Genomic DNA, 72,089 nt, shown 5'->3' on the forward strand with positions numbered 1-72,089 from the left:
TTTTACACTTCAAATGACTTAAATGAAATTATTGTTTTTAACAATTTTGTTTGTACACCCTGTTGATACAGGAAGCATAAAATGTAACAGACATTGTATATGGAGTATGGTAAATATAGGGTAGAGACTGAACGAGAAGGACTTCTAATATGCAACGATGCTCATCAGTTTTATATCTGCATCAACGCCTTGGCAGCCTTCCCTTCAGCACCATAATGATATTCCTTATCATTCAAATGGCATTTTAATGGGCAACAAAAGACAGAAATATTTAAAAAGTATTTTACATCTATTTTGTAAGATCTAAACAAATTGAATGCTTCATTTTGTAATGCAAAGGAAACACCAAACGTGTTTTCAAGTTTCTGAATTTTCGAAAGCTACTATTGAATTGGCTGATAACAGTTAAAGTAAATACCTCAGTTTTATAATTAAACTACATCAATATACAATATACATTATTACATCACCTAAGTTGGTTTAGTACAACAGTTTACGTATTTACAAGTTCTTACCCTGTAATAGTTTGATAGTGTAACAAGACTAAATATAACCTTGGGAAGTGATATTTCTCTTTGTAATATCTTTTGTTGAAAGTGTATAGATTTCGAAACAAAACAGCTAAACACTTGAGTTTTATTCTATAATTTAAATCAATTCATTTCCTAAGTATATACTATTTGAAAAATACAAAATTGTATTAAAATAAAGTCAAGCTATTAGACAGACGATACACACATAATAGGGGTGATCAGACCTCCTGTTTTAAGTTCCGTAATAAATACATATTCCAACATTTAATGTATTTAGTTATTTATTTAATATATTTTAGTAATCAATTACTTTACGCTTATTATATTACAAACATTTTATGTACACAACAAAGCTCATTTATATATAACAGATGAGTACTACGGTAACTTATCTTGAAATATTTTACACTACTAAGCTATGTACATTGAATATATTTAAAACATAGTCAATATACTGTGCAGCGATAGTAAAATTTGAAACTTACAGTACACTTATCCTTTTAAAATACATCTAATAATGCTTTAAACAAAATATTTGAACTATGAATTATGAATTATTGTCAAGAAAATCAATTTTAAGTGAGTATTGATGTATTTTTTTATCATTAAGTTAAATAATGTAGTATGAATCAAGTTTTATCTTGAACTCTAATATTTTCTTCAACTGTTCCAAAAATAAATATTTTTAAACAGATCGATAGAAAGTTCCCATTAATGGAATCGGTACGAAAAATATTCTTTTAACAAAGAGAAAGCAGAATCAATAATCATTTTTTTGCAAATCTTCTAATCAAACTATCTAAATCATAACATCCTAAGAACATCTTAGCTTACAAAAGTCTTAATCAACTTAAGATTACAAAGTATAACTTTTACCTCCTATAAACCTATCAAAAAATAAAGCGTACGTATTGTAAGACTTTGAGTCTTATACAAAGCTTATTCTGTGCTGGAAGACGCCTAAAGCAAAGTGAAGCCAAGTTTTGTAACACCAAATCCAACTTTGCATCTATAATTTATCTAAGTTTAACACTATCGTTGCATTTACATCATGGTATATCTGAGGGCTTGTTTTCCGCTATCGGTTTGATAAAATTCGACAGTATTTTCGTTATGTTTCACGTATACAACATTGTATAGCTCATATTAGCGATCTCTTTTGACGATGCATTTGTCGTAAAACATAAGTTCTTTTGTGTGAATACGTGTTCCAGTTTTACCAAATATATGCCTTTATTATTTAAATATGTTATCATGTCCGTATATGTTAAATTACGTATATTTTGGTAAACTGTTTTTTCCGTAGTATGTTTGATTTTTAATCCCTACACAATAATGTTTTTTATATTTGAGACACTATTGTGTTGATGGGTCATATTGATATGTCTAAACAAAATTAAAATTGGATCTGGTGTCGTTAGAGTGGCCCAGCTATACATTGTCAAAACAATGATTGACAAAACCAACTGTATCTACATATGCAATAACCATTGGCAATACAGAGTGACACTGTACGTCAATACAGCGACACTGACTCCTACATTTCGTTTGGCGCCCGAACTGGGGCCAACCTCGTTGTGATGCAGTATCCAGGAAGGCGGTCTGCTTGGATGAGACACCAGAGAAGACTCCGTCCTCACCTCGGCTGTGGTTCTAGGTTCCTCCTCTACCTCCTCGTGATGATTGTGGTTCTTCTTGCGAGACCCCTGGTGTTTCTCCTTCACATGGGTCTTATGAGGCTTTTTCCGAGCTGGTTTCACCGGCTCGTAGTAGTTGGGACTGGGCATGACTGTAGTCTTTGGAATGTTTAACTCTGTGAATAGGATTGTATATTACGAGGAATTCATTGTGATTTAAAAAATATAAATCCAATTTGTTTGTAAGGATAAAAAAGTAAGAAGTGTGGTAAGTGCTTCTGGAGATTTATAATAAGCTCAATCAACTAGAATGTAAATATTTACTAGCGAGGTGTATGCTCATCATTCACCAGTTTTCTATTTTACTTGTGGCTTCAGTCCAATAAAATTTCTTTGATTTATGATCAGATCGGTTAGCTGTGTAGCATTTATTCTACACTAATCCTACTGAGTAGTTGGCATGTAGACAGGATTTTTATGCATTATGTTAAAAACACATATATCACTGTCATTATATTTCATAACAAACTTTGTAAGAAGACCAAGTGGAGCAAGATATTAATTGATGATACTTGGTATTGTTTACTATTGTATTAAGTTAATTTTGTAAATATATTAAAGACAAGTAAGAATTTGGGATAAATACCGTTGAGTTAATTAATCCTTAGTAGATTGGAGACCTTACCTTGGAGCCTTATCAGGCCTTCTGATTTCCCCATAGCACTAACTGATGAGCAAACATATCCACCAAAGTCCCTCTTTTCTAATGATCGAATCGTTATGTTCATCAGCAAAGAGTAGTCATTGATCGGATATTCTTCCATGGAATATTTGGCGCTTGGCATTAGCTTCTCACCTATGATGTAAACAAAACGTAAGTTCAGTTCTTAATATAACATAATCAATTGGTGCCATTAACTCTGGATATACTAAAAATTATTTATTCCCACAACTTTACACTTGACAAAATCAAAATAATGGTAAGACAAGTTTAGTGTTGTGTTACATAATGTATCTAACGTACGGGTAAATGAGCCTTGCGGGTAAAGGAAAACAGTAAGTCAATATAGGAATGAATTTTTATCTTTGTACAATAAAATACATTCATTTGTATAACACCTATTCGCTGAAAAGTATGAACCCTCTGTCAATAACGATTTTCTGCAACGAAATATTTAATAATTGGAGTAAAGAATGCATAAGATTGTCTAAAGTTTTCAGTTTATAGATTACTATTTAATTTACCAGTCTCTTTGAACCAGCTGTGCATCGCTTTAGGCGAGGTCTCGACGTAGCACTCAAGGACCACATCACTACCAGCTGGCGCTGCAACCAATTGGTTTGAGACTTTGGTCATAGGTGGAACTGAAATATATTAACATAAGTTAGAGGTCGGAATGCACCACTTAAGTATACATTTATTTCATAAGTAACATGAACAATGTTGGTTTGCATATGATCCAATCTAAAAAGCAGCTTACAACTAACTAAGTACTACATATAAATACATATTTTCCAATAAAATAAAATTTTAAAATTACTGTGCTATAAAGGTTTTTTCCAGCAATACACGTTTACAACGTTTACTATTTCACAAGACAAGTATGCCAAAAACTAGACGTTTGAATGTACTGCAGTCGAATTTGTTAAGGATATAGTATGACATAACCTCAACAAATTGTTTTAACTTTTATTACAAGTTTTAAGGCAATTCCGTGCAAGGGGAATAACATAATGCTTTTTTAAATCTGAACCTTAAATTTAAAATTAAATAACAAAACTTGGCAAACGACCGTTAAGGTGAGCCCTATTTATTATCTATTAACGAATTTCCAATATACGGAATGAGCTATTGCCGTGGGTCTAAAGGTAAAATCTGGACCAGGGGCCGCTTTACTTTTTTGTTTTGATGTCCCCAGAGGCCAAAAATACCATCCATTCAAATTCATATAAATATATCAATATTTATTTATGTATACATATCATCAATGTTACGTCACCAACATAGTTGCCAACCTTGTTCACATATATATTGTTGCGGGCTTAGCAGGTTCTTTACAAATAAAACTTGGCGATTTTATAATACCTATTTATTTACACTAATTATTATATATTTACAGATTTTAGAATTACCTAACACCTAACTAACCCTATCTAAACCTAGCTAAAGCCTATTCTAAATTTACAATGTTTCTACTTACAGCTAGCCTCTACAGAATTTATCAATTCTGTTACAACACCGTCACTACACTGTCACTAGAGACACTACACTGTTACTGTTACTCTTACTGTCACTAAACTGTCACTGCCACTAGTACTAGCACTGGTCACTAACACCGACGGGCACTTGCTGCGACGATTCTCGGAAGGCTCAACTCAACTCAACTGCCGTGTGCCGGAAGACGGTCCCTTATATAACCTTGCCGTAGAACATTCCAGAGTGGAGAGTTCGAATATCCGTTGTTTACAAACCGGCGTAGAAGTGTAGAAGGTTCTGGAGCCTCTATTGAGATAGTCCGTTGACATAGGTCTATTGTCTATCAGTGGTGCGTTCTGAGAAACCCGTGTAAACAAACAACCCTTTTGTGACGGCGCCTGGCTATTGTTGCGCGGGGCTCCTGACTTGTAACAATATATATATATATGTGACTATTAGCACGATAACCCAAGCAAAAATCCTCAGATTCTGATTACATTTGGCACAAACGTGTAATCCTACGTTTATTTTAACGTATTCGCGAACCAGCATGATCGGACTATGGGAAATCTTAAAAACATAAAATAAACGTTTAATTCATTTCCAAACAATTTTTTAGAGCTTGTGATAACAAATAATGTGGTCTATTAAATTGGTTTTGCACAGTCTTTGATTACGGATAAAATAAAAATAAATTAAATTTAAAATTCACTATGTTATTTTTAAGGAGAAGAAGTAAACTCTTATAGTTTGCTTGTTTATGTATATATTTTTTTAACACGGCAAATGTATTCGTTTTCTACTAGGCTATTAATATTTTAGTAAAAAACACAACTACCTTCCCCGTAGCAGCGAACCTTGTTTTTAGCTTAGTGACCTAATGTTTAGCTTAATCTGCAGGTTTGCTGTGGCAGGGGTATTTATTATTAGATACCATGGAAAAAGCTAACAGAATGACAAGAATGACTGTACTCACAGAGAACTTGGACTATAAACCGTTTGCTGACGGAAGGAGGCACTCCGTTGCTGGCGATACACAGGTAAGCTCCCATATCAGCCCGATGTACATTGGTTAATAACAACTCTTCCCCGTCAAACTGCCTGACAACTGCAACAACGTATTGAAGATGGCAATATGTTTTATTACTCGATATAACTTACCATTTCATCTAAAGAAGATATAAGGTCCAGCTGATATATATACACGTGTAAAATTGTATGGTTTTTACTACAGGAGGTCCATGATGAGGTTTACTGATAAGGAGAAAGTCATTCAAGTCTGAGAGTCATATTGTTTTATGAATAGGTTAACATAGATTTCAAGGTGAGTTCTAAACAAGTTGCAGTACTAATATAAATATTTAACTGATGATTGTCTAGAATCAAACCGAAGCATCTAGGACAGAGGTTCATAGCTATAATAACTAGACTATACTTACTTAGTGTCCCTATACATACTTTTTACTTTACTTAACATTTTACTAAATTTAACAACTAAATATATCTTGTAAAACCCCAATCAGATTTCAAACATTATTGTTTTACTGTTTCAGCCCCTGCTTCACTTCTTTTAACACTGATTACAGTTTTAAACTTCTAAAAGACATTTTGTTTAAAGAGTTAGTGTTGTAAAACATTGCATCGTCTACTTATTTGACAAATGTATAAATTGCAAACAACAACACAAAAATATGCTAAAATTTTATTTAAGGGAATGCAAAGATTTTTTGTTGTTTATGTATTAGCAGTTGAACAAGTTAATAACTTAAAATCACTGAAAATGATTTGATTTCTTTGTGCAGCTAGTTTCTATTTCATTTAAATATGAGTACCGTAATTAATGGTCAATTAGAATTAATCAAAGATATTTGTAACTGTTTATAAATATACCTAATTAAAATATATCAATGTAAATAGGAACTGTATATTTTATTGTTAAGCATTATAAATTATAAAACACAATATCTTTAAATTTTTATTTGTCAGGTAGTTGTTGGAAGTGTCCCTGTGGCCCTAACTTTACCTTGAAAAATAAAGAATTCATCATAGAATTTTTCATTAGTTTAACGTTCTTAAATATATATTTATACACCTTTATAACGTTAACAATTTGGTTCATATCTACAGTAAATTACGTTATAGTTTGACAAATAATATGAAAAATGTGCTCTAGTCCAGATGAGTCGTGACATGAATTATCTGATTAATTCATTTTCACTTATTTATCAGTTGATGGTTGGACTTTGCATCAATTAATAATCAATAACTTCTACTAAAACCTGACTGCATCTAGTTAACATACTGGTTTGGAACGTAGTTAACTTACCTCTTTAATTAAGTGTTCTATTTTTCCTGAATAAATTACAGAATGTCTTTGTGTCCAGGAATAAATGAGTTGAGTTTACTGACTATGCACATACACCCTCCTCTTTCCTCTCCCACCCTACCTTGCTTCTCCCTGGTACTGTCCGCCCGCAGCACGATGGGTTGGGAGTCTTCCCTCCTCCACAGCACAGTTGGGTCCGGAACTCCAGTAGCTTTACACTTGACCTTGACTGATCCTCCTTCTACCGCTACATAGTCGTCTGGGCCGTCCTCGTTGAGAATATCAGGAGGAATCACGACCTCCAGGTACCCCATCTTAGAACAGATTGATGTAGTTAGGTTGTGTGTGTGTGTTTTTTTTTTTTTTTTTTTTTTTGAGAGAGGTGGGGAAATTCATTTATGCACACAGGTGACGTTAGTCTGTAGTCTGGGACTCCAAAGGGCTTAAGGCTCAGAAACTACCCACTAGAAACCTCCTCTACTATTCGGACACTAGCCTGGGAACACTTGTCACACTTCAACAGAACTAGTCCCAGTTTGCGACCAGCAGTCCCAGTTGATCTCATCCTCCATCAAGGTCTGACAAATCGATTCAACCGACAGCACCCCAAGATGTTGATTGGCCTCCCGGCGGAGCATATCCCATCATGGACAGTTTCATTGAGTTGGGGTCACGTCGTGGTAATTTATAATGTTCGATACTTTTTGTTTATTCAGTATTCATTATTAATTTTTCCTTTTTGTATGATAGAGAGGAACTGAAAAAGTAGAATGTGGTGAAATTATAGGAATTATGGAGGAGGTAAAGAGGCTAAGGAAGAAAAGGAGGGGTATATGGAGCAAAGGGCCTCATTTACTTAACCATAAATCTTTCTTTTCTATCCATAAAAAGTAGTGCACTTTTAATGAAAAATAAGTGCATTATCAATATGGTTTTATAAATAAATTCTGAATTCTTTTATTCTCCACCTCCCCCTCCTGTTCAACCATCTTACAACACAAACTGATAAAATAAATTATGAACTGTGGATTCTCTAACGCAACACGACACAAATTATAAAAATAATAATAATCTAGTTATTAAGGTCTGATTATTGACTTGAATCTATTAAACTATTACAAATGTTGAAGCTTTCAATTACTAACAAGTTGTTGAAACGATAAGTAGGCTTTAACGTTACAAATAAAGTATATGTGTCCAACGGAGTGCATCTATTTCAGTTGTTTGTCAGTTGTATTATAAATCTTTCAGGATACATATTAATAAAAAATAATATAAAACAATTCAATCCTAATGAAAATACTTTATGAAAGTACAATCTTGCAAGTTAATCACTAGCTTAAGTATATTTTTAAGGTTGATGGCATTTAATAATTTTTCTGTGATTCGTTGCAATGAATCAAGTGAGATCAAATAAACATTCCACCCTTAAACATTACCACCATGAATTGAATTTGCTCCGGCATATGCTAATAACACGATGCCACCTGAAAAAAATTATTCTACTGAATTATGATATAATAACAAAAATAAAGCAATCAATTGTAAATAGTTTCCACTAGAAAAATGTTCAAGGATGTAGTTATTAAGCATTTTTTAATGAAGCTCTAGCTCAAAGCCATAACTTTATGGGACCCCATAAAGCCAATAACGCATTCATGACGCGGCAGCACTCTCTGGCGTCACTTGTCATGTGTTAGGCTGCCTCAGCACCATATATAACCTGGTTCTCAGCGATATTCAGCGTGCCGTCCCTATCTCACATATACTCGACTCAGCAGATGTGTGGAGCCATCAGTTACGCTCAAAAGTACCTGATGATCGTGTGTGTGAGATAAATCTAAAATGATTCCAGATATTACCAGTGAGTTATATTGTTGGTGATTGAAAGGTTTGAGTGATGGTGAGTGTTAAGTTTAAGATATCAATGTTATGAGTAAAATACTACCAGTCTTTCTGTTAGCATATTTAGAATAACAATTAGACGGAATGATAAAAAAAAGACTAATAAATTATCACATTGGAAATGTTGGATTAAATATATGGGTTCTTCTTAAGTTAACAGTTACGATAAGGTTCTATGAAATATGGAAAAAAATGATCACTACTCACAACAGATATTTTTATTGTTTTACAAAGTTCAGTGGGCTAATTTCAAACCTCTCATATTAAATTGTCTGACATAGAATGTTTTGGGTTACAGAATTTGTTCGCTTTAGAACTACCAAAGCACTTTAAATGATGCCAAGCCATCAAAACCACTCGTTTTACTTATGTAGTACAAGTAAGTATTACAAATATTGAAATTATCAACAAAAATCACAAATTTGTCATAGGACTTATAACTGATTAACAGTGTCTACATCAATAACATTAAACGTATTGTTTAAGGGTAATGATCCACTGTCTGGTCTAAATCATACTCAACTTAAACCTTATTTAGTGAAAAGGTCAATTAGTTGCAAAATCAATCTCGCTCTAGATTGAACCAGCGAACCTTAGGATTTGTTGGAGGCCAACTGAATGTATGGCTCATCTGACTCCTCATAGGGTCCATGTTGATCTGACACATGTAAGTTCCATCTGAATGTATGACTCACCTGGCTCCTCATGGGGTCCATGTTGATCTGACACATGTAAGTTCCATCTGAATGTATGACTCACCTGGCTCCTCATGGGGTCCATGTTGATCTGACACATGTAAGTTCCATCTGAATGTATGACTCACCTGGCTCCTCATAGGGTCCGTGTTGATCTGACACATGTAAGTTCCATCTGAATGTATGACTCACCTGGCTCCTCATGGGGTCCATGTTGATCTGACACATGTAAGTTCCATCTGAATGTATGACTCACCTGGCTCCTCATAGGGTCCATGTTGATCTGACACATGTAAGTTCCATCTGATTGTATGACTCACCTGACTCCTCATAGGGTCCGTGTTGATCTGAAACATGTAAGTTCCATCTGAATGTATGACTCACCTGACTCCTCATAGGGTCCGTGTTGATCTGACACATGTAAGTTCCATCTGAATGTATGACTCACCTGACTCCTCATAGGGTCCGTGTTGATCTGACACATGTAAGTTCCATCTGAATGTATGACTCACCTGGCTCCTCATGGGGTCCATGTTGATCTGACACATGTAAGTTCCATCTGATTGTATGACTCACCTGGCTCCTCATAGGGTCCATGTTGATCTGACACATGTAAGATCCATCTGAATGTATGACTCACCTGACTCCTCATAGGGTCCGTGTTGATCTGACACATGTAAGTTCCATCTGAATGTATGACTCACCTGGCTCCTCATGGGGTCCATGTTGATCTGACACATGTAAGTTCCATCTGATTGTATGACTCACCTGACTCCTCATGGGGTCCGTGTTGATCTGACACATGTAAGTTCCATCTGATTGTATGACTCACCTGACTCCTCATGGGGTCCGTGTTGATCTGACACATGTAAGTTCCATCTGATTGTATGACTCACCTGGCTCCTCATGGGGTCCATGTTGATCTGACACATGTAAGTTCCATCTGATTGTATGACTCACCTGACTCCTCATAGGGTCCGTGTTGATCTGACACATGTAAGATCCATCTGATTGTATGACTCACCTGACTCCTCATAGGGTCCGTGTTGATCTGACACATGTAAGTTCCATCTGAATGTATGACTTACCTGGCTCCTCATGGGGTCCATGTTGATCTGACACATGTAAGTTCCATCTGATTGTATGACTCACCTGACTCCTCATGGGGTCCGTGTTGATCTGACACATGTAAGTTCCATCTGATTGTATGACTCACCTGACTCCTCATGGGGTCCGTGTTGATCTGACACATGTAAGTTCCATCTGATTGTATGACTCACCTGACTCCTCGTAGGGTCCGTGTTGATCTGACACATGTAAGTTCCATCTGAATGTATGACTCACCTGGCTCCTCATGGGGTCCATGTTGATCTGACACATGTAAGTTCCATCTGAATGTATGACTCACCTGGCTCCTCATAGGGTCCGTGTTGATCTGACACATGTAAGTTCCATCTGATTGTATGACTCACCTGACTCCTCATGGGGTCCGTGTTGATCTGACACATGTAAGTTCCATCTGATTGTATGACTCACCTGACTCCTCATGGGGTCCGTGTTGATCTGACACATGTAAGTTCCATCTGATTGTATGACTCACCTGGCTCCTCATGGGGTCCGTGTTGATCTGACACATGGAAGTTCCATCTGATTGTATGACTCACCTGACTCCTCATGGGGTCCGTGTTGATCTGACACATGTAAGTTCCATCTGATTGTATGACTCACCTGGCTCCTCATGGGGTCCGTGTTGATCTGACACATGGAAGTTCCATCTGATTGTATGACTCACCTGACTCCTCATGGGGTCCGTGTTGATCTGACACATGTAAGTTCCAGAGTCGTTCTTCTGCACGTTGTTCACTGTCAGTTTCCACGTGTTATGACCATTATGAGTCACAGACAGCCTCGTGTTATGAGCCACCAGATGAGTGTGGATAGCGAGGATAGCCTTCGAGTCTGACTTTATCCATGCAACCTAAAACATTAAAAGTTGATAATTTTTCCTATTGTAACAAAGCTAATACAGCTTACTTTTTACAAGCTCTAACCACTATTTTCCTGGGTTTAGTTTTTCTGTTTGGTTTTATCCAATTGGCTTTGTTAGTTTAGGTTATAGCTACATTATTAACTGTTGTAAAAAAAACAATTAAAACCAATTAAGTACATGAGAGAGATAGTATAAATTCCTTGTATTTTGGAAAATAACGTGTAAACAAATTATGAATATAAGTCACCCACTCTACTGAATACATAGGTACGTAGGTAAGTACAAAAAAATCTACATTATATTAAGAAAATGTGGAAATTCACGCTAAGAAAGTACTTACGCTAAGTAATTACTTATAACATAAAACAACTCATATGACCAATAAAATAATCAAATCATGTATGTGATAACTAGAAGCTAACCTATATTGTACTATAATGCACATGTCTCATCAACAATTGAATTTAAGCCATATGATCCAACGCTGGAGTGTTATGTATTCCTGTCAAGTTCCTTCGAATCTAAACTCAATTGAGGGTTATTCAATCGTAAAGAAAATAAACATTCTCTTTATATTCAGCTGTTGGTTCACATGGAGCTTATATGTCCCATATTCTTGATACATACGTGTTTATATAGAGATAAAAATTCTGTAAAATTTTATTTGGGTCAGTTTTGTTCATAATTGAATCCTGTAATCAAAGATTCTTTAACTTTTTGCACTACCAATTTTCATTTGTCAACTGTAATGTTTATAGTTTAACCATTACATAATAATAAGTGTACTCGATGACTAATCTCAATTAGTTTTGTTATGTTTGGATGATTATAAATTATACCTTTTTATAGGTTCCGTGAGAACAGTATTATTGATTTTTACCTCTATTTTTTCTATTTACATTTCAAATACACAAACGTGAAGTTTTAAAATTTGCAAAAGGCCACTTGGCATGGATCTGGTTTTCAGTTGGGGCTTTGTGTGTTTTCAAGAAATACTCTTTGAGTAGCTCTTTTTTGGAAGACATTTTACTAATGTAGAAAAAGACAACGAAATAATTGTTGTTCTATGTTATATCCTGTATGAAATCTAGAATGTATTTAGAATCTTTAAAAAATTTATTTCTTCAGAAATAAATTCCATTATTTATTAGAATAGACTAACTTGCGACTAAAAATGTTTATTAAAACGTTGAAACTAAGAACAATGGTTATCTAAATAGGTAGTCTGCATTTTCTCCAATATAGAGAATGACTTTTAAATAATTATGTTTGAAAAAATGCTGTTGCTGTTTGAAATTTTAAACAAAGATAAACTCAGTTAGTCAACGGAGTTATTCAATTTTTATAGCTTTATGAGTTCTTTTATTGCCAGTATCTAAAAATAGAGGGAAAATTTTTAAAAGAAAGAAAGTCAGTAGAATTAGTTTTGAAGAAACAATTGGTGAAATAAACCGAATCAAAGACCTTTGAAGGAAATATAGAGGCCTTTGTCGTAGTAACTAAATAATCTTTCACAGCAGAGTTTCTTTAACCAATTGGCAAGCATAACTATTTTTTAATAATATTTGTCACTAACTATTTTAATTCCATAAGAGCTTTTCACTTTTTATTATTTTACCATATACAGTCTTTTTGCACCTTTCAACATAGGTAAGTCGAAGGGTGAATATTTAGTAGCCATCGCTAACTACTACTGTATTTAGTTGCAATCAAACAACTAAAATAGTCCACTATGTTATTGAAGATAATAAACTGACTCTGAGACAACTAACTATTGGGAATGAATTGGGAAAACTACTTGTATACACAATCGGTTTTGCAAAAGTGGCTAAGATTCAGATAGGTTTTTACAGCTTGAATATGTCTATAGAGAATGACTGAAGAATTTATATAATATGTGTATAAACTTTCTATACAGGGTTGGTTATAAACGCAACCCAAACTAAAAGTGCCCATAGACAACAACTACTTAATGACAAAACTAGCTCATACTTTGGTATCCATTTTCTTTACTTCATTGTCAATAGGATGATAGGCATTGATGCACTGTTCCCTACACGGTTTGGAAGACTCAACGTGGTGTTTTCGCAACCTCAAAGAATATGCATTGTATATAAGCTTTAGGTTTGCTTAAAATTTGTACAAGTCTAGAAATAATTGAATAAGTAATCCCAACTAGAATCACACCTTGAAACTTAATTACGACTCTTTCGGGGAAAAAACTAATTTTTTACTTTTAATGTATTTATCTACAATACCTACCATTTGATCTTGCAAAAACACCAAATTTGCTCTTGTCCACAACAAAGTCCCAATAATACTTTACCTTAGGCTCTAGAATGTTTGTAGACATTTATAACTTGTACTTAAAACATAATGTTTATAAGAGACTATATTTTTCTATTCTATTTTCTGTTCAACTGACCTTGTAAGCTCCCAGATGATTGACCACACAAGTGAATGTGACCTCTCGACCTTGTGTGACTGTCAGGTTTTCAAGAGGCGCGAGGAACTCGGGCTCCACCTCTTTGGGGGGCATCTGACCTGCAACATGACGAGAATACGTTAATTGTCTATATTCAGAGTATAGATCGTGTTAATTAGAATGACGTTTGGGAGTGACAAACAAAATACTCTAAACAACACCTTAAGGCACTAGTGGAATTAAATTAATTCTGACGATGGTTGGAGAAGGGTTCCTGAACTCATACCCATCCCACTTACTAATTTACTCGATACATGTATTCAATCATTAAATATGATATAGTCATAAGAATCAAAAGAGTATTCATAATTAATCATAAATACAACAGAACAACGTTGGTTTAGTGAATTTAAATATGGTTTGGAAGAACAAATTTATTTTTGTTGCTTTTTCTCCATTCATTTATATAGTTAGTTTCTATAGTTAATTCCTCTGACTTGACCAGCCTCTTGTTGTTGTTGTTTTTGTCTTTATTTGGTACTTGTCATTATTGATTGGCAGGCAACTTTTTTGTTGTGTTCATGCTGTCTGAATATATAATCTGCTGTATGTTGTTGGTCAATAAGTAAATAAAATAAATAAGTGAGCAACACACGAATAAAAATATTTGAACCTTTAAAAATGTGTATATACTTCTAAAATTGATGAATTATTTAGATACATTGTTATAATAGTATGTTTGATTTCATCTTTGTATATAGCTCAGAATCTCCAGAGATCAATGTGAAAAACATAATTTCAACTTAAATTTCGCCATTTAATGGTGAAAAATTAAAATTCCTCTGATAAGTGACAACAAAATATGGAATGAACCATTACCAAAGTATTTCTCGAAACAACACTAGCTCATCATCTTTAATTGCATTCAAACAAAGGAAACCCCTTTAAGTACTCAAGTGAAAATGTATACAAAATTTATAAGAATATTATAGCTCAATTTCGAACAGTCGTCGAATGTTATGACTGTTTCAGATTTAAAATAACTCCTGTTAAATACCGGTGCTTGACAATCGTTCGATTTCGAGCTACAGGTACACTAGTAAAATAATAATAGCCACAGCCGGTTATAATTATTAACTTAGCCATGTGAGTAGTGTAGCTTAACTGGGGGCTATAAATTCTAATGCGCTTTTTATTTCACCCTTTTATTATTCGCTTTTACGCAGTATTTTTGACTTATCACGTTCGAAACAGGATGACGCAGCCGTAATAACCTTTTGAGTGGGCAATTAGTGAAATTTTCCTCTCGCCAGAATCATGTAGACCCAACTACAGAGGGCTTACAATCACTTTGGTTTGTTGTATTATTCTATTATTTTTACAACAACTGGTTCGATTCCAATTAATCATTTCTGGGCCCAGATGCCATTTGTAATTTTTTTATCAATTATTGATGCTATATAAAATGTTGACGTTATAGCAGCAAGACCAGGGTTTAGAAAATTTTCTTATAATAATCAATATAAATATTTTTAAATACAAACTATTATTAACGTTTTGTATACCTATGCTATGATAGTCATGAACTACCGAAAAGTCACCGAAGTAGACTTGCAAATTTGAAAGAGGTTCCTAAGACAATATAATTTAATATTCTTTGATAAATACTGCAGTACATAACCATTTTAAACTTGAAATATACTGGTTTAAGCAAGGAACTTCTGACATGTAAGCGAAGGTCCATCCTACCAATTTCCAATGGTTTGTCTATGTGATAGTTTTAAGGGTGGTGTGTTCCAAACCTTTCTGTTTGCATTGTTTATGTATTAAAGAGTTATGTTCTATTAGGAAAAATATCATAATTAATCAATCACTTTTTATATCGCGTATTCTGTAATCTACAAGTTTTAATTAGGTCTATAAATGTAATTAGTGGTAATAAGGTCCTCAGACTTTAATGTTTTTTTAGTGTGGCGTTGCTTTAATGTGTTATAACAAAATAAATCTACATCCTCAAAAATCTTGTAAATAGAAAGTGTTTATGCACATCATTAAAATAACCTTAAACCACACGCTCTAGCCGTAATATAAGCAGTTGATGATTATTGAATGCACACAAGAAACTAAGTTTTTATGCAATTGTCATAGTTTCCATGAAGTGAGGGAGAGGTGAGATTTCCTCAAGTCTGTATTGTATGGAAGTGTGACAAGGTGGTTGTTAGGTGGGGGGGTGAGAAGTGAAGGGGGAGGGGCGGATATTCACCCCTTCAAGCCAAGTGTGACAAACATGTGATCAGAATATCCGCACTTGCATCTCACGAGGAAATCAATCCAACGTGTCTCCAAATATTTTTACCTACATTTTACTGTGTTGCGTTGAATGATAACTCATGTCTATTTCAAGAACGTTATTTATGTCGATTGAGAGAGTTACTTAAGGGTTGGATTTGGCTTCATTTCATCTACACATCTTTTGATGATTTGGTGCTCACAGTTGTGTAGCTATAATCTTCAAGTTTAGTTCCTGCTTACATTGTAATATAGGTTAAAGTTTTTTGAGGCTAATAAATTGTTTTTTAATTCAACAATAATTGCAATCGACAGTGGTCTCCATCCCTCATATATTTGTTTATATATAGGGGATCATATCCGTCCCTCTGCCGTCAAAGGTGCAAAATACTGCTAACATAACACGGGAAAAAATAAAGAGAATTTATAAAGAATTTTGTGATGAACATTAATTTTATAAGTGTTAAAATGTTCAGTTTTATGATATCCCAGACATCGTAGTTTCTATACAGATATAGATGGATTTACGGTAGAAAAGGACTGGCTGAGTAGACTATATAGTGCGATTGCCTTTAAGTTCTAAGACTTCTGGTTCGATCCTGAGTGGCAACAATCCCTTAGTTCATTGTCATTCATTTAGATCTAAATTAGGTGTTTTACTAGCCTAGTGGTTAGCGTCCTCTAATTCTAACGAAATGTCATTGTTGATTGATTATGTTTACTACAGTTTAACATTAGGTAACAGCTTTGCCATTAAAAATAACAACACAACAAACTATTTATCCATTTATAGTCATTTCCATCGCAAAATAAGTTTTTTTTTTATTTGCCTTATGGTACAGTATGAATCAGATGTATTCACGATGATTCTATGATAATATATTTCCCATTTTTTAAAAGATGACACTGTTAGTTCAAGGATATTATTGCTAAGCAAGTGCTAAATTCGTATAACAACTCGAACCAACCCAACAATGGCAGAAATTGGTGCTATTTACCAAGCAATTTCGTTCTATGCAACTGCTCAGCCATTATTTCACAGTTTCCTTCTTTCTCCTTCTTTAGCATAAAAGCCATATAAGAAAATGTAATCCACCCGTAATTTGTTTTAAAGTTTCGTCTCCTTGTACAAAATATTTTCGTGATTCAGATTGGCTGATCAATTTGATACAATGAATAAAATAAAGAAATATGAACAAAAGGAATGAAAATAAATTAATTGACAAGTTTCTTTCTCTCTTTTTTTATATAAAACTATAAATTCTCCACACCCACAATTAAACTAATAATCATTAAATAACCCACAGAAACAGAGGTAATAGAACGATTTTGAATCTGAAATAATATAATAAAGTACCCAAGTAAATATTGTTTTTTAAATCCCAAAATTCATGGCAGTTGGACGGACGTTTCGTTAATGGACATGCAGAAAGATACCCATCCGTTTATTTCATATAATACGTAGTTAATAGTTTTGCAAATCATATATGTTTGCCTCTTCACCACTTCTAATTTCTCTTACTATCATATTGTACGTCCATTTTTTGTAAATTTTCAAATTATTTCCCCATAATTAAGATATATAAAAGCCTGTTTTTATAGTGTAATGAATCTTACCACATGAATGTAGTCTCTCCACAGAATATCTTATTTAACGTAATCTGGTCCTGACAGGCCTGTTTCGGACACTGACATGTTCAATATCTTTATAATCAAAATGGACGTAGCTGCTCGTTGACAAACGTGTAAATGGTGAGTTGCTCACTGTAGGCAGTGCAAGCATATTACGTTTTCATTAAAACTTTATATTGCACCATGTTTGAATAGTACTGACAAAAATGTGAAAGAACCAAAGGTAAACAAGGAAATTCATTATTTCTGAATTGGGGCAACTTTCGAAATACATGAAAGAAAAACTAGGAATTCAATTTGTAATACATCTAATTGCATATTATAGGGTAGATACGAAAAATACAATATTTTTCTTATAGAGGATGATTATAGGTATTTCTTACAACTTTTCGATGCTTCTAGGTACAAATATAGTTTGTAACAAAAATCGTTTACTGTAATTATTTTCATTCGCGATATATTGAACTTTGACGATTAAAACTAAGTTTGTATATTAACCATTGAGTTTGATGTTTCAACAATGATGCAACAAAATCATTTTACCACACAACCGATCGAATGTATAAAAATAGTTTTGATCATGAGAACAGCTGTTTCTATGGTCAGGATCTTTAAAAATTATATCATTTAACAGCTTTTTCAGGATCAAAAAAGAAACGTGATTTCCAAGCGAGTTTTATAACCGCTCAGATATATCTGAAGAGAGATCGATGATCTGAAGATGTAATATTGTTCACCAAAAACTAATCTTGATTGAGGAAGATTTTCCTTGGATTCAAAATTTTTCAAAGAAAATATATTCAAAATCATAATACTAAGTGCACTTCTAGTTCATCCATTCGAGAAATAATTTACCTACGAAAACATGTAAAAATTACCTCCAATAGAGGTATAAATTAATTTCCTTGAAAGGCTATTACTTGGGTATTTGTTTCCTTAGTCTTTATATAAAATGTGTAATGTTTAAGGGCGGTAGACGGTATATCTGGTGGGTATCGTTTAATACCACGCTCCACGCACCCTTCGCTCCTTTTCTTCCCTCCCATTTACCAAAACAGTTTACGACTCCAGCCACCAGGGGTTTATATCTAAATTTCTTTATAGACATTCCTTTAAAAATGTAGTGTAAAGGTCGAAACGACCTAGCTTGTTTATAAGTTAGTTTGTGGAAACCATTTTATTTTTTTGTTTTAATACAACTAAAACTGATCTGGCTATGGGCGTGTGTGGCACGTTTTTCCCAGCTAGGATTGTTTAAACCTCCAGTGTTAATAGTGCGTTTTGATAATACATGCAGTGACTACCTAACTGATATTGAATATGCATACAAAACGTTCAAAACTAAATTGAAAGTTTGATGCACACAGCTCATAAAGCATTTGTTATCATTAACTGTTGATCCACTAACATTTAACTATCATCTCATTAATCTGACACTTATTTTCACCTTAAAATACGCATATTAGTATGTCCACGTATGCATATAATAAGACCTAAATACATTTTTTAGATTCCATGGGGTTTCGATATATGAATTTGTGAATAAGGTTAACTTTGTTGTGTTTGTGTTTAACACGACTGTAAATTTGACCAACAACGCAAAGCCTATTAGGTTTCCAACAGAAATTAAACAATTGGTGTAGTATACACGGAAAACTACATTAACACAATATTTTTCTCGTGTAAACTTTATCAATATGAGTGACTATTAAAATACAAGTACTGTTTATTTATATTCCGATGATTAGCAATAAAAAAAGATCTGATTACAGTAGTTATTATATTTATAGTATAAAACTATTATATTTTCCAAACGAACATAAAGTGTTGACCTAAATAATCTTTAAAATCAGGATCATTAAAACCCCGACCAATATTATAGAACCACCATATTTACATGTTTAACCACTTAAACATAAAACCATAAACCAACTGCCGTCAATATAGCATTTCATAACTAATTGTAATCCAAATAATTAGACTTTTTTTCTTTTTGACCGACCACACGAGTTAATAAACCACGTAAAGCATACTAATTAAAACCCAACAATTGAACTATAGATAGCCGATAGCAAGTAATTATCTAGATGAAGTTGCACCAACGTGTGGCTAACCATCGTACGGGGGGAAGGGTGCGGGGGGGTGCAGGGGGTACAGCCTCCCTCCCTTAGGGAGAGTCGGGGGTGTGATCTGATATAATTAACTGATAAGGGTAAAACCTGCCACGACCCCGTTGTTATTTTCCTCTAGCCACTATTGATAAATTATTGTTTCTAGATGGTCTCGCTACCATGACCGTGATGTATTAAATTCTTAAATTCTTGATGTTTTATTGTGTTTTAATTTTATTTCACCGATGAAAGGTATTTATAACTGTGGTCTTAATGTTTTGTTGTTGTTTTTTTGTACATAGTTTCTAATACCATCGTTTGTTTGCGAAAGTGAAATAGATCTCTTATTGACATTATGAATTTTAAGCTTAGATAATTTTAATATGTCCACAAACCATCCTTATACCGACCCGATCGTTGTGTGAAATTCAGGGGGAGTTGTTACACCTCAAAGTTATTTTAACATGTTGGCCAAACTTAGAAAAAAACATTTAAAGGTTAAATTAATCCTACTGAGCTCAAATTTTTAAATGAAACATAGTTTTGAAGCTATAGTTTTTGTTCAGAAAAACTAAATTGTAAAACTTCATTATATCTGTTGTATAATTTACTTCAAAGTTTCATATCTATTACACCCTTTAGACCTAGTGATTATCTACATATTAAACAAAATCATTATTGAAAAATATTAGTTCAAGTAATTTAATAACTAAACTTTAATAGTCATATGTAAATAGTTATTTTTTTTATGAAAAAAACTTATGTATAATGATAGAGCTTTTAAAACATGAATATCACCAGGTATATAGCACATTTTAATAAATGATATTAATGTTAAATATTTTATCAATATTATTTAAATTGAGTTTACATCGATAACTACTGGATTCTAATTAAGTTGTCAGTAAGTAAATTACATACAATCAAATTAAATCCTTACAGGAATTTACAGTAAACAAGAACGTCGGTCTCACAACAGCTGGGGAGCCTGTTGCTTTATCAATTAATTAGATCAATCCACAATTGTCCCCCTTCCACTTAAAATTATCTCTCCTAAATTGCTACTGTCCCTCGCATATAATCTGGAATAATGTTTCTAAATGGAAAGTATTTGTATTTCAGTTTTAGTGAATCAAATTATTGTATTACAGTTTGTTTATAATATTGTGTTGATTATGTTTTTTTAACTTAAGACAGTTGAAGACAGTTGAGTTTTCAATCATGTTGCTTTGCATAAACGTATAAATAGCATTGATATATAACTATATCGATGATGAATAGTAGTGTTTATCATGTTTCAAACGTTAGTTTGTTAAATAAGTTACGTTTTTGAAGTAGTTAAGGCCAAAAACTGTCTTAAATTGTGGCTCGTTGATCACTATATAACTCCTTAAATATTTTTAAGTAGGTTGACCACTCGATTGTGTTAGCTTGCAACCCATTCATTGTCCAACATCTTCATCATGGTAGTGAGTAAAAGATAACTAATAATGATATTTATTCAAAATAAATCTGTATACTATATCATAACTTATAACTCATTAAAAACCAATTTTTTTTTTAATTAAATAAATATTACATAAATATTTAGACTTTATGTTGCTTTATGTTATGTTACTTTATGAAGCTAAAACACTAACACTATAAGAACATTATTAAAGTCTGTCTAAAATAATTGTGCGGTTGAAATTCAACATATGATTTCCCTATTATGGTAAATCTCCCTCTCATTTACCCTTTTCTACACAAAAATACCCGTAACAATCATCTGTTTTATATTGCAGACAGGTTTTTAGGAAGCATTTGTTTATTATGATTGAACTACACACATAATAAAACAAGAAGATTTATTTTAACATAAATAATCTACGTATTAATTTTAATTTCACTAGAAGTTTTGTTGTAATATAGATAATCTTGGACTAACATTTATGCTTTATGCTTTTGATAGATTGTTTTAAATACGATTTCAGTTCAGGTAATGTAACTATACATTATTAAATTAGTTAATATCGTGGTGAACTGGTTTCACAATTCTAAAGCGATTCTTCACTTCTTATTTAGTTTATTTTAATACCGTCGGCAATGGGAACTTTGTCAAGGTCTCTAGCGGAGCCCTAAGGTCAGATCAGGATGAAAAAAATTGTGTTATCCTGTTTATGCCTGAATAATCCGTGTACAACATCAGAGTACTTTGCCTTTAATATGTACCTATTAGGTCATGATGAACAACGGAGTCATTTCATTAAACTTGTTTTATTATACCATACATTATTTGCTATAATTTTCTTTTACTGAGGATAAACTAACATAACAAATTGATCATACTATTTGAATGAACGAGTTAGGGGCCTATGTTTAAAGATACACAAAAATTAAACCATTTGTATGAAACAGTTATATTTAAGTTTTTGCATTTTTTCGTTGTTTACTAATTGTATGAATATTTCAAATCCCTAATAATAAAAGCCCAATATGCCTGAGTACACACCAAATAGAAAACAAAACTCGTAAAAATACAGTTAAAAATTATAAATATAATTTTATTTATAAAACATATATTAAACCACAAAATGAACACAATGATGTAAATTTAACAAAAGTTAGATGTAATGTGAACGTTAACAAAGTACTGGAGACGTTCCATTACATCATTCACTCTCATAACTGGAAAGTAGATGTTCACCATCATCTTCGCTTAAGCCACCAGAGTCAGTGTCATCCTGCAGATTTATAATGAATGGTTCCATAATTTCGTCACGCAGTCCTTCTTTAAAAAAATCTTCTTCCTGGATATTTTCAGCATGAATTACGCATTTCTTCCAGTCTTCTACTGTTACATCGTTCATGACATTTTCAAGAAGGTTCCTGACATCCTTTATTTTGAAAGACGTGTTATTTTGCGCTACCTCCCCTTTCACTTGAGCCCAAATTAGCTCTATGGGATTGTATTGACAATGGTAGGGGGTAGGCGAACAACCTCAGACAAGTTCATCCAGTTCGTACTGTGGGGGAAAATCTCGCCTGTGCTGCCGCACGGTGGTAAGGAGTTCTTCTACTGTATGGACTGGATGATTGTGTTCAATACCATTATCTGATAGCCACTTCACAATGTCTGCCTTTCTAGATTTTGAACTTGGAATTTTGTTAAGTCGTTTCGAGGGTAGCTGGCATTATCCATTACAATAATCTTTTGATATATTTTCTATATTACAATCTTCGGAGTCCATATTATGTGCTGCAATGTATTTAATTCCTTCTCAAGTTAAGTTTTGGACTTTTTTTCTATTTCTAACTAACACTAATCAATTAAACCCAGACTGAATAATATTAAACTGCACAAAATATCATCATAATAATCACAATGTTGTTTACTACTAAAATGTAAACAAAGTGACACCTGTTGTAAAATTATGAACAGTATGAATCAGCTGTAGGCTAATATGTGGTGGTGGCAGGGGCCAGGGAGAAAACAGGGGAAAACAAATTTGTCCTTCAACCGCACATTAAATTCAGACAGAGTCGAAGGCATGTGTTTTTTTGCATCTCAGATTATATTTTCAATTGCCATACTAACTGTTTTTAAAGGTTGCACATATAGTTAAGGATCATTTTAGGGTTTTTTGATTCCACTATAGTTACAAAAATATCCTTCAATAAGCTCCCACCCACAAAATTAAAAGTGTGCTACTGTCTTTATCCAAAAATAAATTATGCACACTTCTAAAATTGTAATCTTTACTTTCTGTTTTTATTGATAACAAAATGAGACTTTTAACAATTTTAAACCATATAAAACAAGAGAATCACATTGCCAGAAAATAATACAGTATAAAACAGTTTTCACAAAACCAACTTGCGTGATTAACTTATCCCTACAAAGAGCGTTAAATCAAGAAAGACAATAACTTGAACGACGAACGCTTAATCAGCTGAGCAGAAAAGCTTTTGTAATCCTTTTGAAATTGACTTTCCGGCACTTAGTGACGTCATTCTGTGAACTAGGATTGAGTCGAATCTCAAGATAAACATAACCTTAAATTGAATCACTTCTATACTTCCGATACAGTATTATAATTTACTCAGGTTGATGATGAGATGGCTTTCCTTGTTATAAGTTCTATAAGTCGTTGTATATATTATGATAACTAAGTGTTAAATATTTGCGTCTTTTAGATTAGTTATCTATGCACAAAATGGATTTTAGAATCTGTATACCCATAAATAATATTATCCATCAAGTACTGAAACAAAAATACTTAAAAGATATGTTTTGTTTTGTTGCTAGAACTGTTCTATTTTGCTTATGTTGGACAAATAATTGTATTTGATCACAAACAAATATGAAGATGTGAGTAGTCAAAACAGAGTATTAATAATCTTTCACCAAAAACACAAAAGATAAAAATACCTCGTTTTGGGATTTGCAGGTTTACTTTGGTTTTATTTTATGTATTACACAGAATATTTACAAACATCATTATTAAAAATACAAATATATTAAGACATTTGCTCGTTGAAATATATAAATATTAATAATTTATAGAACATATTAGTGACTTTGCAAATGGTAAGCCCTAGTAAGAGTTTTGTAAGACTTAAAAATGAAATATGTTATTTATTCTTCGAATGAAGTATATACGAGGTATCTGTATATAACGGACCCTCTTTCACACCCCATAGAAGATTTTTTTACATCTTAGACTATAAACTACAATGCCATGATGTTGTATGCATTACTACTCACAGCACTATATCTTACCAAAATATACAATGGTCCGATACATATTACAGCTATTACGCTTACAAAACCCCCACAGTCGCATAATTATTGTTGTAATTTGAGCCGCACACTTTGGTAATCAGATTGTAAAATATTTGTTTAGATTACACGGGCGGGGGTAATCGCCAATGTTTTTGCTGTAGCAGCGAAATAAAACGCTGACACTTGTTGCGATACCACTAATTGCCCCTTTCCCATAACAGTTTTTTTACCCCCCCCCCCTTTCGACCCTTCTCACCCCTCCATTACTCTCTCTTTCTGTCTAGCACATGCTAGCTTTCCTTCAACATAACCCTGCTAAGGTAAAATTTTCTCACAACAATAGATCATTGAAAACAATATTAACCAAAGGAGTCATACCAATTAATCAAATGTTACGAGAAAGTAAGTTAAAAGCTAAATATTTTTGAGCATAGGCATAAAAATGACTTTCTTTTAATTTTTTTTTTTTTTTGTAATGGCTACATTATTTTATTAAAGAGATTATTGCTTAAATTGTCTATTACGATTGGAACAAGACAAATCTTGCGTGAATTTTGGGGTGGTAAGATCCCGTCCTCACTTAGTTAGTTACCTATAACAATATAGTTGTAACAAATTTCCATTGATAAGTAGGGTTAATTTGTTTCGCCGGAAGATGGAAACAGATTTTAAATCAAGAAAACCCCATACATGCCCAGCAGTTTTATTGATAGTGGTTTCTCGTATTGATTTTTCCAATTTAAAAAACTTTAGTTTTAAATAATTTTGCCAAGGCCCGTTAGCATAAAATGTTACGAAAAAGGAATTGTTTTAACTAATATAGTTTAATTACCTTCAGTCTCCAGTTCAAAGTAAGTAGATTAATGCGACCTAGGTTTCAGCACGACGTTGTGCTATCATCAGGCTTCCAGTCGATGATAGCAGATTGTTCTAGGCTAGCAAAGAAAACCCCGATAAATGTGACGAAAGTGGTTGTAATGAAAGTAAACCCAGATTAATTGTAATCAGAATAAAGGGTTTTATTAATCTGAAAACTGAACTATGAACAATAATGGAATATAAACAAAGCTGAGTATTTACTAATAACATCTGACAGTAAACATATTAAATAATTAATCATGTGAGTTAAGTTTAGTTGTATTTATCATTGACTGTAGATTTTATTCACTACATTCTCCCCTCCTAGATAGAGAATAGTCTTTCAGGTATTTTGGAGGATATCTGATTCTTGATGTTCGCCTCAGTGTTGCTTGACCATCACTTAAACTATTCAACTGGTCAGCTTTGGTCTGGTTGGTGTTTGGTTGAGATTGATAGACAGTTGGAAGTGACTGAACATGTGTGTTCAGTTGCTGTTGTTTTGTCTGAGAGATGGTGTCTTCATTTATGGTCAAATGACATTCTTCCCTGATGTCAGCAAGCTCAGGTTCATCTACACTTTGCTCCGTACACTCTTCAGAACAGTTTGTGAGCTCAATGTCTCCTCTTGGAGCCAACTGTCTAAGAGAGACTGTCTTTTCTTCTCCATTTGTTAGTCGTATTGTTGCGTAGTTAGGATTAACGTCAATCAGATCAACTTCGTCAACCAATGGATCATATTTACTTTGTCTAACATTTCTTTTCAATAATACTTTTTGGGATTCAAGAAGCCAAGTTGGTAAGGACTGACCGTTGGAGGATTTTCTCGAATGAATAAACATCCGTTCATGTGGAGTCTGGTTTGTGGCTGTGCATAGAAGCGAGCGAATAGCGTGCAGGGAATCATTTAATACAAGTTCCCAATTATGTACTGAAAGATTGCGACTTTTTAACAATAGTGTAATAGCTTTCCAAATTGTACCATTATACCGCTCGATTTGACCATTTCCTTGCGGGTTATATGGCGTGGTTCGGCTTGTCGCTACACCTTTAGAGTTTAAGAAATCTTTTAGTTCTCTTGACATGAATGATGCGCCTCGATCAGTGTGAATAAAAGAAGGCAGACCGAATAAGCAAAACAAATCACATAGCTTTTCTATCACTGTGTTAGTCGTCATATCCTGGCATGGAAACGCAAATGGAAAGCGTGAAAATTCATCTACTATAGTCAGCAAGTACCTATTTTTAGAATTTGTTGGCAATGGTCCTTTGAAATCTATATTCAACCTTTCGAATGGAGCAGTTGCTTTTATAAGAGTTGTTTCCTGAGGTCTGTAAAAACGAGGTTTTATTTCCGCACAGGTGGGACACAAAGCAGTCATTCTCTTTATTTCTTCCAAGGAGTATGGTAAATTCCGACTTCTCACCCAATGTGCCATCCTTGTGTTTCCTGGATGACAAAGTTGAGCATGCAGTTGATGCAGCTTGTTTGAATTGGTTGATCCACAGACTCGGGATAAGGTATCAGCAACATTATTTTGTTTTCCCGGCCTGTAAATAATGTCATAACTATAGCATGCAAGCTCCAAACGCCATCTAAGTATTTTTTCATTCTTGATTTTGCTAGAGTGGGTGTTATCAAACATGAAGGACACAGATTTTTGGTCCGTAATGAGTTTGAAGTGTCGACCAATAAGGAAATGTCGCCACTTTTTCAGAGCTTCGACAATAGCATAAGCTTCTTTTTCAACAGCAGAGTGTCTTTGTTCACTTGATGATAAGGTTCTTGAGAAAAATGCAACAGGTCGACCGTTCTGGGAAAGGCTTGCTGCAATTGAATGCTCGGATGCATCAGTTTCAACATCAAAGGGGATATCCTCATCAATAGCAGAAATAGCTGATTTGATTATTTCTTGCTTCAGATTTTCAAAGCTTGCGGCAGCCTGAGATGAAACTGGAAACGTTTTAGTTTGTATCAAACAATGGACTTTTTCTGAGTAATGGGGGCCCACTTTGAGTAGTGAGACAGCATACCTATAGTTCTTCTCAGTGAAGCAGTGTCTGTAGGCAGCGGTAGATTCTGTAATGGTTTCAGTCTATCTTGATCGGGCCGGATGGTTTTATTACTTATCTCATATCCCAAGAGGTTTATTGACTTTAGCGAATACCTGCTTTTGTTCTCATTAATAGTAAGGCCATATTTCTGGACAGCTTCAAGAAATTTCTCTAAGTTTGCATCATGGTCACGTTGATCATTTCCGCATACTGTGATGTCATCGAGATATGCAAAAGTTCCATTTAAATTTTCAGTTCGAATGATATCATCAATTACCCTCTGAAAACAAGCTACTCCATTTGTGACCCCAAATGGAATTCTGGTGAATTGATAAAGTCTACCATCACCTTCAAAAGCTGTATATTGCTTTTCATCCTCTCTAATAGGAATCTGATGGTACGCACTAGATAAATCGATGGTACTGAAAACTGAGTATTTTGATACTTTAGAAACTACGCTTTCTATGCTAGGAAGTGGATAAGCATCCAGCAGCGTAAAGCGGTTTATAGTTTGAGAATAGTCTATAACCATTCGTTTCTTATGGTTTTCATTGGTTGTGACTAGAGCTTGAGCTCGCCATGGTGATCGACTTTCTTCAATTATTCCTTCCGACAAAAGTTTTTGAACTTCGCTTCGAATGAAGAGGCTGTCATTCATTGAATGTTTGCGAGATTTAGTCGCTATAGGTCTTATGTTTTCAGTAAGATTGCTGAATAAAGGCGGAGGATCAATTTGAGCATGAGCTAGAGCGCATATGTTTAATGGTGATTTATGTCCTCCAAAATCCATTTGAATTTGTGAGTGATGTTTTAACAAATCGTGACCTATCACAACGTCAGCACACAGATCCTTCAAAACCGCCACTCTTGCTTTGGTGTATGAATGTTCTAAAAGCCTTACATTTACAATGCAATACCCAACAATTTGAGAGCTAAGTGAAGTGGATGCCATTGAAACTCTACCAGAACTATGGAAAAGTCTAATTTTATGTTTAGAAACAAATGCATCACTTAAAAAAGTTTCTGAACTTCCTGTATCTATTAATGCATCGGCTTGAAGATTATCTACAGTGACTGGTACCACAGCTCGTTTTAAACAAGAAGGTGAAGCTGCTGTCACAGTAGCAACGACATTTGGATCAGTTGTAACGGCGTTAGAAGCTTTATTGTTACTCTTTTTGAGATTAGACCTACAGACTTTTGAATAATGGCCTGTTTTAGAGCAGTTCTTGCAGACTGCATCTTTAGCTGGACATGATGCACGTGGATGTCTACCGTATCCACAGAAGTAGCATTTAGAGGTTGTTGCTGAAAGCTGTGACACATCATTCTTAGAAGCAGAATTTACAGATGAAGTAGCATTTACAACAGGATCAACATTAGAATAGCAGACTGACTGATTATGAGCAGCTTCCAAAGCTAGAGCTTGATTACAAGCTTGTTCCAGAGATAGAGTATTATTTTCTAAAAGCCGTTGTCGTATTGAAGAAGATAAAATTCCACTAAGAAATACATCCCGAATAAAGTTGTTTTTATGTTCTTCAGCAGTGACTACAGAAAATTTACATTCCTTACTTAGAACTTTTAGGGATAGTAGGTATTCACTGATAGTCTCACCTGATTTTTGCTTACGTGATGCTAACTGGTACCTTGCGAAGATTTCGCTCGTTGGTTTTATAAATATACTGTTCAGAATCTTGATGGCTTCATCATAGGTATTACATTCAGTTATGAATTCGAAGATAGGTTGGGAAACATGATTAATTAAAAGGTTCAGTTTGTCCTCTGAAGTTACTCTTTCTTCATTTGTTCCAATTTTGTTTACAAAACTTTCAAATGTTTTTAGGAAATGTTTCCAAAGTTTAGCACTGTTGGGAGAACTTGGATCAGTGTCAAATCTATCTGGTTTTAGAAATCTTTCCATAGTATAAGAGTTAGAGGTAAGGAAAATAATCTAACATTTGAATAATTCAGATTAATAAATTGTAATGAAAGTAAACCCAGATTAATTGTAATCAGAATAAAGGGTTTTATTAATCTGAAAACTGAACTATGAACAATAATGGAATATAAACAAAGCTGAGTATTTACTAATAACATCTGACAGTAAACATATTAAATAATTAATCATGTGAGTTAAGTTTAGTTGTATTTATCATTGACTGTAGATTTTATTCACTACAGTGGTAAACAGTGATAAGCAGATTACCAGTAAAACTAAAACACCGAACTCAGCTTCTGTAGGCAGTCATAGGCCTTCGGGGGTGAGTACTACAAACCCGTCCTATAGTGATGTTCTTAAGAGTAATCCTACTAGGATGACAAATATCAGTAGAGTTATTCGTGGGACAAACAAGGTAAGTCCTGGAAACACCCTAAAGACGGCTAAAAGATGTTTTTGGCTGTTTGTATCTGGTCTTGACCCTTCTGTAACTGAGCAAAATATTTTTGACTTCTTGAAAGACTTTAAAGACTGTGACTATCAGTGTAATCAGTTACCCTCCAGGTATGCACACTACAAATCCTTTAAAATAGGTGTGCCATTTGAAATGTGTGATGAATTTCTCAACCCTGAACTGTGGCCTGAAGGCTCTGTGGTTGGCAAGTATCGTCCTCCTAGGGCTCATCGCTCAGGCAATGTAGGTTTTCGTAAGAATGATGAAAGTTTTTTAGGAAGAGCTCAAGACACAGTGTAGGCCAAGTTGAACTCTTTGACACTCCAGTTATCGAAGCAGATAACTCTGAATTACAAAAAGACAGTTTGTTGACAATTGTGTCCATCAATGCTCAATCTATTCGGAATAAACTCGGACTCATAGAAACAATCCTTATTGATAAACCTGCTGACGTTGTCTGCATCTGCGAACACTGGCTATTTGATGAAGAGCTCCCATTCTACACTCCCGAGAACTTCGTACTTGGCGGCAAATACTGCAGGCTTCCTCCGCTGACTCACGGCGGTTCCGCAGTGTTTATTAAAGTAAATATAAATTTTGAGTCTGTCGATATCACTGATTTATGCTGTAATAGTATCTTTGAGGCCTCTGCAGTTAATCTTTGTGATTTTAATTTTATAATTGTAAATGTTTACCGTACACCTGATTCTAATTTTTATGATTTTGTAAATAGCCTAGAATGTTTATTATTAAAGATAAGTAAGTCAAAGTACGCCAACATAGATATAGTAGGAGATTTCAATGTTAATATATTAAGTTTAAGTCAAGAAACTAATCATTTCTTAAATATTATGAGATCTTTTGACCTATATCCAGCCCACAACCAACCAACCAGAAACTCATCTTGTCTTGACAATGTTTTTACTAATATTCACAATGATTTTTTGTCCTGTTCTTTCACTGCTCAAGACATTATCTCAGATCATGCTGCTGTTTGGGTAAAATTTTTATCTATCAATAACAATTCAATCATTGACAAAAATAGATCTCTACTAAACCCCAAACCTGCAATAATGAAGAAACGCCTGACTGCGGACCATAGGGTTGAAAACTTGAGATTTAACTTAGATATCTATGATTGGTCACCTCTTTATGAAACTCTTGATGTAAATATAGCCTGTTCTTTTATATTGAATGTATTAAATTATTTCTTGAATTTATATTGTCCTATAATTAATGTAAAACATAAGGGTAACTCTAGGCCTACAACAAAAAATAAGAATTGGTATAATGCAGAACTGAGATCAATGAAAAAAACTTTGTTATGTCTATATGATAAGTGGAAAGTTAGCTTAAGCAATGATGATAAAACTAGATTTAATGCCTTTAAAAAAAATGTATAATAATGCAATAAGAGATGCAAAGATAGCGGCTAATGATTCAATGATCTTAAATTCATCTAATACATGCAAGGCTGCTTGGCAAATAGTGAAGAAGGAATCAGGACATTCAAAGGTCAACACTGACATTCCGTTATCCCCCAACACACTCAACAACTTTTTTGTTAATGTTGCATCACAGTCCAACGCCTACCCTCCTACCAGCCCCAAGCATACAGACTTTATCAAAAACTTTCAACAGCACGCTGGAAATGGTTCTAGGCCTAGTAATACTAATGTCTTCAAATGGGAGGAAGTGAGTGCCAAACAAGTTGCCTCTATTGTGTCTGAACTGAGCAACTCCAAAAGTGAAGATGTGTATGGACTTAGTAACTGTATTGTGAAAAAAATATGTTCTTCCATTGTTCATCCCCTCACCTTTCTTATCAACCTTATTTTAAAATCTGGCATTTTTCCTGACTCCCTTAAAGTATCAAAGATCTCTCCAATTTTTAAAAAAGGTCAAAGAAGCAGTCCAGAGAACTATCGCCCAATAGCAATTGTTCCCATAATCAGTAAAATTATTGAATCATGTATTTTTAAGCAGCTGTATGAATATTTCTCAGTTCATAATTTACTGTATGATCATCAGTATGGTTTCAGACATAAGCGCTCCACAGCCATGGCTGTCGAAACAGTTGTGGACTATATTCTTAAGGGGTTTGAAAGGAAACTGGTAGTTGGCTCCTGCCTAGTAGACTTAAGTAAAGCTTTTGATACAATCTCTCACAATGTTCTCTGTAGTAAATTAAGTTTTTATGGTATCAACAATCTAGAGTTAAGCTTGTTAAGTTCATATTTAAGTAATAGAAAACAGATTGTTGTAATTAAGGATACCGCTTCTGAAATGCTTAATGTAACGACTGGCGTTCCCCAAGGCTCCATTTTAGGGCCTTTTTTGTTTCTTGTTTTTGTAAACGATTTTAGTTGCAATATTCCAGTACTGAGTGTGTTGTATGCTGATGACACAACTTTTGTAGTGTCTGCTAAAACTGAATTTGATGTAAAAACTCAACTCAACAATGCCTTGTCAACCGCAAAGTCATGGTACTCAGCCAACAATCTAACCTTAAATGAAGATAAAACCGAATTCCTGTACTTTTCCTTGAAAAATCAACTGTGCAATAACCTCACTAAACCTGTCAAACTCCTTGGTATGTATCTAGATAGTAAATTGACTTGGGAAGAACATGTTTCTCAACTTTCTAAAAAGCTGTCTCGTATTGTCCACCTGTTAAGAAAGCTTAAGCATAGTGTCAGCTTAGAAGTTCTTCGGATGACATATTTTGGTCTCTTCCACTCACAAATTAGCTATGGAATTCGTTTGTGGGGAAACTCTGCTGCCTCCAACAAAATATTCACTTGGCAAAAAAAGCTATCAGGACTATTATGGGTCTTACTAAACTTGAATCTTGTAAACCTAGTTTTATTCAGCTCAATATTTTAACTTTGCCATCACTGTATATTTTTTCCAACCTTATGTATGTAAAAGAAAATTTAGTTAACTTTCCCATGCAGCACAGCAATCATCATCACAACACTAGAACTAAGCACAATATTGTTACACCTTATATTAGATTAAGTAAAACCTTCAAAAGTTACCATTATCAACAGTATCTATTGTTCAATAAGTTACCATTAGAAATTAGAACTCTGTCTGTAAACAATTTTAAATCATATGTAATGTCATTCTTAAAAACAAATGCCTTTTACACTGTAGAAGATTTTTTAAACTTGTAAGTTAAGCCATCAATGTCATGTGGATAAAGTAGTATCTAAGTTGAAACACTCAAAAATGCTACATACAACCCTATTTGTTGTACTGTTTGACGTTGCCTATTACTGTACTAAGTTTAATGGCATTAATAAATTCTTATTGAGTCTTATTGAGTCTTATTGTTACTGGTTTAAACTGGTAGGGAATTGATAACAACACCAATTTTTTTATGAATAGATTATCAAATATGTCTGGATTACAATTTAAAATTTTAGCTTTTCTTAAAACTAAACAAAAATTGCATTCACAAAAACAACTAAGTAAAAACCTACTTTTAATGTTAACCTGCTTAAAATTATGTTACAGTTTATAGTAATGCATTTAGTGAGCACAGTGACAAAGACCGGGCTAATCAGTAAGCAGTGATAATTGTAAGGGATCTGGAGGGGTTAAGGAAGGTTGGGAGGAGAGAGAGGAGTGGCGTTTGATGATAACTCTGGCTGGAGATTTACAACTCAAGTGACACTCTCTGGAACAATGCTAAATCCAATTAAACTTCCTCACTTAGATTTTGACACTACATCCGCTGTCATACTTGTTATAAAACCTCCTTGCACGGTTCACTTGTTTCTACATGGGATTTTAACAGCTTACCCTCACGGGGTGTGTGGAATTGATAACTATAGTTGCACTTAATGTTTTAAAATGTTAATAAGTCCATAGTTTTAGAATGTTTTAGTGAAGAAATTACACCAATATAGAAAATATTGGAGACTTAAAACGTAGTTTTTTTCTAAATTGCTGGACCACAAGTGTTAAAAATTTCCAAAACACCATTTCGCCAATGGTTATTGGTGATATTCGAACCCGATCCCTTAGGAAAAGTCTTATATATTATATATTCTACACCCATCAACTCCTATGTTCAATAAGCATTTTTGATTGCATAAAAATATTCATAACAAGTACAAACAGACACGTTTAAACATTGAAGTTAATATAAAAAGTTCAATAAATTTTGATTTTGATTTTGATTTGACCAACTCTAGTTTAGTAGATGAATTTTGTTAGAATTATTTGTTGCTGATTTGTCACAAGGCATGTTGCATAATGTATTCATGAAAATTATCGAATCATATATGTTGTACTTTTGAGGTTAACTTAATTGGCCAGCATCGGAACAAAGCTCTCTTCTTTCCTAGTGAGAAGTATTACAGCAATAAATATAAAGTTGTGTAAACAAAGACAAAGACAGGCCACAACGGGAGCCTGTTTAGTTCCATGCCATAGCGTCGAAAACTTACCCCATAAAACATAAGCTGACTAGCCTGCGAAAATGGGTTGTGTGGTTATGAAAACCTCTGAAAGTTCCCAGAGTCGTAACGTCTAACGCGTGTACGAGTGATTGTTTACACAACAATTGCTATCATGTTTGGGTGTCTCAAAGTAAGATTCTTGGTTTATCAAAATTCTTCTTTACATCTTCTTTACTTTTTTTTAATAAGGCTTCATCCTTGCAATTTTGAAACCGTCAATTGAGCACGTGAGCACAGAAATCACTAGTGTCATATAAAATTTACAGTCTCATTTTCTTCGATAGTATTTGACAACCGTAATAAAAATGCATTACAAAAGATGTATAGGGTTAAATTTATAAAATAACTGTAGCTTCAATTTAATTGGCTAAAATTCTCGTAGTCAGTGTTTTATCAGATGATTTTGATTAGGCTTCATATGTATTTTCTCATTAAATATATTTTTCTTATAATTACTTTCATTAAAAAACTAACATTTCTATCATCCATAGATTATATTTCCTAACAAATAAAATAAGTTTTTATCCTTTTGAAGAGTTTGATCAAAACCAAAGGAATATTTTAATTTTCATTTCAACCTTAACAAACAATCATGGAAGAACTTAGGCTTCTACAAAACAAGAGAGCTTCAATAAAAAGCTCTCTCTCAAAAATGAAGACCTTTGTGAACGATTTTGACATAAGTAAATTTGTAGAAATTGAAATCAGAAATGAAAAGTTAGAACGATTGTACAGTGAATTCACAGGCATTCATAGCAAAATAGTTGCAATCACTTTTGATGAAACAGAAAATAATTTTGATGAATTCAAAGAAAATTACTACATGGTAAAAGTAGCTTTCAAGGAAATTTTGGAAAAAATAAAAAAAAATTATTTACAGACCAAGGGATAAAATTTAAAAGCTCAAATCATTTAGATTTTTCCCAATGCTACTTTATTGTATGTCTTTGTTTATCTCTTCCTCATAAGATTGAAGTCAAAGATGTTGGGAAAAGACCTCACCCCCTTGGAATAATTGAGCATAGTGTTTGTACATTCAAAAAAGGAAACATTGAACGATGATGTCAGAATACTATATTTAAAAAAATAATAATACTAAGGATAAGCTAATTATAAAAAAAAGGATTGTTAGAGAGCTAAAACCGTTACACTATTTTATTTTATATTTTCGGTATTTATAGGTGCTTTTACAATTTCATCAGGAATGACCATAGCATGCTGTAAAACCCCAATAGTACACTAGAAGTTTACGTTTCTGATAAAATAACCGATTGACATTTGCATGGGACGGAGACATTTTGTCAGATATATTTTGATTGATAGTTGAAATACCGACCACGAATCAGCCTCAAGTAGGAATCCGTACGTCTTTGCTTTTGACATCCAAAATCTTCAAATACGAAACATTTGTCCATTGGCATGCATAAGTGATATTAAGTCTCACAAATAACTAACTAAAAAACTAAAGGTAACTAACAAAGTTGTAAAAGGAGCATAAAAGTGTACAAGTTGTAGAAACATACTTAAAGAGACTAAGATGTAATTTTGCGTACTTGATTCGTTTTGTCCTTTAGAATTATGATTCGATTTTTTAAAGATAGATTTATAATTTTGTCATTACTAATTTTAAACTAGTAACTCAACACTATTGTTTTTCAAATGTACTTTCTCATTGAACTAGCCTTTTCAAAACTATAACTTTTGAGCTTTTCGAAAACTTGCCATGCATATATTTTCATATATGCATGGCAAATTTCTCTCAGATATGTTTAAAGATCATTTACTTGCCATGCACTGTGTAATACACAGACACATGTTTTGCATTTAAAGCTGCGGAGAACTTCTTTACATTTTCTAAAAAAAAGTGGGATATTTATTTAAATTGCGATTTCATTATTTAGAAACTCATCTTGTCCATACAAACACCTTCCATCAGTACAAATTTGAATTAATAAATGTTTTTACTATTTAATTTATTTCATCTCCGTTTTTTCTATCCATTTGTATGATCTGATTTAGCTTCACCTGCTAATTTGTTTCATAGTACCAAACAAAACATATTAACATAAATTTATGCTATATTTGCATGGTTCAGTAACTCATAAATAGCATGACGGATTTTGAAGGAAGTCAGTGATGTCGTGAGTTCGCTTCCAGATGCCACCGATTAATATTTAACTTATACGATGGAAAAAATTAGTATAGACAGTAGATTACGATAGATTTACAATAGATAATTTTGAATTGGTAATAGAAAATTTCCTAACATCGTTTTAAAATACAGAAATAAATAAATAACCTTTTAAGGCAATCGCTTAACAAATCTTCAGAATATAACACTTATTGAAATACGACAAAGGTAGGGTATCAAGTCGATTGGAAGGTAGTATTTTATATTATTTGGAAGAACAATATATCTGGTTATACTTGAACGGCCTCGAGACATCCAGTTAGGAACCGAAGCGGTAAAGTAAATGGTGCTTCGACATGCAAGTTTCGACTCTCTCTGTCCCCTTTGAGCTGAATAAGTCTCTTTGGAGCTCAACTAGATGAATCTATAGAGTGTTTCAGCGTGGATTGTACGATAAACAAAATAAATATTTCGCCAAAGAATAATAGAACCAGTGGAAAGAGAAAGGGCCGCAGTCACAAAAAAATACAAAATTGGGTAATACATGTTTTAAAAGAACAACACAATACAATGTTTAAAAGAACTCAGTCCAACTTATCAATAAAGTGTTCTGTAATGGAGGTTTAAGGAAACATGTCAGTAGCTAGTTAATGACTGTATTATGGATACACATGTTTTAAACTTAAGTACCTTTTTGGAACATTTTAGTGCCTTTTAGTACCTTTAGTACATTTTAAGTACCTTTAAGACTGTTTAAACAGTCTCCTGACCCTACAATTTCCATGGTACAGTCTATAGTTGGCTATCTTAAATGACAAAATAATTATGTTTAGTAAAAAAAAAAAAAAAAAAAAACATAAGACGTCACCGAATCCCACATTTTATTCACATTCGAAATGTCCTATGACAGTATTTTTATTAGATGAAGATTAATAATTCCAAGTATCCAAAGTGACGATTAATAATCCAACCTGTGTATTGTGACTTAGTATTTCTTAAAATCTACCATTAATAATTTTAAATTTTAACGAAAAAGAAGAAGTAGGTAGCCTATTAAATTTTCAAACTATAAGAAGGAATTCAATTCGGCCTTATAGGTCGATCATTCAAAATCAAATGCTAATGTATTCACATGTAAAGATAGATAACAAATTTCAGATTCTTTTCTCTAAGGTAGCGGAGTTATATTTACGTGTTAGATCTGTTTGTACGTTTCCAAACACAAAGGTAAAAATATAAATGAAGGTTACTACTTCCCATTGTCTGGACACAAATACTTATATTTCAGTTAATGATAATTCCTTTAAAACTCATTAAAATCTATATGGTAGTATTATCAAAGGTACTTACCAGACACAGATCGGACAAAAACCATGTACCAGACCAGCAATGGTATTGTTTGGTCCATCCCAGGTTACACGGGCGACTCGTTAAAGGCTCTACATCGCCACACGTTAGACATTCTGTAACAAAAACAGACAATGTATAGCTTGGGGTTTTTATTTTCAAATTTCTTTCTTGATTTTTTTTTAGTTTTGGTATTTTCCACCATTGACTTCCCACGTATATGTATTTAATGCGGAACACAGTTTTTGTTTGTCAAATTCTTAAATAAATGGGACTTCATTACGTAATATTAAAGATTACAAATGTTTCCTTGTAGATTTATCATCCTTAAGGACCAGCTGAATTTAGTTTTAATGTTTGTTCCGTCTGGTTTCCCTTGTACCCTTAATTTGTTTACGATTTTGTTTCTTTTTATTACAATTTTTATCTTGTTTGGTCAAATAAAACCATATAATCCTGAAGAATAGCTAGTACCCTGGTTATACAACCAAAAAGTAAAGTGTAAATTATAAAATTTGCCTTAAAATAATAGAAATATAATTCCGTCGACACTAGTGCTCAGTGTCACCAACATGAACTAAACATTACTATGGTAAATCTCTTTTTTCACTCTCTTTAATAATTATTTATTTTTTAATACAGGTCAACATATTTCATACAAATATTTTTTAATTTAACAAAATCATCTCGCTATAAGATTATTTCTCTCTGGGAGTATATAGCCTACACTGCGGCGAGAGTAGTGGCCGTAGCCGTCTGGAATTGATAAATCCTTCCTCATAGCTCACAATAAAACGGCCGCTAGGCTGGAAATGCCTTTCACCTCCTTATGCTGCCATAAAATATCTCCCTTCATCTGTAAAACAGGCTCCGTCAGAATTAAGCTTTTCATTTAAATACAAATACTGGATTGGAGTTTGTTTGTAAGCCTTTTAGTTTGTATTTAGAAATACAAATATAATAACTGTTATGGCACATACGTTTTTGACTCCTTAATTAACTTTTAAAAACTCATGAGTAAGTCATAAGTCCTTTCTATAGCCAGTTTGACAAAAAAGTGCATTATTTTCGTCAAAAACTGTAATATTTACGTGAACTAAAACATCTCTTATCTACATTAATCTTCAATAATGTAATATAAATATTCCTCTTTACCGAGAATTTTTATTCAAATGATTTCCAAGGGATTCATCTTACAAAATAATCACCTCAACCTCCTAATCATTCTGTACCGATTTTAAATTAAGGACATAAGATGATTTATTATTGGATGGATATAAATAGGAGTAATCTTTTTCAATCGTTGTGTTATTTGACTACTAATGTTTCATAGTAGTAGTAGGGTAGAGGATAACTGTAAGAAAGGACCATGAGTTCCTAAGTTCGCCTCAACAAAGAAGGATTTTCATTTCATTTCATCAGCTAAAGTTAATTCAAATAAAACTTGTACTAAATATTGTTATTTATTACTTTAACTGGTATATTTGTGACTTAAGTTACACGATAAGATGATAGTATATACAAATTGAATATCATTTTGGGAGATGTAAAGAGTTATTAAGATTTTTGACATTTTTATGTAACACTACAATTTCAAAAGGCATATCTTCAAACATTATACATTTGATTATTTTTCATCTTTGTGTTTATTTGTTTAGTGTTTATTAAATTTAATACTATTAAGGGTTTTTATTGTGGATAATTTGAAAATACTATTTATTATTCTAAACTGTTTGTAAGAAAATTTAAAATACTAATCAATACACACTAGAAATGCAAACGCATAGACAGCCTTATTTGTATTCGACGGGTGTAAATTTGAGAAATGAACTGTCACAAGTTATTGGTTACATGTTGCTGGTTCTACCAACATTCAACCATTCATCTCTAAAAATGAGACTTTAAAATATTTATTAATTTCAATTTCCACCGCTTATTGTCATATATTTTTAACGTTTATATTTTTATCTTATCACTATAGTTGTATACAATGGTTATTATTTTTATCATTAAACATGTTACATTCCATGTATTCGCTCGCATAATGCATTACTGAGTATGTACTCATTTTAGGTTCTTGGTAACTTCTTCTTAGTTCAATATGCGGGTAAGTTGAATGATGAAAAATTTAAGGAGAGGCTCCCTTCAATATATAACTATCGTATCGATAACTACCGTATAACTATCGTAGTTACATATATTGATGGGGGCTCCTTCAATTTTTCATCATGATAATTTTTCTAAATGGCTAAAAAATGCTTCTAAGATTTGTCCAGCTAGTGATTGGTCTATAAACATTTTTTTTAACAAAGCCCTTAGTACCTAAATATATTGTTTACCTTTCCAGTGTCACAATACCTAAATGTATTTGCTTATGTACAAGCACGTCAGATAATTATGTACTATTTTAGTAAAAACCGAATGTTTGTATACGCTGGCATCCACTGTTTTACATTCACATAATTTTCATTAAATGATTGGATTAAAATGGTGAATATTACGTACTAAATTAAGAACCGTACACAGCAGTCCTCACACTTTCAAACTGAACCTTTAGAACGAGTTTTAATCATGCTTAACTTATAAAAGTAACTATATCGATCCTGCATAGCTCCTATAAAACAACAGCTCTTATACATTACAAAATAATTCGGGTTCTAATTTTAAACCAAAATATATCCATACGATATTAATATTAAGTTATACAATAAATAAGTAGTTTTTAGTACAACGACGTATGAACAATCAACACAAAGTGTGAGTAGGCACCACCACAGCAGATTTCGCTGACAAAGGTTATAAAAGACATCTGGTCGGAGGAAATGTCCCGTGTATTTTCATATTTGGAACATTTTACGGTCGGAAAATCTCCCATAAATCAAACCTCCTACTCTGGTAAACGTGTTAAAATATATACAAACTCCTAACTTTTAATTTACAAAACTTTAAATGTTGACATAATACTTAAGAGTTCTTTTTTTGTTCAACGGTCACTCAGAAATTACTTACTATGAGCGAGTATACCAAATATATATAGAGTATCTTTCCTTCCTTAATCCAAGGTTTTTATTATTACTGATGATTTTTGGAGTTTCATTTACCATGTATAATTAATGGTCTTACACTTAGTGGTCTACACGGTCTTACAAACGTTAACACACGTTATTGCAAATATTTTCGCCAATAGTTATTATTTTACTATGCACGTAAAAAAGAGAAAATGTGTTTTTCCATCTCTGGTCCGGTCTGCAAGAATCAACTCTTGGAAATGTTGCATCTCAGCGAGGAGTCAATATTGGAAAGTTTCCACATTCCGATGTTTAATAAAAGTTTCCGATCGTCCGTGAAGATGAGCGCAGATTGCCCACCTTTTCATTTTCCATCCTCCATAATTATACATGCGATAAATCGCTTCAGTGTATGAGTGTTTTGTAAGAAGAAAATGCAAATAAAACTGTATCTTAGGCAATATATTTTTCTCAGTAAGTCAATTGTGTTTCATTATAAATGAAAGGCTGTTATTATATTTATTACCATTTTATCCACATCTGTTCTAAGTGTTTCGCTTATCAAATTAACTAAATTTACTTGAAAAACGTTTTTTATTAAGCATATATTGTATCGACTAGCAAATGCGTATTGTAAAACTTTGGTAAACTCGCTTTAAATTTTTAGTTCTCCGTACTAACATTTTAACCATGTTTATTAAAGTTTCGATACGCATTTTCTTTGATAACATAAATAACTGATGAAATAACAATACACAATAGTTCATTCGTAAGAGTAAATTCAGATCAATTTATTTGCGTAGTTTAATTTGAATATGTAATATGAATATTAAAATGCGTTAAGTAATTTACAAAGTGTATTACAACTGTGTCTCTCGACAATAATTGGGTTTTAAGAAATTATTTTTCAAACCATATTTTCAGTACATCAGCGTTTTTAAAATACCAATTGTAAGTATTGCTTGTTAAGTTCTAAAGAATATTGAACTATAAAATAAATTACTATTAAGTATAATTGGAAAGTATTACACTCAAATTCGACTAAGACAACAACATTTTTATGCTAAATGTTTAAATGTATTTTTATACAACAAATATTGACAACTTAATGTCTTGTAATATTGCAGTTTGCAAAAATTAATGACCAAACTTAATCACAACAATTTTTATAAAATTCGTTCGGATTACAAAATTCAGAGATAATACGAAACGTGTAGTAAAAAGTATGCTTGTTCAGTGTAACATGTAACTTCGCGTACTTCGACAGAGATGCAAATAAGAATATTTATTTTTTTAATCAAGCATATGTACATTAAAGCTATTATGTAGTCTTAGTTTACAAACAACGTTGCCTACAATGACTTACAAAAATATAAAGTCATTTTGCCACAAATCAACCCTGCGATATAATTTTTCAGATAATTTTCAGAAAAGTGAAGTCAATTTCGTTCTCGAGGGACAGTTTTTCTCTTGGTTATATTACAAGTTAAAGAATGCAATCTGTGAGCTTATCTTGAAAAATGGGCAAACTTTTAATAACTTTGAAAAATACTTAACCCCTACTTTATTTCTGACTATTATTAGAGGTTACTTCTTTCGTTAGAGCTTAACCAAAGTTTTAAAAATAGAATGGTAATCTTTAGCTTGCGATTGAAGAGTACTCCTAAGCAATAATTAAATAATAATTAGTAAATAAAGAAAATCGTATTTTTCTTAGAAAGTAGTATACAAATTAGAGTATCATGTTATAGCTAACATGTAAGCTTACCAAATTATGTGAATTGAAATCCTCCTTAGGGTTCGCCTAACATTTATAAGAATCTGAAACATAAAAACCAACAGATCAATAAAGTGCAACGAATAATATAAACCTACAACAATGAGAATTATAAAGACTTGCAGGCAACACACCTCTAGCATTAGTAAAGTAACACACATGGTCAAAAGTGTTCAAATCTTGAAAATAATTTCACTCGTTTAACATAAGACACTTTATTCTCTTTACTATAAAATAAAGAGAATAAAGTGTCTTAATATAATTTCACGTAGCCTTTTGTAAAAAAAAAAATATTATTAATGTTAGATTTTTTACGTACTACCTATAAGCTCCTACAAATTATTTTGTGTTCATGACAAGCATAAGAAACTGTCGCATTGTAACCTTTTGACGATGGCTTGATTTTACAAGCGAAATTTACCTAAAAAAAATGCAATTGGGTCCTGTGCAATGAACTACAGCAACACAGTTTTAATTCGTTGGTCTGGCGTTATTCTTTATTGATCGAACCAGCTTCTTTCCACAGATGCGAGCACCATACGTAGTTGGATACGCAGTACTTGACTAATGAAATGATTTCGAACAAATATGTTTCCGATTCAAATACGGTGATTCTAAATTATTGTTACACTTTGAACACAAAATGATAAACTATACAAACTATCATCACGGGGTTAAAAAAATTTGAAATAGGAGATTCCACAGTTTTGTTTGACATTGTTCTAAACATAGTTTCAAAATTAGCCTAAACAGACATTTTTTATTTTATTCCCAATTTTAAATTAATTACAAAAATTTACTTCTCTGAATCTCAAAACTTCATACTCTACGTTAAATTGTCAAAGGCTTCAACTAATACCACTAAAAGCAAATTTAATTCTATAATATACCGCTCAGTTATTGCGGTCAGCAATTATTATCAGCTGCAAGGAACCTTTAAAAAGCTATAAGTGTTCTGTGTTTTGGAGTTTGGGACGACTTCTATCATTGAATGGACGTGTGCTGTGCAGCCAGAGGGGGCACATAGAGTATTTTTATAGTTTTTGACACAATTATGTTCAAATTCTTTTATGAAATCATCTATTTTTACGCCGCAAGTTTCATAGATTTTTAATTACGTAATTGATTTCAAACCGTAGTTAAAATATAAAAATGTCTTTAAAGGCTAATCTTGCAACTACGTTTACCAAAGTGGTGTTAAAGAAAACTTTGGAATCTCATTTCAATTGATTCTCACCCCGTGATGATAGGTAGTATAGTTTATCATTTATGGAGTTTCAAAAGTGTAATAATTTAGAATCACCCTGTATACCGAATTTTATAATAATATACATAAGTGTTTCTAATGCAAATTTTATTGAGACTTGGCTGTTGCACCCACTTGGCTGTTGCACCCACTTGGCTATTGCACATTTGAAACACAATTATATTTTGCAAACTAAAAATCGCCATGCCATTTTTATAGAGTAAAATCAATCAACCCATTAACAATAAATTAATATCAATCAAGGCATTGTGATATGTAAACACAGGTGTTATATGTATGCTAATTTCACGGGAGTACAAATTATTTGCTATTTTATAACATAGAAATTTGAAAGGGGAGTTGGTAGTCAAATGGAGGTTTTGCTAGGGATTGTGGCAAGAGGAGAGGAGGGGGGAATCGACAACAGCCCCCTTCCAGAACTGTCCCAACCAGAATCGGTTTTACCCTGCAATTTATTTATTTCCACTCCGCTGTGTGGTTTTTGATTAACAGTTAAGTTATTTATCGCATGTGCTGAGTGGATTTTACTGCAACTTAGTTCGGAACCATACTTGTTTACGTTTTGTATATCGATAAGTGTATTTCTAAGGTAAATTATAGAGATATAGTTTGGGTTGCGCGTGTTTGGTTTCTATGTACTAAAGACAAAAAGGTTTTGAAATTCATGAGTTTATCGTTTTCATTATGAATCAGTAATTCATATAATGTTGTGCTGAAATTTAAATTGTTTTAAAGTTTTCCTTTTAGCGAATTTCCCTATAGGGAAGTAGCTATTACCGTAGGTCTCATGGTAAGACTTAGGCCCGGGACCGATTTACTTTTTCATTTTGATGTCCCCAGAGGACAAAAACACCATTCGTTCAAATTTTTATATATGTATATATATATATATATATATATAGGTATATATATAGATTTATATATATATGTGTCCGTGAACACGATAACTTGAGTATTTTTTATCCGATTTTGATGAAATTTGGTTTGAAGGTGTAAGGCGGGATAAACTTGAATGAGTTCGCGATCCAGCATGATCGGACCATGGGAACAGGGTTTTATGGGGGGTTTTATGGGGTAAAAATTGGTTTTTCTCACTTTTGACCCTCAAAACACAAAATTTCCCAATTTTTCTCTAAACCTTCTTAAAGAGCTTAAAAAAACAAACAATTCAGTATATCAAAGTGTTTTTGTACAGTTATTAGTTACGGAGAAAACTAAAAAAATTGTAAATTTAAAATTCCCATGTTATTCTTATGGAGAATATTGTTAAATGTTGTAGTTTGCTTGTTTATGGATATCTTTTGATCAAACTTGGCAAATATATTCATTTTCTACTAAGCAATAATTATTTTACTTAAAACACACACTTTATTAGTTTCCTTGTAGCAGCAAACCTAGGTACTCGTTAAACCTAATGTTATTTAAATAGATGGATTGAAAATTAATTCAGCCAAATGGAAATTCGCTAAGACGGCAGGTTTGCTGCGGCGGGGGTATTTTTAATCGTCATAGTTTCATGGGATTGTTTGAAACAAGTATGTAAATATGTTTTTTTTTTCTACGAAATCTTTACTCCTGAAGTTTTCTTCATAATTTTTTTCCTGTCTACTTTTGATGATTAAAAGAATCTGTCCGGGATTATAGATTGGGCGTTTTTCTTTTATCTAAGAGTATTCAATAATTAAACTCATTTTGATCGGACCAATATTTCAGTACTTACGTATTATAACAGCCCCACCGATAAATCGTTTTCCAAATAATTTCAAATTGTTTAAATAAGAAAATTGGTTTAAATAAGAAAATCTTCTTAACCTAACCTAACCACCCTTACGTTAGGTTAGGTGAGGTAAGGTATGGTAAGGTTAGGTTAGGTTATAATTATTAGGTGTGGTCGGCATAAAACGTAAATACCCAATATTCCAATACTTAAATTAGTACAGCTAAGATCACGTTATTTTCCAATTAGTTTCATTTCGATATGTAAGAAAACTGTTCTTTAAGATATTCAACTTATCTGTAAAGTATTTATTCTGGGAAATTTCAAGTATACAACACGAGCCTAGCCCTAATATCTAGGTCACTTTCTACGGGCATCAGATAGGACACGTTTTATCACAGACAAAAAGTAGAAGAAAGAATGTAAATTAACCAGGAGAAAACTGAGCGTGGTTGGAACAATGCAAAATAAGTCGCCTTACTCAAGTTGAGATTTACATAGCTTTCAGTATAATTTAAGGGAGTGGTGGAAACGAGGAGAATCTACTTACCGTGAAAATGTAGCAGAACATTGATCATATCTGTTGTAATTTTAAACCCTTCTCACTTTCTTGAACAAATCTTAACAACGTTTACTAGTATCTTTATTTGTTTACCCGTTCATAAAATAGATTTTGTAATCTGCTTTTGTTATGACAGGCAAGTGGGAATTTCATTTCTGTGTTCAGTGTATACGATGTTAAGTATAATCAAGAATTTGTCACTACACTACTATGAGTTGAGCTGTTTTCGTTATGTGTTTACAACCTGCGAAAAATCATATTTTCAACAGCTGTCTATTGTTTACAACCATAGTAGTACCCACTAACCATCATATTGACAATAGTAACCTAGTTAACTCAACAATAATTGACAGCGCAACCACTACGTGCAATTCTATGAAACTTAACATCAACAAAGCTAAGACTGTCCTCGTAAACTTTACTCCTAACAACAAAAACTAATCTGGTGGCAATTGGCATGACCTCAGCATACCCCTATCGCGCTCAACAAAGTTCCTCGGAATATATGTCGATCAAAATCTCAGCTGGCAGGACTACGTTGACTACCTCTGTGGGAAACTATCTTCTGCACACCACGTTGTTCGAAGAATTAGAGCCATCGCCAATGAACCTACAGCATTAATAGCCTACCACTCCCTCTTTTGTTCACATTTGCGTTATGGCATTGCTGCATGGGGATCCACAGCGGACAGGAACATGGAACGCATCCTCACCATCCAAAAGAAGACCATAAGGACAATCTTTCAACTGCCAAATCATGAACATTGCAAGCCGATTTTCAGAGAACACAAAATCCTTACAGTTATATCCCTGTACCTGTTGGAATCCATCACACTTGCAAAACAATCGACACCTACCCTGAGATCAGAACAACATTCATACAACCTCCGCAACACACATAACATAGACCTGCCACAACATCGATTGCAGAAATTCAACAATAGTCCTCACTACTCTGGCTCTTACTTCTTCAATTTATTACCACCACAACTCAAAACCATCAAAAACCTGTCACCTTCAATAGTAAACTAAAACAATACTTAACAGATAGGCCATACTACACAGTCTTCGAATTTATTGTGGAGCACACTTTCCAACACCTGAGACGTGAATAGGCCTACAAACCCATCATTCCCCTGAAGTTTGATCAGGAAGAAGTTTGACGATTCCCCGATCCCTGGATTGTGGAGAAGACACCGGATGGTAAATGGTAAATGGTAAAAGTAACATTGTTTACAACCGAAAATTTCCCCTTCAACAACTGCAAATATTTGTTATTGTTTTATCAACTGTTTAAATTTTCAGCAACTAAATTAAATATTAAATTTACATTAAAGGCGAGTTTTGTAATGAAGGAAATAATTATTCTTTGTAGTGTAGCGAAAAGTAACTTTCAAAACACGAGTGAAAGTGGGTCTATACATATTCTCTACAATTTAAAGTGCTCAATAAATCTCGCACTTCAAACATGGTCTCAAATAAGTAATGACTCACTTTCTACTCTTGTTATGAAATATACTATAACAATGTTCATTTTTTTATATTAATTTTAAACGCATTTTTCCGTAAATTGGATATTTTAATGTATATGAATGGTAAGGGTCAAATAAATTAGCAGTAAAAGTATAAAACAACGAACATAGTTTTTTGTTGGTGTTATTATAACCAATAACTACCAAACACGATGGTTCCGAAGAAGGTTAACATACGACAATGGAGAACCATAAAAACATAGGAAATAAAAATGTATTGATTTCCTTAAGATTTTGACTACGGTAAATAATGAAATGTATAATTAAATTTATAAGTTCAACAAGGCCAATACATAATAATATTATTTTATTCACTAGCGCTTTCATAAACTAGGTTTCCATCTTCAGGCACTAGTACACTGGTGCAAAAAGTAAATATTTACTTAATAATAAATTAATTTCCAATATCTCCAATATAAGTTATTACGTTAAACAACATCAGTTGGGACTGATTCAAATTATTGACTGATTGGATTTAAGATCAAATGAGTGCAATTAAAGTATATTGTTTCAGATCTATTCAGGTTATTGAATGCGTAATTCAATAATAAAATAATGTTACAAAACAAAATGTGTAATTTAAATATTATCATTTTTAACAGTAAATATAGTTTGCCCCCTTCTCAAAATTATTCCCTTGCAAATCGATAGTAAACCTGTAATTTTTTATTCTAAAACTAACTATAATCTATGTTCTACAGTTCTGATTTCCAATTCTTCCTATATATTTCTGACTAAAGTTTTAAAGGTCGAATGTCGGTTGACGATCGGTTTATGAGCGGACCCGATAATTATCAACCGCCAATGTTAAGCCAGATGTTGCCATAAACATTGGATATCGTTTATCCATAATTCATTGTGTACTTGCTAAAAATTGAAAAAGGCTTTGCATGGTCAGTTTTGTTTTCAGTTCACTTACAAGAACTGTATGTACATTTGGAAAGCAAAAACTGTGACAAGCTGTTATAATTGTAAAATTCATTTTATGTAATCTTTACTTCAACAATATAATATTGAGTTTTATAGCACAAAAACACTCGGGTGGTAAAAGACGTTTTTGGTAATAAAATTGTAAGTTTAAGATTGTCCATTAAATCATGAAATGCTGACCAACATAATAATATCATAACTGTTAATTATAACTTTTTTGTCACATTTTGTAAAAACCCTGTCATCAGAGTAGGGAAAAAATATGATTAATTTGATCGTTTAGAGATTTAACATTATAAATGTTTTAACCCCTTTCAGCTATTAGACGGATCCTATTTTTACATCCTTGCAAAATATCATTTAGATTATGCAATTCCGGTTAAATTAGCCAATTAATTCCATGACATTATTTTTTAATTTGAATTCTAATCTTTGTTATCTAGTTCTATCCAATCCTATTGTATTCTCCTTGAGCTATATTGTATATTTTTCAATAAGAACTATCAACTTTTAAATGGAATAGTATATTATTTGCATTATTCAATTTTTATACACTCTGCTGGTAACACCGTATTGTGTGGTTTTCCTCTTTGGATCACATTAAACTGTTTAATACCTGTTCATAATTCACGTTTTATATATACCGTATGTTAAACATGAATTTTGACTCACTTACATTAACTTGGGCGGATATCAGAGGTCATACAAGGATCAAACCTAAAATTGTACATTGTGTTTGGGATTAAATCATTTAGATAATTATTTAAATATTTCATTTTACGGCAAACCATCTTTAGTATTCATATATACCACAATACAACGTCTACACACAATACAATACATACGCCTACGTTGTATAGTAGAATACTGTACCCTACATTGGTCTACACTTGGACGTCTAGGGCTAGAAATAGACCACACTGTTTAGACAGATGTTCTACGCAATAACCACTTTTGAGAAACAATAGTCATATCCTGTTATGGGAGAACTGACTCTTTTATGTAAAACAGAACTAAGTTAGGAAATATAATAAAACCTCTTTCATATGAGGCTTAGTAATTCGCTTATGACGTAGCATAATAATTATTGTTTGATTAGTTGTCTTTAATTTTTGTTATGTTAAAATATAGTCAATCTAAACAGTAATTAGTAATTTGGTAATTTGAATCACGCTTTATGTTATTGCTAAAATTAAACTAAGTTTTTTATTACAAGGAATTCCTACAGTTTTAAAGTTTAAATGCACTTTTTGGTGTAATTAATAGTCAGAGGATAAATGTAAACCTTTTTAACTGGCGTATTGTCATTGGAGGAAGTTTTATTTTTAAGAAATTGAGTTTTCAACATTTGTTATCTGTGTTCTAGATGAGCAGACATAAAACCATTGTTATGCATCTATTTATTCACAATGGTAAACCCTATTTCAAAATTTACTAAATGGTATTCAAGACAAGATAAACGTTTCATAGTAGACACTAGACTAATTTCCTAGAGGAAACTGACAAATATTTTAAGATTACTACCTGAACCCCTTGCTCTTACATTTACACACTTCAATCCAAAGGTCAATGTGGGTAATATGAGAAATAATAAATATTCTTGGTTAGCGACGGTATCATCTGACATATCCAACTCTGTGAGTACATGAACGTTTCTAAATACACACAAATGAAATTGTTTCCAAAATCTTAAATCAGTTTGTAAATCAATGGTTATTAGCCAACCAGTTCAAAATTTATTCAAAATTTAACATTCGTGAGGTATGTGTATTGAGTATAATATCATGCTGAATAGCACTAGTATCTATATATAAAGCCAAAAGTACCCACGAACTTTTGAGAAAACTACAAGTCACACCCCCATAAACCATAAACTTAAAATGTTCGTTATGACGAGAAACCTTGCGCATAAATATCCATTTTTTCATAAATTGCCCTTTAAGGTCATAATTGCTTTCCAAAGGGAACTTTCCATATACTTAATGTTAAAAATACCTCAGCTGTTCTTATTTGTATGTTTTTTTTTCAATTTATTACCTTATTAAAATCTGGTGTTATTATTTGTTTGAAATGCTGTATTCTGTTTTGTTTATTTCATCTTTACTTAACCAATCAATAGTTTGTATAATACTTATGAAGTAAAACGGGTTGAAGCCCGTGGGAAACAGCTAGTTATGGTAATAAAGAATCAAAATCTAACATGACGATGTACTTTCGGAAGAACACGGACCAATCCCAGACATTGGTTACAGTAACTTCTGAGTTATTAAAGCAGTCTGACCTTTATTACTTCCGTTATCACCTGCAGTTTAATTATTTACATTCGCGTTGAATAGCCACTCTAATTAAATCCGGGTTAACATGTGCCAGGTCACTTTATGTAGGGTTTGATTGTATTGTAGCGTAGAGTAAATTTTACAGGACTATTACGTATCTAAAAAAGTGATTTTACTATGTACTTAAATTGAGGCTTGATTTACTGTCTGGGTTTTTTCATCGTTGTATTATTTATTACTATTTTAGTTGTGAATTTGCCTAATTAACTTTTTAAGCGTTTCTGATTAAACTTAAATATGTCGAAGTTGATGGCCTTTGTAACAAATTTTATACATATTTACGATTAGAAAAACTTCATTGTTGAATATATAAGTGCAGACACATTAAAAACTGATGGATTAATTATTTCATTACTCGTATAATAACCACGACTAAGAGGTGATTTTATCCTTTATCCTCATTCATATTTTAAAAGAATACAGTTGAACCTCGTTTGTAAGAACCTCTATAAAATGAATTCCTCGATAAGACGAATTTTTTTAATCCCCTTGACACTTTCATATAGGTCAATGCTAAAAACACCTCCATACAACGTAGTATTTAAGTTAAAAACCTCCATAAGACGAATTTGTTTGTGACATGGGCTAGGACTGATTAACCTCTATACAACGAATATTCTTAGCACAAAACCTCTACAAGACGAACGTGACCTCTATAAGACGAATTTATCATAATCTTAACCTCCATAGTACGTAGTTTTCAAAACAAACAGAAGCTTGTCTCAACATGAAACCCCCACCCATCCATCCTCCTTCCTCAGTCATTGTTTTGGGGAAACCTTGGAGCGAGGAGAAACCTCTATAAGAAGAATAACAGCAGCATTAAACCTCGATAAAACGACCCTCTTTATTAAGAATACCTCTATAGTACGAATTTTTCCCGTACCCCTTGAAATTCGTCTTATAGAGGTTCAACTGTATTACATATCTGCCACCTTGCGCTGCATATCTAAAAATCCCTCTACTAAACTATTTACATTAAGCGTTTTTTATATGTATTTTAATGCATTATCTAAACAACAAATAATTTAACAACTTGTATTCGTAAATATTTAAATTTGAATGAATGTAACCTGAATATAGTAAAATTAATAGGATAAAGAAATCTTTATTGAAGAACGATAATGAAAGAAGTATTTTTTAACTGTTAGACTGTTCAATTACAATATGATACATTTTTATATTAGCCTACTGTGATTATGTATTACACATTTTTGTCTTGTTTTATATGAACTAACTCAACTATTAAAGAAAACATAATTATTATGTTTACACAAAGTAAGGTTAGAATATGTTCTAGAATAACCATTTCGTAGCCTTTTTACAAGAATCTATATACTCTAACAGCCAAGTTAAAGGTACTAAGATTTTTAGATAGGTTTCAGAATTTTTTACTTATATATTAACAAAAAACATTGAGATATTTCATGCCCTGCCAAAAATATCACAATAATAATGTTTTATAATTTTAAAGTTCCATAAAAAGGATGATTCAAGACTCGACACAAGGTCACAAGGATGTTGCATTAAATTATGTAAATATACAGAGTGTAAATAAAGCACCGCACGGGTTCAATATGTTCTAAACGATAACAGATAAATCAATAAAATTCAGTACATCAATGTGACACCTAAAAGTCTACTTTTTGAAGGAACTATAAGTTGTCTGTCATATCATGGGGACGTCCCACAAGGAGTCGGAAGGAAATCTTAAATAGGGGCATAGGTCGATATGTACATCGCTTTATAGGTCTTTACTAGCAGAATACAATGCCCCAAAACGGAACTCAAACGGACAACAGGAACAGTCAAATAGATCTCTTCTTATCCAAAGTTACTTATCCAAAGTGAAATACGTATTAATGCTATATAGATTGCTTTACGGTTTTACTATGTATTTTATTAATATTTTACAAATGTAAAATGAAGAGATTAGTTGAAAAAACTTGGCCTTGTTGTATTTTTTAGCAAATTTAAAGCCGCTTAACGACCATTTCTTTTAAAAACTTTGAGACAGACCAGAAAATATTTTATATTGGAGTAGATTATAAATTGCGATGGTATAAAAAATTGTGTTTTGTCTCCTTGAAGGTTCAAATGGATTTCGTTTTGATATTAAAAAACGTGCCAAAATTGATAATATGTAATTATACATTATCTGTACAAATAATGAACAAAGTTATCTTTTATTGAAAGATGGGTAATTTTTATGCTAGTTAAGGGACTATTTTTCAGTGTAATTGTATAAAAACATTACACAGTTTACATTTATGATTTTGGGACATTCCTCTAAATACCTTAGCTTTGTGTAAGGTGTATAAATGAATAACAATACAATCTTCATAAATAAGTATTTCTCCCCATTTTAATACCTATTCAAATTAAATTCTTCGTCTTTTAGTGCAACTATTAAGCTGTTCAATATTTAGTACTATTAAATATATATGCATTCACGATTTATTTATTTAATTTAATTGATATATTTTTATAATTTATTGCTATTTAAATTATTTTCTCTTCCAAGGAACGCCTTGCAGAGCTTTTGTTGTTATGAAGTGTCGGATACCCAAAAACACTCGTCGTTTGCGTCAGCTGTGTTCCAAAATGGACAAATGCCAGGTTTAATAACAATTTGGGTTTGCAAGTAGCCGTTTCACTAATACAGGCTGTTTAAAGCACTTTTGTTACTTGGCTAGACATTTAATGGGTTCAGTAGTGGTCTGTTGAAGGTGTTCACGGGAGGAATTACTGCTTTGTTATTCAGGGGTAAAATTTGTTTTGGATGAAATTAGATTGAAATAAAATTGAAATCTACAGTAATTGAAAAATATTCGAAGAATGTTTTTGTGTCTAGTAGCTTTTTATGTATTTTTTTACAGCTCGTATAAAATATTTTTGATCCTTTACTAGCCATGCTTAATACGAGATAACTAATATTGTAGTTTTTTCTCATCTAATATTTTTAACCATGGCAAAAAACCCAAAAGTTTATTTTTTGACTATGTTGAGTTTATAAATTTACAATATATGCATGCTTTGTTCAAGTCAAATTAAGCTGTTAGGCCAAAACTTGTGTTCAAAAGGAGTATTTCAATTTCTTCAAGGTTTTTTGATGCCTTTTGGAGAGGTATTGTTACATTATTTTCGTACATTATACGTAGAAAACTATTTTATTGATTGATGTGTTACTAAAAATGTTGTAATACACTTTTTCATGTATTAATGAAACTATTCTTAATTTATACATTGTCAAATAAAATGCGAATTACATAATTACTTCCTTGTTTGATATCCCCTTTGCAATCTTATTTTGTGTTTCGGTCAGTCTATATGAATATGTTTAACTTTAAACATTAGCTTCAAGCAAAAATACATAATAAAAGTATAAAACGAAGTAATTGGTTATTTTTTCAAAGCATTTATTTTAAGGACAAGAAAGAACCGACCAATTCCTAGGAGAGCAAATTGAATCAAAAAGCATATTATCTCTCAAATAGTAAATTTAATTTAATTGATTACAAAAATGTAAATACATTTCAAGTTTATTGTATACATCTTGTGTCGAAAATGCATGCATTTTCTTTGATTAACACATACCACAAATAGTGGAAACCGAACCGTTTAAATTAGTTTATTCCGTAGAAACATGACAAACCAGCGAACTGAATTCTCAGCAATCAAATAAATCAAATAAAACAATATAACGATAAAATAAATTCTTAAATACAACCATTCTCATAACACTAACAAATAAAGTACAGTATTGAACCCTAAGCGTAAGCAATTTTAACTTAGCCGCTAATAATTCAAAATGACAAAGACTTTAAAGATTGTGTAGGTAAACTCACTACCAACACGATATATAACAACATATAATAAAACATTAAAAAAAAATATCTCAATTAGAAACATTTTGTTATTTTTAAAAGTAAATATTTGATCCAGAAGGGTAACAACCGCTTTGGCCCGCTGCTTATAATTTTCGCTCCAAGGCGCAACAGCGCATTTATTAGAAATACTTGGGATGCCGTTATTTGTTTATATTTTCACAACAATAAGCAGCTTTAAGGGGCCGTTTCGAATGGTTTAGCAGTATTGCTTTCTCTCTAGCAGGGAAACATTGTTTGCGAAATCCGGAAATTTAGAGGGTATTTATGTTTTTATTCATGTAATCTAGGCGATCTTTACGCGCTTGAAGTTTTACCTGCTTATATAAATAAGAGTAAAGAGTAATTTTAGGACTATATTTTTTATATTTAACAGATTTGTACATATTAAGGTCTAAGAAGATTTTTCAAGTATTTATTGTTAATTATTACACCAAGCTGCTTAAAAATATTAAGCGTTCAGTATTTTCGTATGGTATATTGATCGAATAAAAGGTATAACTGATTTATAAGTGTTAGGTGTTTACAAAATACCTGTAGAGTTATTTATTTTAGTTTTAGTTGATGTTTCATACATTCCTCGTGGACCCTATTCAGAAAAAATACTAATTATTTAGACCAATAATTTGATGGCAAAACACATTTTTAATATTGTTTTTATATGACCTTAAACAGCTTTGAAGAGTTATTATTTATAAAAACAAACTTTATCACTTCCGTCCCCACCATGGTAAGGTACATCAATAAGAGTAACACTTTAAAACTGACAGCTAAGGAATACCAGTTCCAAACGTAATCTTAACACATAACACAAAAACCTAAGTGATCTAAGTTTATTTATATGCATTAGCTATTATAAATAAGTATTAACCCAAAAACAATGCAAAACAAAAAAACATAAATGCTGTTCATAAAATGTTAATAGTTTGCTAATATTTGTTTTTACTTTATGGTCATTTGAGGCAGAAAAAGTGTAAAATAACCAATTAAAAATAAAAGAATTTAAAAGAATCTGACAGTGATTTTCTCAGAACTGTGTTATTTCTCCATACGATGTTTATTTTTAATTAAACTCATTTAATTTTATATTACAAAATATTTTGTTATAGACAACGTTTACTCAGCCTGGTTTAAAATATAAAGTGTTTATTGCATTAAATGTTCAAAGTGTTAAAAACAATATTAATGATGAAAATGGTAAGGTAAATTGCGTCCTTACAAATTGATTTAAGCTTCTTTCCCCAGTAATTTATCCAAGATATTTCACTTCATTAGCCTAAACTTTATATTTAATAGTAGGACCAACGCTGCTTTATTGATGAAAGTAATTCCTTTTCTCTATAAAATTTTGTAAAATTGTCCATTTTTACGCAAATATTTAAGATTCTGATCACAAATAAGCTATGTTCAAAATAAATAAAAACAATAAACTACGATCTTTAAGGAGACTGTATTTTGTATTGTTGTTTTTTTTTTCATGCAAATCCTTATCATAGAATTATGTTATAAAAATGCAAAAGGCAACATCTTTCATCTATTGGCCAACGTTTGTTTCTATATATTTTTATCTTAGCCAACATTTATCAATTATACATTTATCACTTTTCACATTGTATTTTTCTTTATGGTAAATTTAATAGTAGGACCAACGTTGTTTTATTGATTAAAGTGATTCATTCTCTCTGTAAAATTTGTAAAACTTTCCATTTACAGACAAATTAAGATGCCGATCACAACTAAGTTATGCTAAAAATAAATGAAAACCATTATGATCTTTAAGGGCGATTGTTTTTCGTATCGTTTTTCAACAATAAATATTTTACAAATATATGGCAGGGAAAAGGTATTCTACAAATAAAAGACTAATGAAATTGAGGCTCACAAAATCTATCAAAATATAAACTACCTATTTTTTATCAATTGCTTGAATGATGAATAAATTTTAATTTTTACCACATTCTATATTACAATTCTATTGATATATTACCACCGTAGCCAATTGTTATTATTTTATTTTTTTAATGAAATAGCATTATTTTAAGTATTGACCGTTTAGTTAAATAAATATCCCATTAAAGTAAAAATACAGTGAAGGTTTTTTTTAATACATCATTATAGAATGTTGTTTAAGTCTATTTAAAAACCTTTAAAGGCTCACAGTAAGCTTTTCAAGTCTCTTAAACACCTTATACAACAAGGCAATATTTTATAATGCGTATTGCAATGTATTTTGCGTAACCGCGATAGTGCTGTTAAAACAATTAAGCGTTAAGTCTTAAACAATTCTTAGTTTTTTTGTTTTTTTTTGTTTTTATTTATTTATTTTTTTTAGTTGGTTGCCTGCACTAAAAATACTATATGGAGGGTGGTATGTTTTTAATGAATTATTTCCTACGTGGGTTTGTCATTATCTAACAATATGGGGCTGCATTACAGATTTCTTGAACTAAAAATTAATTAATATATACGGTCCAATTAGTCTTACATATACTAGGAGAGATTATGAACTTAGCAGAAACGATTTAAATTTACAAATTATGTACTTTTTGATGGTCAAATTCTGATATATTACAAATTTATTTTTTGAATGTAATTAAATGATTTTTTTGTATTGCCGGCTATATTCCTAAATTCGCATTTTGTCAACTGTTCTGTATGAATTAAGTAGGCCTAAATTGTTTTCTCAAAACATCTCTTAGTATACATTCATACATTTTTTATTTGTCTGTATTAGTCCGTATAACATTGGTTGGAGCTATTTCAAGTCTGTGCGGTGTTCAAGTCTAGAAACTAAACCCGGTCACTCCGATATTACCTAAAGGTGCATATTGACGACTATTTGGAGCTAATCTTTGTAAAAAAATGTATATCAATGGATATACAGAATATTGAGTGAACGTTTTAATACGATTCAGGACACTTAATAGTGCAATTAAAAACATGATTAAGTGTTTAGTTTGTTTGGTAAATCCGTTTTTTTTTCATGTGTAATAATACTGGGTGATTTTACAATATATGTGAATATTTTTCAATCCTAGGCTGTTTATAAAGCCACTGAATGAATACCTTTACTAAAAGGCACATGAATGGTAATGGTCTGTATCAACAATCATAGGTTTTATCCAAAACATCCCGCTGGATATCTGTATCCTGTAATGTATTTTCTACGTATTTTAGAACTTTTTTGTGCTATGTTTTTTTCGATCCTTTGCAATTTTTTACTCTCTAGTTAGCACAAATAGTTAATCTCTTGGTCGGTATTCTATAAAATAATGTAATTAACTGTGTGAGGTTTTATTTTTACATATTTTGCTTTTAATTCACTAAATTTGCGATATTTATATTGCCGAAATTTTGTCTGTGAGTTTATTATTGTTATTAGCTACTAGCTTACTTTTAAAATGCATACTGTTTGGATTTTATAATAGGTTACCAACTATACTGAAATATTAATTACCATGCTAGCAAATTAAGAGGTTTTAACACATTTTCTAACTTTTTAACAATGTTTTTGGCTACATATTTACAAATACAATTATTATTCTTTAATAGGCTACTATAAAGTTCAGTATAGTATAAATATAACTAAAGACAATTTTCCAAACTTGTATTAGAGTTCATTGAGGGTTTATATTAATTTTCTCTGACACTCACTCATTTGAAAAAGCTGATATAAGATATTGATTAAAGTAAACATACTCAATTTACGATCTATTTTATACAGTTTTACATGTATGAATAAATCAGCGAATCGTGTTTAAAAGCACATTAAATCTGAAAATTACTTTTTACTATAAAACATCTTCATCCAATTAATCTATATAAAAATGTATAGCAATCGTTTAAAACATCATTACATAAAATACTTGGGTTACTTAGACAATCTATTAGAATTATAACCATTTGCACTGAATTTTAAGCGGTCGTTCACAAAGAAGTACTAACGTTTTTCCGAAGTCTCTCTTTTACAACTTAATACTTAGGGTCTTATGAAAATAATTGATTACATGAAATCAACCAGCTTACGTTATACCCTTTTGGTGATATTGTAAGTTTTTGTATATTAACTTCATGTGGACTATACAGGGTGTCTTACTCCGTTGTGTGCACTTCAACGCAAAAAGTAAGTAAATCTTAGTTTTGTTACTTTCCAGTCCAAGAGTTTGTAAATTGTATATTTATGTCTATTTTACGGTTAATGGAGTTAGTTTCACACATTAGTCCCACTTGTATGTTAAAGGACTGTATAATGTCCTAACCTTTTGACCACGTATATCAACCTTAGCAAATGACACTTCCAACAAACTTTACAAAGTACTTCAATCTCTTCAAATCAAACTAGTGACTTTGATATAAGTTCCCAAGCACATTGAGTAGTTGAACAAACGATCTTGAAAATTGCATGGCTTTCTTTAAAAAATTACATGTTGTTTAGGCTATTTTCTTTATTTTATGTTGAAGTGTACAAGCTGAGTATTAAGTAAAAATCCCATCACGGCTAATCTACAGAAAAAGCAAACTTTTAACTAACTTTGTATCCACGCAGATCCATTAAAAGGGAAGTTAGAAGTGTGCCATGTTTGGTAGTGGTAATATTTAAATAAACATTTAGCCAGAAAAACGAATACAACACATTATTGTATTAATTAAGTTTCAATCGTTTGAAGATAAAGCTCAAAAAATTTCATGAATATAAACAAGCAAACTACAGCAAACAATTTAATTCAAAAGTACGAGTGACATAAGATTTCGTTTGTTAATTTTGATATTTCTATCGGTAACATAGTGGTTCGTAATATTTTTTAGATGAAAACAATGCTGCAAGAAACATTCCCTTAAAACTGTCTTAGCTTGATCACACTATTTCTAGCCAAATTTTTGTACGCATTTATGTAAATTTACACATGATTAGAGGAGTTTTCAGGACATTTTTTGTGCACATGTAGACTCAAACACCTTGTTTTACTGTTTTAAAACTATCTTGAAAATGGCTTGCAGCCGAAACGCACCGGTATAAATTTAAAAACAGTGCAATATGGTTACGTATCCTTATCACTAGTCGCTAGTGATTATTTATCGTTTTATGTGTCCTAAATGTGTGCCCTTTATAATAAAAACTTAAAATATGTACTTGCGATTAAACAAAAGAATACGTAACAACTTTAAAGTCACCTACTATCATTCTACGTTAGTTTCAACACTGTTTACACCATTTTAAACACATCTTCACAAAGTACCGCCTCAATTTAATCATTCACGTAAAGTTTGTACTTACGCGAATCTCCAAGAAATGTTCCGGCACGGACCCGACGCACCTTGGAGGCAACCACGCGGCTTCTGAGCGAAGAGACGCCCCTCCCCCCCCCCCAACCACCCCGGCCCGACGCCTGCGCTCTCATCCGCACGCGTGTCTTAGTTAATTGATTCACTTATTAACATCTTCCATGTTTATAATCGTGCAAGAAGTAATCTCTGACTCACTGACTGTCACCCACTAACTCGCTGATGCAGATCAGCTGCTGAGGAAGTCGGCGACTGAATACCAAATCAGATGTTTATTGGTTTCGCTGAACGCTGATTGAATGACGTTTGTACTGGATTGTAAGATTGTTTTCTTTACAAATTGAATTATATTTTTCTGGTATTAGGTTTCGTATATTCTACCTGTATATTGTTCTACTTTTTAAAACATACAGGTTCAGAATGTTGAATATATTATAACTTTTAAATTTTTATTGTGAAATTGGATAGTTGCGAATTAAAGTTTTAGGATCAAGTGAAATAAAAAGAAAGAAAAACTTTTGCCTAATATTTACAGTAGAAAATACTCTGATTTTTACGTAAAAAATAAATTCAACTCCTGTTAAAATCAATTGATTATTTTACAGTACAGAATTATTTTTTCTTAAACAATTTTTGAGGCTTAAAGATACAGGGTTGTTTTTTGTTTTCATCATTTACCTTAGTTAAATAGACCACTTTGAGTATTTACTGTTTGAACTAGTTCAGAAACATGTACACGTGTTATAGTTTCTTATATGATAGACTTTATAATCTCAAAACCTTTCAAATGTGTAACTTTACCCTCATCTCCTGGAGAATTCGTCTGTTAAGTGTGTGATGAGCCTTGAATTCTTATATCGCTGGTACAATGAAAGCTTTGGATACGAAAAAGTAATACTTTAAGGCTAAATTAATATATTTATGTGATGTTTGACACCTTAAAATAATAAATATCCGAACCATGCTTTTATTACAATTTTACACATTTAGTTGTAAGAACCAGCTGATTGTCAACTGACTGGTCGGTCAAGTGACTGACAGCTGTCAGCTGTTTCCAGTTCCGGTCACGTGATTTATCCGCTGTTTGTCGGTCATGTGTCAAATGCAGTCATTGTTGAAAAGCCTGACATCGGACTATAGCACTCTATAGTGAAAATGTCTTTTGATTAATAATATTTTACGGATGAAATAATAAAACAGTATTCTTATAATGTTTTGAAGAATGATTGGTATAAAATAATTTACAGTTTAAAGCAAATCATATAATATTTTAATTAGGGTGTTGTTGTATTGGGAACAATATGCTTACATTTAGCAAAATTAACAAAGTATTAACTTAAAGTATGTTTATAATATACATTCAAAAACTATATCAATAAATTGCGGGTTAGTTTATATTGAAATAGTCTACAAAAATAAGAACGTGTCAAAATACAGTAAAATCAAATCTTGGTGATAATTTAACCAGACTAGATAAAAATAGTCAGGAGATGATTGTTCAACATGTTTATTGAATGCTAATATAATATCTACGAAAGAGAGAAAATTTGGGCTTCATAGCTCAAAGGATGTATACAAGAGCCCCACACTACATTTCAAAATTTGAAGAACAGAATACAGAACACACAATACCACGGTATGAATAATAAACAGGAAAGAGAAGAAATTGTGGTCAACAGGGAAAAGAAAATAAGCATATTAATTTATGAAGAAATTATGAAACATTAGACGGACTTTTTACTGACGAAATTATAAACATCAAACTTTAGAAATTTTAATTTGATAAATAAGGCTTTGAAATTTGCTCAGAGCTTGAATCTAGTATGTTTTAGAGAAGTTTATCTATTACAGTAAAGGATACTTTCTTAGTGTTAAAAAATGTAACAATAATAAATTTACTACATGATCCGTTAACTAAATACCGTTAAGTATTGCAAGACTATTTAATACGTCTACGTGTTTTGGCATCTTACTGTGTGACGAAGATGTTATTAACATAAAATTTTTATAACATAAAATTCGTACTTTTTTCTTTGATTTTTCAGGACTATAAGATACAGTTTTTTTTTAAACCTCGTCAATATACTATGGAACATAAATAATAATTTACCACATCCGTACAAACTTGCAAATCAAGATGTAAAATTAACTTTATGTTTAAACACCATGGTTAAATCAAAATGCAAACTTTTTTCAGTTCCATTTATTTAAATAATCAAGGAAAGTTGTTTGGCTAGAAAAATCCGTATTAGCTATTTACATGCGAGGGTGGATGGGGGAAACCACCATCTGTGTCTAACAATATAAACTAAATATTTGAGTGGATAAAATATTGTAGATTAATATGTTTTATTTTTGTTTTGGCAGAGTCTAAAATAAATGTTTAAAACAAGATAGCAAAAAAAATTATTTAATCTGTTTTCTATAATCCCAGGGAGCAACTGGTCTAGTGGTAAGAGTGCCGAAAAATTACTTAAGATTTTATCTAAGTGTACAGCCACGACCTCTGGGCTAGCCTGAAGTAAAGCGAAAAACGATCCTAGGCTCGTGCCTTAGCGTCTTAAGACAAAAAAATCTATAATCCTGCTAACATGTATCAAAGCTCAGCAACCCCTTACCCTTCCAACTACATCCCCACAATTTCCCCTTAAAAGCCTGAAATAATTTTAAAATATGTATGAAATGTGTGTCAGGATTGTGTAAAGAGATGTTGCATCATCTAGATAATTTTCATTACAGGAATTGATCACATTATATGTATCCATACATCTTTCTCCATCACCGAAACCAAAGCAGTGATGTTAATGGAATGCATATCTAGAAAGGGAGGAGGATATAAAAGAGCCATTTGCAAATTGTTGTTATCAGCCTTGTGTATTGTCACATGTCGCCTTTGAAGGCAGCGGACCTTTATTTTTTCGTCCAACTTTTTCCAAAAATAATCTAGGGAGTATTTGTTTGATTTAAACAATGCCATGTCGTAAATAAGTAATAGGTTTCCCTTCAGTGTGCTTAAAATATTTAATATGTTCTTTGCTGAAAAAAAACTTGTTTGAAACTAATATTTTTTGTCAATATCAATAGGTAATAGTTTTTTGCGCTGAGTTTAGCAAATTAGTAATGTCTAATTCTGTTGAGAGTAAAGCAATGGAGTTTTATATACAATTTTATAAAATTCTAAAATACATTTTTTACAATTAAAGTTTATTTATTTATTTTGTAATTGGTTAAATTGCTTCCCGTGTGACAAATAAACTCAAATATTGACAAAATTCCGTTCCAAAAGCCATAGTAGAGTAGGATATACTTGTGTATTTTATTATGTAAGTATTTTTCCTTTTATCTTAAAGACAAAAATAAAAAGTTTTTCAATAAACCATTATTGTTTTATAAAACATAACGAATGTTAGGTTGAATTTGATAAAAGATTAACTTTCATAAATTTGTTATCAGGTTCAACTGTATATATTTAAAGTTTTAAATCTAGAAAACAACAAATAACATACGGATAATACATACTAAAAAGGCAGTGTTAAGTGGGCGATAATCATAGATTTTTTTTCTTTCTATAAAATTGCTTTCAAAGTTGTTTTTTTTTTCATTATCCATTATGATTTTCTATTAGTAGTTCCAATATGTGTTATTGTATATAAATCGAATGAAAAATATCTGGCTAACTACTGAGATAATAGTTTTAAGTTAGTAGAAAAAACTTAAATTCTTGCACATATTCATTACTGTTAAGTCAGCAACACATACATGGTGTTTAAATAAAGATAAATATTAATTAAGGGTGTTTATAAAAATCTAGTAAGATCAGCTTTTACTAATCTGTCTTATAGTTTTGTTTCGTACTTAAACACCAGTTATAATAATGGTTTTGAGTTACATAATAGAACGAAAGTTGCGACTTTTATTCTGATATTTTATGTCATAAAGGGTTAGAATAACATGAACAGAATCAATGACATAAATCCAGTTTAGAATAAATTGGTTCACTCAATACGTTTTTTGTCCTGTTGTGTCTAAATTCAATTATCTTTAAGTTATTTGTCTAACTAGTTGGCGAAGTGGCACTTTGCTCCACACGAGGGAAATGTTTACGCACGGCGAGTGTGGAAAGTTTCTCGAGTGCAGCAAAGGCAGTTTGCACTCGTGTTACACATTATATTTTTCTTACAGTGACTATAAAATGTATAAATAATTAGTCTTTCAAACACTGTACACCACGTTTTTAGGTTAGGTTAAATCCAAACATTGGACGAAATGGGAAACGCTGCACCAGTTGATCGTAGTCGTAATATCTTTTAAGTGTTGGCAACTTATTTTCAAGCGTACAAGGATTATGTGCATAACAAAAGCAAGCTGTTTTGTGTTGTTTGGTTGGAGTACTGGTGTGTGCCAAAGTAAGGCTTTCTCTACTGTGCAAGGAAGCCCACTTTGTTGGGTGGCTGTAGGAAAAAATATTGGAATAATGTAACAAGAACAAACACAAAAACGTTAAATTAAACAGCTGACTAAAAACAGAAAACAATAAATAATGAACTTCGTAGTACGCTTAAGTCTTGCATAAACACGTTTTAGATATTACTTCAGGCTAGGCATAGAGTCGCCTTCACTTCTATAAACCCATTAATGATTGGCGGGATATTAACTAGAGACCTCGAGGACCGAAGTCCCGCACTCTACCATTACTGTACCAGCATGATCCCAAAGGTTGTCCTATATACATTGTACTACGTATCTCATATCTAAAAATGTGTTTACTTGTTGATAGAATGCGTCGTATACATGACAATACTACGCACAAACTGTGTTTTCGAATTTATATTCTTACAACAGTAAATTTATGGAATGGAATAAATGATTACAAAATAAACAATTGCCTGCATTACTCTTGTCCAAAACATCGTCGGCAATGTGCATTTTACATGTAGATGGACTGAGTTTCTTTGCGAGTCTGATTGCGAAAGTTTTGTTGGAAAGGGAACAATTTAGCAGAAGTGTCTCAGTAAGAACGAAACTTATGATACTCTTCAACCCAACTTTTATTAGTGTCTTACGTTTTATTCTCGCACTTAGGTTATGTTGAATACAAATATATTTTACCTTGTAATATAGGGAACTTGGATAATTGTATCAATTCGATATTTTAAAATTCTAAATTAGGGTTTAGTACTTATTGAAAACTAATACATGTAAACTCGGGAGTTGAAACGCCAGAATCTATTAATTAATTTATTTAATAATCTATATAAACTGCTACCTAACTTGTAAATTTAGTTATCACATAAATATACATGGAATTAAAGCTAAGGGCCCAATGTCCAAAACACCAACATGTACCATTCAACCCCTAATTTATTTAATAATTTGAAAATTATTAATATATTCTTTAAAACTATCAAAATTGGGTTTGAAAAGTTACGTTTTCACCTTTATTTCTTCATGTTTCATCGATATTTATATAAGTAATTCAAAAATGGGTTTGAAGTTTAAAAATAATTTCACGGGGTTTACTACGTGATTGTCTTATATTATTGAAAATTGGGAATCGTTATGTCTGAAGGGTAAAAATTTAAAAATACATTTTTAAGCAGTTTTAAAATATCCCAATCTTGCTGCCGACCCGGTTTTGGTGGTTCGCGAATTCATTCAAGGTTACCATGCTTACGTTCATGCATAATTTCATCAAAACCGGACCAAAATTACTTGAGTAATCGTGTCCACGGGCACATATATCTTACATAAATACGCATTTTAACGAATAGTTTATTTTACCTCTGGGGACACCAAAATGATAAGGTAAATCGGTTCCGGGTCCTACTGTACCACATACGGTAATAACCTCTTCTTTAATAACAAAATTCACAAAAAAAACTTGAAATAGTTTGGATTCAATATTTAAGAGCGACATGAGAACATGATAACAACATGATGATGAACATGATAAGAACATGATGATGATGGGTTGGAGATTTAACTACTCGCCATTAGCTAACCTATGAAGTATTGGGAGTGATATGTTCCAGAGGTAGAGCGTGAGACTTTGGTATCCAAGGTCCCGGGTTCAAATCCTCTTTAATCACTATAGGATTTTATCAAAATGATTATGCCACAACCCTCTAGGCCTAGAAGTAATGTATAAAACTGTTCCAGGCTGGAGCCTTCGACCCACAATATAAAGTTGGAACATAAAAAACATTTGAAATAGCGTATTTTATGTTGCTAACTAATCGTATAGGTAAAGGTTTTCCCCAATAAAAAAGTTTCAGTTGGAAATTTCAATTTAATTTAATAAACGTTCTAGGATGATTTTATTCTGAGGTAATAGACCTCCGAAGCACATGCATGTAAGTATTTTAACACACTTTATGTCAACTATAAACATTTATTGTCAATCCACATTCTCCCGCCAACAGTGAGTCCAGTTGCCGCCATTTTGACAGACCACTGTCACATGTCATCGTCTCCGGAATTTCCGTTTCTGGTTCCGTACTTCCGGCATCGTAGATAAATGACGCGGTGTGTTTATTTAATACAATGTCCAACCCCGCTATATGCCATGTTATATGACCAAAATAATTTAATTGGTAAATTTAAGTTACTTTATGACCTAGTTGTTTTTTTATTTGTTTCAATTTTCCATATTCAGACCAAGTTTAAGTCAAAGATAAGTGTGGGATACATATATTGTTCAGTTGCTGACAAAGATGATATACTTGTCATCTTTATCAAGTAGATTTCTGATTCTTAGGGAACAGCTGAAGCCAGTTTTATTGTTAGTTCTGTCCGGTGCACTGTAGAGGCCGTGTTTTGTTTACAATTTGTTCGTTTTTTTTTTTTTAATTTAAAACCTTGTTTAGTCAAATTAAATTATCAAATAATAAACCATAATTATCTCCCTAGTTATAAAACCACACAGTAAAGCCATTAAATTAACCCTTAAAAAAAAAAACAAAAAAAACTATATTTCCTCGACACTAGCAGTCAGTGTCACCGAACATGAACTAGACACGAAAACGAGCTTCAAAATTTTCAATGGGATGATAAGTATTCATTTCTTGGTTAGTCTTTATCTAGCCTGGGTGTTTGAATGCTCCATGATTAATGACAGTTGGGTTCAAATTTGAACTATAGTAACGGACTTTTCTCGGAATCTATGTCCTTTGGATAGAAGAAAACCACTTAACTACATGAACTATCTATGCTGCTTTGGACTTGAGACAATAAAACTAAATTTAAAGGAAATTTAGTTTATAGAGCAATAAATTAATTAAAATGGTGCAATATAACAATTAAAGTTAAAATAAAGGTTCTCAAAATAAAGGAAATAAAGGAATCTCAAAACAACACCATAGACTAAGCAACACAAGGGAGTATGATTTATCTATGACAACACAGAGAACAGTAGGCCAACTTGTTATTATTATGTATTATTTTCTATATTAATTTCTAGGAGTAAAGTAAAAATCAAACAGTAACGTGAAATGTATACTGTACATGGTTAGGTATTCACTGCTTTGAAGCTGTATTTATAAATGTATTGATTTTATCACATCAATAGTTTCTAGGTCTTAGAATAAATTATAATGAACAACTAAAGAAATGTATAGTACTATAGTATTTGAATTCAATACTAACTTACCAGTTCTTATTGATACCGATATTAAGCTTAATCTATCCGAGTTTCGAAGACCATATAAAAACAAACAAAACTTGTATCAGGGATAAGAAACTTTGCTAAGTTCACTTGAAGAGTAAATATAAGTTTCCGCTTCTAGGCTGCTCTCTTGGAATTGCTATCTTTTAGCCAAACTTTCCAAATCAGACTTACAACTACTCTGAACCTTTGTTTGTATGCAAAAATATGAATATCGAAAATTGAATTGGTTTTAGTACTCAGGTAATTGTATACGCCTTATTTGGGGAAAATAACATTAGTTCAAGTCCTAAATAATATTATTAGAATCCACTGGGCTAACACGCATGTATGTAGTACAAACGTGTTATTTTTATTCGTAGACCGTAAAATTATACTAATATAAAAAAAAAAACTCCTATACTTGTTATTAGTAATTTCTTTTTCTACGACAGAATTGATCTATTTTTGTCTGAGTCAACCGCGTTGTGAGTTATATTACTACCAAACATATCACTCTAACCGTAGAGTAATATCTTCGGTGACTGGGCCTTAAATAAGAATCAACAAATCCTTCACCCTAAAATGGAACATGGATTATAATTACCCCTTGCCACAGAAAACCTGCTTTTCAAGTGAATTTCTATTTTTCTGATTGGAACAAAATTATCTCCTTAACTATATTGTGTAGTATGTCACTAATTCTCTGTCAGAATTCAAATGGTTGTTCCATTCGCAATAGCTACGTTGGTATCTTTGCCGTCTTAATAGATGGATCAGTTTTGTTTGCTGTATAAAATTAAATATACAATTCGTTTCCTTATGTAGCTGTGTGACAGGGTATATAGTTAACCGCGCTACTGAGAAGCACAAATAAATTAAATGATACTTATGAGTATTTTTTTTTTTCATTTTATAACTTAGAATGTTAAAAGTTTATTTTTAGCACTAAATCAATAACAAACGAATTTCCCCAAAAATGTACTTATTGTAAATAATAGGCCTATACTTAGACTACCTTTTTCATCAAAGGCTCAAAAGTTTTTCTCATGGGGATATCAGATAAACAAACTACCATAGCAAGTCACGTATGTATTAGTTTTTAGATTTTACTTGCATCGATTGTAAAATAAACATGTTAAAACTAATTTTGTAACTCTAGATCGAGAGTTGAGCCGGTATTATTGTGTCTTTACTTTAGACTCTCGGATCGGCCAGCCGCATACACGAAACATCCATTGAGAGGACTAGTGTAAATCTGCGTAACACATTAAATCGGAGACTTTTAGGTCAAATGCCATACATTCATTGAAACTTTAAACACTAATTAAATTCCCAGATAGATATGAACCCAAAACTAGTAGTTCAATAATTTTTGTAAAATATTAGTAGGGTGAGTGCACCAGTGAACTACTGTTTAAGCTTGAGTTTCTAGATGTATCCGACATGGGAAAATATGCGGGAAGATACAAATTAGGGAATAGTTTTAACGTCTTGTCTTCTTTTGAATGTTACAAAATTATGATTGACACTTCATTTTTTACCAGTGATAGGGTATATTCCAATCAGGCTCCAAAACTACTTTTACGCCACACTATATTATTTTGACGAACTTCCCACGCAAGGATTTAGTCCAGAAAACAGCTGTTTGCCGCCAGCTTTTCAAATGGGCTTTCATTGCGTACTGTACTGCAATGAGTTTTACCGGACACAAATCAGCTGATTATACTGTATTTAGGTGGCAGTGAGTGGTTATAAACAAAAACATAACCTCTAAGACTAGTGATTTTTAGACCTTTAGTTGCTGGAAATAAACAAGTTTTGAGTCCCTAAAGATAGCTTTTTGCTGACTAGTCCGTAAAATTCTACGGACTCGAATCATATGGTTATGTCAAAGCTTATCTCAAAAACAAATCAGCTGTTCTGATCCTTTAGAATGCTTCAACAATATATAATAAACAAACTTTGTTTGTTTCTTACATAACCTAGTTCATTCAGTGTTACTGTATTGGCTATATTTTGTATTTTCAGCTATAATATATGACAATGTAATGAAAAATATTGTTCGTAACTCGTCCTAAAATGCTTTTTTGTAACTTAATCGAATTTCCGATCGACCCAAAAAACCTACTTTAGAACTAGTAACGAAAACTACTATTAAGGCCATCGTAAATTAGCTAGGCAAAACAGAAAGCTTATTATGATGTTTTATAGGAGACGCCCGTTCACTGTGATGACCATTCACTGGTGCACCTGCCCTAGTTCGAACCGTGCAATACGACGAGGGGATTGGCCAAAGAGAAGAAAAATGCCTGGTTCCTTAAAACTACCTTTGGAAACATTATTATTTTTAGTACCAACAACATCTTAAAAGCTAAATTTTACCACTTATTTATATACAATAATTATCTTTATTGGTTGCAATAATCTATCTGGTAATGTAACATTCTAAATCAAAAACATATAAGAGCAAACGTTGCTGTCAGTACAGTAAAAACACAAGTATAAATACAAATTAGGTGTAATATCCAGATAATACCTAGATTGACCATACGAGTATAGTGGTACTGTAAACCTGTTTTACGTACTCCTTAATAAGTACGCATAAATTATTATACCCGTGGTTCTCACATTGTTGTAGAACGAGTAAAGCTACAACTGTAATAGCTATTTACCTAACCCGCCATGTTAAACTTCCCTATCCCAAGCGTGATGTATACAACTTCCTTACTTCTCGAGTGATGTAAAGTATCAAAAACTCACTCGGTGATGTAAAGAAACCCATTAAAATAACATTGAGTGCTTAACTTAAAAAATATACCTCTATGGAGCCAACGACGTTCAACGCTATAAATCAGCTGTGCGCTTCAATGTTATTGTTATGCTTTAAAGTATTTTCCTAACCTAGCTTTTGTTTGTAAAAGAACGTTACTGTTAGAAGATGAGTGAAATGGATAATGAAAAATATTGTACGTAAACCCATGTATATTGTCGGGTCAGGTAAAATCTTGTACGTTACACGTTACGCAAGAGCGTGTTTACATCACTTGAGTGAATTATGCAACTCGCTTCCGCTCGTTGCACAACATTCACCTGCGTGATGTAAAAACGCTCTTACTACACTTGTAATGTAAATAGCTATTTCCTTACAAGTGTAGTAAGAGCGTTTTTACATCACGCAGGTGAATGTTGTGCAACGAGCGGAAGCGAGTTGCATAATTTACCTAAGTGATTTAAACACGCTCTTGCGTAACGTGTAACGTACAAGATTTTACCTGACCCGACAATATATAAGAGGTTACGAATTCACTCATCTTCTAACAGTAACGTTCATTTACAAACAAAAGCTAGGTTAGGTAAATTCTTCAAAACATAACAATAAAATTCAAGCGCACAGCTGATTTCTAGCGTTGAACGTCGTTGGCTCATATTTAAGTTAAGCACTCAATGTTATTTAAATGGGTTTCATTACCTCACCGAGTGAGTTTTTTTTTCAACTTTACATCACACGAGAAGTAAAGAAGTTGTATACATGACGCTTGGGATAGGGAAGTTTAACATGGCGGGTTAGGTAAGTAAATAATATTGTTGGATGATTTTATACACATTTTTATAAAATGCTACAAACTACGGATGAGCCAGATTTGATCTGATTACTGAGAGTAAATTATCGCGTTGCAGGCATTCACGTTCACGGTTGGAAAGTAGGCCGGGATCAAGTCAAGAGGATTGTACGACCACTACATGAAACATCCATTGCAGCTCCTCTCTCAATGTAACGCACCGATAAATATATACGTTAGTGTTCTTTGAATGAGTTCTTATTATATGGTACCTGGTGATTTACTGTATATCAAATATTGAATTAAAAGTTATTAGCTGTTTAGATTTATTTTTCTACGTACATCTCGAACCACTCGCCGTAAGCCTAAAATGTAAGCTTGTTTTAGTGAATTCCGCTATAGGGAAGTAGCTATTTCTGTAGGTGTCACGGTAAGACCTGGGACCGATTTACTATTTTCATTTTAATGTCGCTAGAGGCCAAAAACGATCAACTTGAATGAGTTTGTGAACCTACTTGATCGGACTATGGGAACGAGGTTTTGTGGGGTAAAAATTTATTGGGGTTTCCCATTATTTACTTTAATAAACAAGAGTTTGCCTTCTTCTCTTTAAACCATTTTGAAGAGCTTCAAAACAATTAATTTAGTGCATTGAAGAGTTTTTGTACAGTTATTGGTTATGTATAAAAATTCACAAAAAACATTAATACTCCTATGTTATTCTTAAGGAAATTAATTAATCTTTGTTGGTTTGCTTGTTTATGGAGATTGATCAAATTTGGATAAAGTAAATATTTATTTCACGTAATATGATACAAATT

The 72,089-nt window shown here is 32.3% G+C and overlaps 1 protein-coding gene across 1 annotated transcript; it reads right to left on the reverse strand.

Annotated features, from left to right (window-relative positions):
- Nucleotides 1-1,352: 1,352 nt before the first annotated feature.
- LOC128996780 (lachesin-like) lies at nucleotides 1,353-60,113 on the reverse strand. The gene is made up of 10 exons (XM_054422243.1): nucleotides 60,056-60,113; nucleotides 42,541-42,593; nucleotides 37,768-37,880; nucleotides 13,709-13,827; nucleotides 11,086-11,271; nucleotides 6,815-7,007; nucleotides 5,344-5,475; nucleotides 3,416-3,535; nucleotides 2,856-3,026; nucleotides 1,353-2,346 (listed from the first exon to the last, which is right to left on the reverse strand). Exons 3-10 carry the CDS (start codon nucleotides 37,823-37,825, stop codon nucleotides 2,006-2,008), a joined length of 1,320 nt encoding a protein of 439 aa, XP_054278218.1. The 5' UTR covers nucleotides 37,826-37,880; nucleotides 42,541-42,593; nucleotides 60,056-60,113; the 3' UTR covers nucleotides 1,353-2,005.
- Between the last annotated feature and the right edge of the window lie 11,976 nt (nucleotides 60,114-72,089).

This window comes from Macrosteles quadrilineatus, unplaced genomic scaffold (assembly GCF_028750875.1).
Source record: "Macrosteles quadrilineatus isolate MER2022 unplaced genomic scaffold, UCM_ALF_1.0 Scaffold_6__1_contigs__length_79288215, whole genome shotgun sequence".
In the NCBI taxonomy this organism is placed as follows: Eukaryota; Metazoa; Arthropoda; class Insecta; order Hemiptera; family Cicadellidae; genus Macrosteles; species Macrosteles quadrilineatus.

Coding starts and splice junctions, on each gene's coding strand:
- LOC128996780 (XM_054422243.1), bottom strand. CDS start 37,825: ATGGACCAAACAATACCATTGCTGGTCTGGTACATGGTTTTTGTCCGA. Junction 11,272..13,708: donor ATCATCTGGGAGCTTACAAG/GTCAGTTGAACA, acceptor TTAATGTTTTAG/GTTGCATGGATAAAGTCAGA. Junction 5,476..6,814: donor CAGTACCAGGGAGAAGCAAG/GTAGGGTGGGAG, acceptor ACGTTGTTGCAG/TTGTCAGGCAGTTTGACGGG.